The 71,500-nt window shown below is 44.5% G+C and overlaps 4 protein-coding genes across 4 annotated transcripts; all 4 read right to left on the bottom strand.

Annotated features, from left to right (window-relative positions):
- Nucleotides 1-16,634: 16,634 nt before the first annotated feature.
- Nucleotides 16,635-17,224, bottom strand: LOC147985544 (uncharacterized). The gene is made up of 2 exons (XM_087541631.1): nt 17,058-17,224; nt 16,635-16,956 (listed from the first exon to the last, which is right to left on the bottom strand). Exons 1-2 carry the CDS (start codon nt 17,222-17,224, stop codon nt 16,635-16,637), a joined length of 489 nt encoding a protein of 162 aa, XP_087397757.1.
- A 13,946-nt stretch (nt 17,225-31,170) lies between these two features.
- LOC147985543 (uncharacterized) lies at nt 31,171-32,374 on the bottom strand. Its single transcript, XM_087541630.1, has 3 exons — nt 32,091-32,374; nt 31,472-31,601; nt 31,171-31,359 (listed from the first exon to the last, which is right to left on the bottom strand). The coding sequence occupies exons 1-3, from the start codon at nt 32,372-32,374 to the stop codon at nt 31,171-31,173; spliced, it is 603 nt and encodes a 200-aa protein (XP_087397756.1).
- A 2,081-nt stretch (nt 32,375-34,455) lies between these two features.
- Nucleotides 34,456-35,157, bottom strand: LOC147985542 (uncharacterized). Its single transcript, XM_087541629.1, has 2 exons — nt 35,065-35,157; nt 34,456-34,962 (listed from the first exon to the last, which is right to left on the bottom strand). Exons 1-2 carry the CDS (start codon nt 35,155-35,157, stop codon nt 34,456-34,458), a joined length of 600 nt encoding a protein of 199 aa, XP_087397755.1.
- A 4,344-nt stretch (nt 35,158-39,501) lies between these two features.
- LOC147985541 (uncharacterized) lies at nt 39,502-42,812 on the bottom strand. Its single transcript, XM_087541628.1, has 7 exons — nt 42,141-42,812; nt 41,690-41,923; nt 41,431-41,504; nt 41,215-41,338; nt 40,384-40,521; nt 40,161-40,282; nt 39,502-39,691 (listed from the first exon to the last, which is right to left on the bottom strand). The coding sequence occupies exons 1-7, from the start codon at nt 42,810-42,812 to the stop codon at nt 39,502-39,504; spliced, it is 1,554 nt and encodes a 517-aa protein (XP_087397754.1).
- Between the last annotated feature and the right edge of the window lie 28,688 nt (nt 42,813-71,500).

The raw sequence follows: 71,500 nt of genomic DNA, 5'->3' as shown, positions 1-71,500 counted from the left end.
TTCTTGAGCAACCTTGATCAAGTTTTGCAGAGATGTCAAGAAACTAATCTTGTCTTGAACTGGGAGAAGTGCCATTTTATGGTTAATCAAGGTATTGTCTTGGGGCATAAAATTTCTAAAAGAGGTATTGAAGTTGATAAAGCTAAGGTTGACGCTATTGAAAAGATGCCGTGTCCCAAGGACATCAAAGGTATAAGAAGTTTCCTTGGTCATGCCGGTTTTTATAGGAGGTTCATTAAGGACTTCTCAAAAATTTCTCGGCCTCTGACTAACCTATTACAAAAATATATTCCTTTTGTCTTTGATGATGATTGTGTAGAAGCATTTGAAATACTTAAGAAAGCTTTGATTTCTGCACCTATTGTTCAGCCACCTGATTGGAATTTACCCTTTGAAATTATGTGCGATGCTAGTGATTATGCTGTAGGGGCTGTTCTAGGACAAAGAGTTGATAAGAAATTAAATGTTATCCAATATGCTAGTCAAACCCTAGAAAGTGCCCAAAGAAATTATGCTACTACTGAAAAAGTATTTTTAGCAGTTGTATTTGCTTGTGATAAGTTCAGACCTTATATTGTTGATTCTAAAGTAACTATTCACACTGATCATGCTGCTATTAAATATCTTGTGGAAAAGAAAGATGCTAAACCTAGACTTATTAGATGGGTTCTCCTACTACAAGAATTTGATTTGCATATTATTGATAGAAAGGGAGCTGAGAACCCCGTTGCAGACAACTTGTCTAGGTTAGAGAATATTCTTGATGACCCACTACCTATTGATGATAGCTTTCCTGATGAATAGTTAAATGTCATAAATGCTTCTTGTACTGCTCCATGGTATGCGGATTATGCTAATTACATTGTTGCTAAATTTATACCACCTAGTTTCACATACCAGCAAAAGAAAAAGTTCTTCTATGATTTGAGACATTACTTCTGGGATGACCCACATCTTTATAAAGAAGGAGTAGATGGTGTTATTAGACGTTGTGTACCTGAGCATGAATAGGAACATATCCTACGGAAGTGTCATTCCGAAGCTTATGGAGGACACCATGCTGGAGATAGAACTGCACATAAGGTATTACAATCTGGTTTTTATTGTCCTACTCTCTTCAAGGATGCCCGTAAGTTTGTCTTATCTTGTGATGAATGTCAAAGAATTGGTAATATTAGTAGACGTCTAGAAATTCCTATGAATTATTAACTTGTTATTGAACCATTTGATGTTTGGGGCTTTGATTATATGGGATCTTTTCCTTCCTCTAATGGGAATACACATATTTTAGTTGTTGTTGATTACGTTACTAAGTGGGTAGAAGCTATTCCAACTAGTAGTGCTGATCATAACACCTCTATTAAGATGCTTAAAGAAGTTATTTTTCCAAGGTTTGGAGTCCCTAGATATTTAATGACTGATGGTGGTTCACATTTTATTCATGGTTCCTTTCGTAAAATGCTTGCTAAGTATGATGTCAATCATAGAATTGCATCTTCTTATCATCCACAGTCTAGTGGTAAAGTAGAATTGAGTTCAGAGAGCTCAAATTAATTTTGCAAAAGACTGTTAATAGATCTAGAAAGAATTGGTCCAAGAAACTTAATGATGCATTATGGGCCTATATAATTGCATATAAAAATCCTATGGGTATGTCTCCGTATAAAATGGTTTATGGTAAAGCATGTCACTTAACTCTTGAATTAGAACATAAGGCATATTGGGCTATTAAAGAGCTCAACTATGACTTTAAACTTGCCGGTGAGAAGAGGCTTTTTGACATTAGCTCACTTGATGAATGGAGAACCCAAGCCTATGAAAATGCCAATCTATTTAAAGAACAAGTTAAAAGATGGCATGACAAAAGGATACAAAAGCGTGAGTTTAATGTAGGTGATTATGTATTGCTATACAACTCTCATTTAAGATTTTTTGTAGGTAAACTTCTCTCTAAATGGGAAGGTCCTTACGTTATCGAGGAGGTCTATCGTTTCGGTGCCATAAAAATCAACAACTTCGAAGGCACATATACGAGGGTGGTGAACGGTCAAAGAATCAAACATTATATCTCAGGTAATCCCATAAATGTTGAAACTAATATTATTGAAACCGTAACCCCGGAGGAATACATAAGAGACACTTTCCAGAATGTTTCGGACTATGAAAAGGAATAGGTACGTGGTATGGTAAGTAAACCGACTCCAAAACAATTCTAATGGCAATTTTTCTCCATTTTGGAATATTTTAGAAAATAGGAAAATAAGAAGCAGACCGGAAAGGACACGAGGCTTCCACAAGGGTGGAGGGCGCGCCCTACCCCCCTGGGCGCGCCCCCTGTCTCGTGGGCACCTCGTGTGCTCTCCGGACTCCGTTTTCTTGCACGATACTCCTTTTGGTTCGTAAAAATTCATTATAATCTCCCAAAGGTTTTGACCACCGTATCACGCAAATATCTCCTGTCTTTGTTTCGAGCTATTTTTCTGACAGATTTAGATCGCCATGGCGTCTTCAAGTGCCCCCAAGGACAAGTTCTTTGAGAAGGTCATCAACCCCTACCTCGCGGAAGTGCTGCAACACCCTCAAACCATTGTGATGCGTGAGGCGTTGTTGCACATCCGCGATGTGGAGGGACCGAGGAGAACCGGAAGCATGGAGACAAGGCTCGAGGCAATGGAGCAACAAGTTTTCAAGTGTCAGGAGATGGTGGAGCGTGGACTCGACTCCAATCACATAATGATCACGGAGTTCACCAACAACCACAAGCTGGACGTCAAGGACATCGGGGAGGCCATCTTCAAGCTTCATGAGAAAATCAAGCACCTCCAAGCCGAGATCTATGACCTGCAAAATCAAAACTGTGAGTATGAATATAGATTCAAGAGGATGAGTTTGGCTGCAGATTTAAGGATCCCAGAGACTCGATCATCCTTCTATGATGGTGAGCCTATGCCTTGGAAGAGGGATGACAAGCCTACATCATCAACAACTCCTTCATCACCACCTCCGAGGAAGGAAACATAAACACATGGGTATGGGCACTCCCCTTGGCAACTGCCAAGCTTGGGGGAGTGCCCCGGTATCGTATCACCATCACAACTTTTATCTTTACCGTTTTCCCTAGTTTGATCCTTTTGATAATATCTTGACCTAGTAGAATAAAGTTTTAGTATGATCTAGTTGTGAGTTTTGCTTTATGATCTTCTTATGTAATCAAGTCTGTGAGCTATATATAATAAAGATTAGTGTTTATTCAAGGGCTTGATTATTTTGCTATGATCTCGAGGGAATAAAATTTAAGAGAAGAAACAAAAAGAAATAAAGAGATCATATGGATCTTATGGAGAGTAATGAGCTCACATATAAAGAGTATGATGAATAAAAGTTGTTGAGAGTTGACAATCATAGTTTTGGTCATCGTTGCAAATAATAGGAAGTAATAAAGAAAGAAAGGTTCACTTATAAATATACTATCTTGGACTTATTTTAGGATTGTGAGCACTCATTAAAGTATGACATGCTAAAGAGTTGACGTTGGACAAGGAAGACAACGTAATGGGTTATGTTTTCTTACATCTGAGATAAATTATATTGTCATGGATCATCCAACATGTTGAGCTTGCCTTTCCCTCCCATGCTAACCAATTTCTTTGCACCAAGTAGAGATACTACTTGTTCTTCCAATTATCCTTAAACACAGTTTTGCCATGAGAGTCCACTATACCTACCTATGGATTGAGTAAGACCCTTCAAGTAAGTTGTCATCGGTGCAAGCAATAAAAATTGCTCTCTAAATATTTATGACTTATTAATGTGGAGAAAATAAGCTTTATACGATCTTGTGATGTGGAAGAAATAAAAGTGACAGACTGCATAATAAAGGTCCATATCACAAGTGGCAATATAAAGTGACTTTCTTTTGCATTAAGATTTCATGCATCCAACCATAAAAGCGCATGACAACCTCTGCTTCCCTCTGCGAAGGGCCTATATTTTACTTTTATCTTCTACCTTACATAAGAGTCATGGTGATCTTCATCTTTCCTTTTTACATTTTATCCTTTGGCAAGCACAATGTGTTGGAAAGATCCTGATATATATAGCTAATTGGATGTGAGTTTTCATGAACTATTATTGTTGACATTACCTTTGAGGTAAAACATTGGGAGGCAAAACTATAAGCCCCTATGTTTCTCTGTGTCTGATTAAAACTTCATACCCATAAATATTATGTGAGTGTTAGCAATTGTGAAAGACTAAAAGATGGTTGAGTATGTGGACTTGATGAAATGCTCTTATATTGACCCTTTCCTATGTTATGATAAATTGCAATTGCCTCAATGACTGAGATTAGAGTTTGTTGGTTCTCAATAAAGTTTACGATTCATACTCGAAATTGTGATTGAATTGTTACTTTAGGATAAGAGATCATATGACTATATGTATATATATACAACCGGTCTATTCTGATAATATTATCAGAATAGGTATTCTGATAACACTTCGGCACTGCATGCTCAACGGAAGCGAACTGCATCTTTTTTACGTTGCGCACTACAATGCTACACAGTAGAACTGCTTCATTTTCTGGTGGTCCACCCGCGTATTCTGTGTGGAATCGGGTGTTGCGGGATGATTTGATTTGTTTATGGATGTCAGTTGACCTTTATTATTTGTAATTTACAGGAAAAACGACTAAAATCTTGGTAAATCGACGGATTTGGCGGACGGGCTTTCTCTGTTCGTCCATGTTTGCTTCAGATGCGATTTTTTTGTGCTCGCATGTTGTTTTTTAGTAGGAATTGTTTGATTGTGTTCGTTTTAATCGGTCCGTTTACTCTATAATTTGTTAATTTTTAGGAGTTTGTTTTCAATTCCTGTTATTTTGATTCTGCGGGCGGGAGAGCTTCGTCCGCTCCTCTGTTCTTGACGATTTTTTGGATTTTTGCGCGTCCATGCATGTTTGAATATTGTAATTAGTGTTGTTATAGGTTTGAATTCATTGTATTGCGGTTATAATTGTAATTTTGTAAATGCAATTTTTAAACGAGAGCTGATGTTGTTCATCCAGTTGCTGTGTCTTCCATGTAATTTTTGGCGGGAGTATTTTTTCGTTTGTTTAGTGGTTGGACAATTTCTAGGCATACGTTGTTTCTGGAGTATTTTTCGATAGTCTACCGCATGTCTGCAATTCTACTGTTTTTAATTTTATTTGTTGTAGTTGTGGCATACGTTGTTGTGCACTGCATTTTTGTTAGTAGTGTACTTCGTTGTAGCTACTTTACAGTTGTTATTGTAGTTTATGAGATTTCTGTTTTCTTAAACTGAATTCTGTGTTCTATAGGACTTCATAATATGCACTTCCATACTGCATTAGTAGTGTGGTTAATGTTTCTACTGTGGTGTTAGAATGGATGGTCCATTTTATGCTTGTGTTAGCTGAAAAGTTATTATAAGAATTATTTTTGAAGTGCATACTATGAGAATTGTTTTTGAACATCGTATGTTAACTGCAAAGTTTCGACCATTTGCATTTCCTTGTTTCTGTTCAGAGGACTTCTTTTTTTATTATTAGGACCACACTATGTGCTTGAGAGAACTGCATTACTGCCAACAACAACTTGTCTAAAAAGGATGATAAAATGATGTAGTTGAGGTTGCATACTTTAAAACAGGCATCGTTCAAAGTGTCTGATGGACATAATTTTAAAAGCATACAACATAATCAAAGCATTAGAAATATTGTTTGCTTCATACTAGATAGCCTAGAGTGCAAATATTGTAAACTTGAGGGAGTCTTCTGCTTTGTAGAAAAACACCATGGCCACTTCTCCGACGTCAAAGCCATTCTGGGAGACAAAATCTTTCCAACCAGTAGTTATGTTGATGCAGTCTTCAGAGTCGATGTGGTAGTCAGCTTGCATGTCTGCATATCCATTCTTGTGTTGTGTCTCCAAAGTAACCTTCCTTGAACTCGGAGCATGAAATTTTATTGTGGATGGCAGTTTCTGCATATTTGAATGGGTGTTAAAAGAATTTTAAAAGTAAACAGCGAATGTTTTTCTTTTGTACTTAGGATGACGTGTTTATGTTGACTTAAATAGTTACACATATATGAGTTCTATTTTCTAATGTAGTTGCAATGTATGAAGAAACTTATATATGGAATTGACCTCTAGTTTTACTAGGATATATATTATACTGCAACATGCTTGTACTGCAAGGTCAGTTACAGTGTACTTCTCCAGCATGTTAACAGAACTGCATCGCTGATCTACTGACCCCTTTTTTTGTCGATACCTGGTGTGGTACTGAAGGAAAATAGGTGGAAGCATCTATTGTTAATAGCTAACAAATCTGAACAACAATACAAATTATGTTTTGTATTTTTGTTGATACTACTGAACAAATTGATTGAACTATATATTCAGATGTGGATTTGCAGGCTAGATTATGTCCAGAATTGTGAGGGGAAAAACATACCCAACTTTCCCGCAGATCTGCGGTTGTGAGGCGATGAAGAAATGGCGGCCGAAACCCCCTGTTGGGTATCATCAGGCATCCGAGCATGCTGCGCCACTCGGCGTTGGTGAGCTCTAGACCATCTGCGTACACGCATGTGTCCGCTACGCACTACAAGAAATATGTCAACTTGTGACCACCACTATTGGTCACTGAATGGTCACAAATTTCCATTTGTGACCTTTTTGTGACCAAAAACATAAGGTCAAAAGCTGGCCGTCATAAACTGACATTAGCGACCTTTCTTCTGGAATGGTCGTAAACGTTTACGACCAAAATACGTCTACTGTGGCGTTTTGGTCACTAGCAACCTTCCCAGGCCACGTAGGCATCCAGCGTGGCAATCTGATGTGGCACAAGATTCAGCCCGGTCCGATTAGGTGTTTTACATGGGCCGAGCCCAATAATTCAACCTATTTGTGTTTTTTATCAATTTTTGGTCAGATTCATGGGCCAAGCCCTACAATTCAGCCTTTTTATTTTCTGGGCTTAGGCCATTTTGCATTCCGTTTCATTCAGCCTTTTGTTTTTGTTTTTCATAAATGCACAATATTCCAGTCCACTATTGTTTGGGCCATAGCCTTTTTAGAGCACAAATATTATTCGATCCAATAGACAAACATTCAGCCTTTTTCATTCACAGATTTCAATTTTACACATTTCAACAGCAAACAATCAATAATTCTCACAATTAAATGATCAAATCCAAAAATCACTCTATGAAACTCAGAACAGCACATCTGCATGATCCATCAAGTGTACATACAATCAGAAACAAATACAGAGGCACCAAAACTATTGTGCACATCTCCAAGCTTCTTTTGATCTTTGGTCACAGCAGCAGCCACCTCGGTTGCTTGCCTCGCGCTGGCGAAACTTGACATGAAAATATATTATGAACAGACCATTCAAGAAAATGACATTCATTTAGAATGATAACACAAATTGAGCTAGCTAGTACCATGCTTTTTTTTCCAACTAGTTAAAATGAGATACCCACTCATACAAGAAAACAGATACACAGTGCAAGAGATACCAAAATAGATACACAAGTTGAGATGTAGCAGGCAGATTCATCAAGTATATATCATGATGTGTATTCATCATATAGCTGTACCATTGCAAAACAAGGGATACCAAAATAATGGAAGAGCAACAATTAATAACGTACTAGATTAGTCGGTAGGCTAATTTAATTGAGTGCAGCAACTTGGTTGATGTTCAAGTTGCTGTTGTTGTTTTAGCAGCAGTGGCATACTCAAAATCTAGCAAGTATTAGTACTCTGATGTGCTAGTGCTAGTATTAAAAAATGATGAATTTGACTAGAGCAAGGAAATGAAAACAAAGACAAAAATTCTTTCTTGCAAATGACCCAAAGGAAAAAACTGATGAAGCAGCAAGACCATGACCACCACTAGGTACATAGCTGCTCTACCTAATGGGCCATTAGCAGAAAGCAAGCCGTTTAACAAACTAACAAACATCAACCATTATGAAATTACAATAGCAGAAGCCTGTGTAGGGAGATTGGCAGCAAGTGAGTGAGCAGAGGGAGAGGGAGGTGCTACCTGCTGGGAGCGGTGCGTGGTCGTGGCCGGGCTGGACTCATCGAGCTCAAAGAGGGCAACTTGGTTGCCTTGGAAGCAGAGGAGCAGACCCCTTGTTGCGGGACAGGGCCAGTGCCTAGGTTCGTCCCTCCTCCTCAAGCAAGACAAGGCCATCTTCCCGGGCAAACCTCCTGTTCATCCAACAGTGGCAGTTCAACACCACAGCAAAGTACAAAGCAAAATAAATAAAGGAGGATAATGATGTGCAATGCTTCCCCAGAAGCAAGACATCGGTCAAAAGAAAATAAGGAGCCTAAGAATACCCTTCAGAACATACCAGACATCAGACAAATAAATCACAAGGAAAACACGCAATAAAAATGAGCACAGGCTGCAGAACGCTATCATATTGGAAGAATACCCTTCAGAACATATTGCACAAGCTGTCCGCAACCAAAACAATTGTTGCAGGATTATAACTTACTAATAAATCAACAACAAAAACTAATGATGATACATCTACTCTTCTCTACTGTCTGTTCTTACAAGAACAGCTACATGCACCAGTGGCCAAAGGAAATACTCAGTTTGTTGGGCTAGTTTGATTAGTACTGCTTTGCATGTGTACAAAGCACCAAAGCACTGAATGGTTAGCCGGGACCAGATGGTGAATTGATCCCAAAGCACCAAAGATTACAATATGATGCAATTGGTTATTCAAAATTTTGACTTGCATACAACATCACTACTCTGTTACTGCTATCAACTCATAATTTACTCCCTGGACCTAACCTGTACAACACTATTTTGAGAATATAAAAATATTGGTTATCATAATAAAATACTATTTATTTCCTTCACTGTTCAGCACAATTATCTTACAATATAATATCAATCGTTGAACACTTTCTCACAGGGTCATGCCTACATTCTGTATTTGGGTATCACTACTAGCATAGACTGAAAGACATGCTAGGATATCATCAATTCTAACTTCACATATGCATAAGAATCGCTAGAGCAAGCAAACCAGAAAAGCATAGAGCATATATCGTTCCCCATTTCACGGAGAATCTCCTCTTGCACCTAGGTGGTCACCGCCACAGCCTCCTATTACACAGCAACCAGGTACCCGGCATGCACATGTGAGTTGGCAACCAGGTGATATCATAACGAGATGCATCAATCATGTCGAGCTCTCGCTGTGGCACAAATCAAATGACACAAAGTAGCAGTCGAATATGTGAGGTACCCAAACCAGCGATTGCACTTAAAAACAGAGACAAACGATGCAACTACTAAGCAACCGTGAACTCTGCCACAGCAGCATAATGATCAGAGCAAGCTCGCTAAACGACCCAACCAGTAGCAACATGTAGGATACTAAAAATTCACACAGAGGGCAGTCTCGAAGCGCGAGCGATGTCGACGCTGTTGTGCACGGGCCTCATCTCGCTCCCACGCTCCATCGGCTCACGCACGCTACAAGGGAAAGGAAGAGCAGCGAAGATTCGCATCAGAGACCAGAGCAAAATCAGAAGCAAGAGCAAAGTAATAACAATCCAGGGAAGGCACAGGGCTCCTAACCGCCGAAGCAGACGACCCCGGAGCCCGGATCGGGCGGATCTCCGAGGCACAACTCTGCGGCAAAGATCGCGTCACGAGCGGGGGCGACGTGGTTGGCGGCGGGTCGGGGCTTCGCCGTCGACGTCTGGCCAGAACCCTAAGCAGCCGCCCGCGTCGTCGCATGTGTGCGGTGGAGTGCTGGTGCACCGACTCCAGCAGCACCACCTTGAACGCCTCGGACGACATCTGCGGGAATGAAAATCGAACACCAAAGGAGCGCATGACATCGTCAGAACCTCGTCTTGAGAAGGAGAAACGCACGGGCTCAACACAGTGCATGACGGGAGAGGAAATCACCTTGGGGTTGGGGACGGCGCGGCCTCGCAGGTCCCCGAACGGAGGCGCTGCAGCAGCGGATCCCCGCCGTCGCCGGGTGGCCAGACGCCATGATAGGACTCACCATGGCTTCGTTGGGGCCGGATCTGGAGCGCAGGGAGGGCGGGGAACGAGCCACCGGAGACCCGTGGCCGGCGTGAAGCACGCACGCGCGCGCCGGCAAGAAAGCCGATCGCGATGCCATGGCCATGCCTAGACTGGTGGATTTGGGGGGTGAAGGCTAGGGGAGAGGGTCCATGGCGGAGATAAGGTCGGCGGTGGTGGGGGGGTGGCGGCGGTGGGAATCGCGGGAGGGGGCTCGCTCTCTCTCGATCTGGACTGGATTGGGATCGGTTCGGTGGGTGGGATCAGGAGGGGAGGGGAGGGGAGGGGAGATCACGCGCCGCGAAAGGAGGCCGGGGATGGGGAGGAAAGGAGGAGGTGGCGGCACCGACGAGACGAGGATGAGGATACAGGCGGCGGCGACGGCGGGGGAAAAGTGAGCGGGAGCGGCAGTGGCGATGGGGATAAGTGAGCTAGGGTTTTCGTGGGTGGATGAGGGGGGGTGTGGGCTGCCGTTGGATCCGGGCGCATCCAACGGTGCTAATCCATTATCCGTGTGAGATGGTTTTCGACCAATTAAAACGCGGTACCCCTTTGATGATTTTAAGACCATTTAAATTGGTCATAATCGATTGAAAATAAGATGTTAAAACATGTCTACTATTTGACGGCCTAGAAAATTTATAAAAACAAATAGAAATCAAAAAACTTTGCATTGTGTCACCAAGTGTGACCTACTTTTCAGTAAGAATAACATACTTTGAATAATGCAAATATCATAAAAAAGTGTTCTCAGAAATAAGTTTTTTGTAAGAGAATTATTTTTGAGTGCCAAAAATAATTTTTTATGAAGAACCTAGCAAATATTTGTTGCAAATTTGGGACACATCAATTTTATAAAATCTTAGGTCATATTTAATGTTCAGTTGACCAAATGTTGCCTAAGGAAGTTTTCATTTTCTTTGGATGAAAAATTCATTTTCAATTTTTTCGAGTGCCCAAAATGAGTTTTTTTGTGAAGGACCTACCATATATTTGTTTCAAAATTGTACCTAATCAATTTTCTAAAATACGAAGACATATTTAATGCACAATTGACCAAATGGTTGGGTGTAAAAAGTTTTGATCCACCTCTCGTGAAAAAGACAAATTTCCACCGATTTAGCTGGAAGCGGGTCAAATTTGAACTGTAGCTGCCTCGTAGTTTGCTCTTTATTTTTTCCAAAAATCATTTCTAGGTACATAAGTATCTATTTAATCAAAGAAACACCAAAAAAATTCTAAGATTCAACCACGAGCTAGGAATGGTCAAGCCCGCCGTTTTGACCGCATTTTGAAACGGGCATAAAAATTCAGAAAAAATCAAAAAATTGATTAGTACCTAGAAATATTGTGCACAAGGGTGCATCTTGGAATTCCAAACAATGTTGCCTAAGGGAGTTTTCATTTTCTTTGCACGGAAAATACATTTTCCATTTTCCGAGTGCCCGAAATGAGTTTTTTTTGTGAAGGACCTACCATATATTTGTTGCAAAATTGGACCAAATCAATTTTCTAAAATACTAGGACATATTTAATGCACAATTGACCAAATGGTTGGGTGTAAAAAGTTTTGATCCACCTCTCGTGAAAAAGACAAATTTCCACCGATTCAGCTGGAAGCGGGTCAAATTTGAACTGTAGCTGCCTCGTAGTTTGCTCTTTATTTTTAAAAAATCATTTCTAGGTACATAAGTATCTATTTAATCAGAGAAACACCAAAAAAATTCCAAGATTCAACCACTAGCTTGGAACGGTCATTCCCGCCGTTTTGTCCGCATTTTGAAACGGGCATAAAAAATTCAAAAAAAATCAAAAAATTGGGAAACCTTCGCATTGTGTCATTATATGTGGTCAAGTTCCCAGGAAAAATAACAAACTTGTAATACGGCAATTATTTTTAAAAAGTGTTCTCAGAAACGAGCTATCACGTGTGGAGATCAATGGCTTTCAAGCCAAATGATCAAACTTATGGCCACATTCATGGCATAGTTTGTTCAAATGATCACATATTGTTCACAAGGGTGCATACTGGAATGGCAAACAATGTTGCCTAAGGAAGTTTCCATTTTCTTTGGACGAAAAAACCATTTTCCATTCTTCGAGTGCCCAAAAGGAGTTTTTTTTGTGAAGGACCTCCCAAATAATTGTTGCAAAATTGCACCAAATCAATTTTATAAAATATTAGGACATATTTAATGCACAATTGACCAAATGTTTGGGTGTCAAAAGTTTTGATCCACCTCTCGTGAAAAAGACAAATTCCTGCCGATTTAGGAGGAAGCGGGTCAAATTTGAACTGTAGCTACCTCGTAGTTTGCTCTTTATTTTTCCAAAAAATCATTTCTAGGTACATAAGTATCTATTTAATCAGAGAAACACCAAGAAAAAAAATCAAGATTCAACCACTAGCTAGGAACGGTCATTCCCGCCGTTTTGACCGCATTTTGAAACGGGCATAAAAAGTTCAAAAAATAAAAAAATTGGGAAACCTTTGCATTGTGTCATTATATATGGCCAAGTTCCTAGGAAAAAATAATAAACTTGTAATACGGCAATTCTTTTAAAAAAGTGTTCTCAGAAATGAGCTATCATGCGTGAAGATTCATGGCTTTCAAGCCAAATGATCAATCTTATGGCCACATTCATGGCATAGTTTGTTCAAATGATCTCATATTGTGCACAAGGGTGCATCTTGGAATTCCAAACAATGTTGCCTAAGGAAGTTTTCATTTTCTTTGCACGAAAAATTCATTTTCCATTTTTCTGAGTGCCCAAAATGAGTTTTTTTGTGAAGGACCTACCATATATTTGTTGCAAAATTGGACCTAATCAATTTTATAAAATACTAGGCCATATATAATGCACAATTAACAAAATGGTTGGGTGTCAAAAGTTTTGATCCACCTCTCGTGAAAAAGACAAATTCCCGCCGATTCAGTAGGAAGCGGGTCAAATTTGAACTGCAGCTGCCTCATAGTTTGCTATTTATTTTGTCCAAAAATCATTTCTAGTTACATAAGTAACTATTTAATCATAAATACATGGTTTGGTGGCGATACGTCGAGGTTTGGGCGGTGGCCGAGGCCCCCAACTCTAGAGCACGTAAACTCGCATGCCCGCCGTGTGGTCACCGCGTGACCGTGGCGTTGCCATGTGTTCTGGGCAGCCTAGGCATGTCTAGTGGGTTGGGCACTCCCCTGGTAGGTGATAGGAAGAAAATCACAACATAAGATTCTCACGAGGAGACCGATCAATGCTCAAACATGAATAAGCAGCCAAGTGTTTGATTAGCGGTACGGGAAATGCACATGGCCAATGGGCGTGAGTTTTGGCTGAGAATGATCATCTACTAAGGAGAATGTCTTCACAAATTTTTAGCTCAAAAGGAGGATCCTAGGTGGTACTTGCTTTGCAAAGTACCACACTGGACAAAAATATGAATGTTGAAGCTGGGCTCAAAATAATGAATGGATTGAGCTGAAATTTAGTGGAGGATGGTTATTTGGGCATAGGAAAGCATTGTAGAAAATTGATACCATTTGAACATGCCAAAGTAGTACTTCCTTCACAATGCTCTTCTATGGACAAAAACTTGGGAAAACTAGTGAGAGAGATTGGATGAATTAAATGAGCTAAAAATTGGTGTAGGTAAGTTACATAGGTATGGTCATGCGCTGGTAAATTTTCAGATCATTTGGGTAAGGCTAGCTAGTACTTACTTCACAAAGCTTCTCTCGAGGTAGAAACTTTGGAAATTTCCTGAGAAAGATTTACTAGGAAAATTGATCTGAATATTATCATGTGGCAATGATTTGGGTATGGAAGCGTGCCCGAAAAGTTTGAGGGTAATAGGAGGGGTCTATATAACACTTGCTTTGCAACGTGCCAATTTGGCCATAAAATATAAATTGAACCTGGGCTCACATAGGTGATTTGACTGAGCTGCAATTTGCAGGAGGGCGATAATTTGGGCATATGAAGGAACTGTATAAATTTCATGTCATTTTGAGATATAAAAAAGGTACTTCCTTCACAATGCTTCTAGGTGGACAAAAACTTTGGAAATTTGCCGAGGAAGATTTGCTAGGCAAATGGAGCTGAATTTTTTCATGCAGTAATGATTTGGATAGAAAAGAGTGCCCAAAAATTCCTAGGGCAATCAAGAATATATAAATAGCACTTCCTTCGTAAAGTGTTGTTGTGAACAGAATAGGAAAATGAATATTGTTAAATTAGTTTTGAACTAGGCAATGAAGGACTTTTACATATTTGATGAAGTATGACCCAAAGAATTTATGAGCTTTTTTTGGGAATTTTGGGAATGACAGAAATATAGGTTGCTTCACAACCTAGCGCAAAAACTGCCACATGGACATGACACATAGGCAAAACTGATGAGGTGGCGCCTAGTCATAGCAACCCACCACAATTTACAAGGTTATGACCATCTATATTGGTCATGATCACCTAGAAATAAGGCATCGGACTAGTGCTGTCTGCTTTATGACCATTTCGTGTAAGGAAATTACGACCTTTCTAACCAAAATGGTCGCAATGGTTTAGGGTTTGGAGCCCCCCGAACAGCTTTTGACCAATTGGTCTAAAATGGTCATAGATTTATGACCAATTCTTCTAGGGTCATTGACAGAAGGTCAAAAGTTGACATATTTCTTGTAGTGACGGGCGCCATCCTTGCCAAACACCCGCACTTACAGTCCATGGCTGGTTCAGTGGAATTCCAGCGAAGAGCTGGGGATGGGATGAACCCTAGATCTACGATTTGAAGAAAAAAGAGTAACGGGGGGAGGAGTTGTGTTAGTCTGGAGCACGAATGGATACGTTTTTATGCAACCAATTGAGCAATGGAAGTAATAAATGTTTGTGGTTGGTGTTAGGTGGTGGATTGGTTCTGATTCAGTGTCGTCGAATGCATTTGAGTAGCAAAAAGGACTGCTTACGTAAAAATAGCGAACTGCATTTGTCATATATCAAGAGAAACTGCAGAACGTTTGGTTGGGCCTGCGTTTTATGTATGGTATGTGGGTTTTTAAAAAAAATTAGTTGCCTTTCTTTTGTGTGTTGGGCCTGTGTTCGTGGAGTGAAGCGCATTGGGCCCAAGACGGCCTGTGAGCACGGCTGGTTTCTGGTGCGCTGTGTGCAGCCTAATGTTTACTCCCACCTCGCCCGCGGAAGGCGCGCCCGACGTGTTTATAAGCGCTGACGAGGCCGCTGTATCGAACTCCCCTAGTTACTTATTTGAGCGCTTATACACGACACTCGCTGCTCTATGCTCTCTGACCTGTGGGCTCTTGTGTGCCCGACCCTACGCATCGTGGCTCAGAACGATTTGCCTCCCATTGGCGCAGACCTACTACGAGACTGGCTGGGGCCGACTGCACCTGGGTGGTCAATTTTTTTTTTCTATTTTGCTTTTTTTTCAATGTGAGGGCGCGCACTGCTTATGAAACCGTCCTTGCACTGCATTGATCAGTGTTCTGTACTGCATGTGCAAGCATTCCTTACTACATGTACATTTTCTCATTTTTTTTGTTTTCTTGTTTTTGCTCTTTTGTAGTCTTTTTTTTCCAGTGTAGGGGAGTGCATTGCTTAGTAAACATATCTGTGCTTCATTGATTATGTTCCTGTAGTGCACGTTCATATTTTTCTGCACTACATTTTTTTCAATGTAGAGGCGTCCACTGCTTTGTAAACCACGTGTGCACTGCACTGATCAGCGTTCTGCACTGATCAGCGTTCTGCACTGCATGTGCACGCCTCTACATTGGAGTATAGTGTGCACGCCTTTACATGCACAGTTCTCATTTTTTGTTTTCGTGTTTTTGCTCTTATGTTATTTTTTTTCCAATGTGGGGGAGTGCACTACTCAGTAAATCATTCTTGTACTGCATAGATTTCGTTTGTGTGCTGCACGTTCATATTTTTTCGGCACTAAATATGCAGATTGCATTTTTCTTTTTGTGTTTTTTCTCTTATCTATTTGTTTTTCCAAATTTAGGGGCGTGCACTGCTTTTTGTTTATGTGTAAACTTCATTTTGACAAAGTCTGTACCGCATTGGCACACAACTTGCATTGCATGCGTCCTTTTTTGCACACTGCTCGAATCTAATGATACATGAGCAAACAACAGAAAACAAATTGTCACAGGCATTCTGTATGATAAGTTCATCATTAGCGAACTAATTCCAACAGAAAGCAATCTAACATAATCAAAGTTCACATCATTACAAGTGATTCTACATGGGAAGTAAACTAAGTTCAGCAAAAGCAAATGATCACAAGCAAACTAACGATACATTAGCAAACAACATAAAGCAAATTTGGTGATAATTCTAAAACGACGATGGCCTTGGTGGATCTTTGGCCGGCACCATCTTCTTCTTCACCAGTCAGCGCATGCAGCGTCTCCCTATCCCCAGCTGGTCCTGGCGCGCTTCTTGGGTGGTTGCTCCTTCTCCAGCTTTGCACGGCGAAGCCCGTCCTGAGTGAGGGTGATGCGGTTTCATATCTCATACACTGCGTAGGCATCCTTTGCAGCGTACTCGATGTGCCTCCTGGACAGATGCAGGGTGGCCCAGCGCTTGTGCTCGTCGTCGGTGATCTTCTTCTTCATGTTGTTGTAGTAGTCGTTGATGAGCATGCCGGAGACGTCTCCAAGGGAGTCCAACTCCTTGGTTGCCTCGGGCACCCTCCACTCCTTCTGGATGTCGACGAAGTTGGCGACCTCCAGATTGACGCGATCCAGCCTTTTTTTGTCGTCGTCGATGGAGAAGCCTGCAAAGGTATACCTGGGGTCGGCGAGGAAGTTGTCGAAGACGGTGCACCTTTCAGCGGTGCTCAGTTGGAAGAGCACACCGGGTGTTTCTTGCCGATGGAGAGTTGGTAGAGTGCGGGTTTCTGCGTCGCTTCAGGCTCGTTGTTGTACTCGAGATCAATGCCGACGATCTTGTGGCGCTGGAGGCTGAGGTGGCGCTCGTACTGCATGAGGGTGATCGCCACCTGCTTCTCGTCATTGGTGTGGATGACGTGCAACTTTGTGTTGCCGTGTGCCTCCACGGCCTCCACATCCTTGTACTCATCGGCGAACGCCATCGCCGGTAGTGTGGCTTGGTGTTTTTGCATGGAGATGGATGTGATGGAGCGATTTAGTGGCAGCGTGATCGGGTACTCGTGTTGTTTGTGGATGAGATGACCTATGGCAGGGGTCTGAATTTAAGGGGAGGCGCGGTGTGGGATGGCCGCAGCGGATGAACTGCACGATCTCGTCGACGATGCAGTTTGTGCAGATCGTGGGTTGGTGTTGCGTCTGTGATCGTGGGCTTGTGACGATGGAACCGCTCCGATTGGGCGGTTGTATGCGAACGTGGTTTTTTTTATCAATAGATTTTTTTAACCACCACTTTTCTGTGCGAACGGGATTTTTTGTGACGTTTATATGTATCTTGCGTGACAACAAAACTGCATTTGTTGTAGTACCGCACTGCATCATGTGCAACGGAGAACTGCATGGTGTCTACAGGTGCGTACTTCACAGTATTTTTTGCGTATCCTTGCTGGAGCCCCAGAATAAAGTATAATGTATTCTGCATTTTTATGAGTTTTTCACTGTCTTCTATACCGTGTTTTGATTCTTGTAGGTAATCCGCAACTAGATTTTCTTAACCGTACTGCTTCGTGTACCTAAAAGGACTGCATCCTTGTAGTGCTGCGTACTGCATCAAATTTTTTGCCTGTACATACTGCAGTCCCTGTACGGGAGGGGTAGGGGGGGGTTGGCCCCCCCCACATTTTTTTTTTGAAGTTATTCTTTTTTCTTAATGGGCCTTATTGGGCTGTGTTCAGGAAGTGAAGACGCATTTGGGCCCAAGTCGGCCAAGTAGCATGACCGTTTACCTGTGTGCTGCGTGCGGCCTAATGTTTAGTCCCACCTCGCCCGCTTAAGGCGCGCCCGACCTGTTTATAAGCGCTAACGCGATAGCTGTATCGAACTCCTTCGGTTACTTATTTGAGCGCTTATACACGGCGCTATATGCTCTATGCTCTCTGACCTGTGGGCCCTTGTGCGCCTGGCCCCATGCAACGTGGCTTAGAACGACTCGCATGCTGTGGGCGCAGACCTACTACGAGACTGGCTAGGGCAGGTTCCACTTGGGTGGTCAATTTTTTGTAGTACTACCTCACTGCATCGTGTGCAACGGAGAACTGCATTTTTTGTAGTACCGCACTGCATTGTGTGCAACGGAGAACTGCATGTTGTCCACGGGTGCATATTTCATTATGTGCAATAGAGTACAATGTATTCCGCAATTTTTACGACTTTTTCGCTGTGTTCTATACCGTGTATTTATTCACAATGTAGGTAATCCGGAACTGGATTGCTAAACCGTACTGCTTCGTGTAACAAAATGCACTACACTTTTCTAGTGTTGTGTACTACATCTGTTTTTTGCTTGTACTTACTGCATTCCTTAGTACGCGAGGGGTAGGGGGGTTGGGGGCCCCCCATTTTTTTGTGTGGCACTTATTTGAATGTAGACTTTTTCTTTTCGAATGCGTTTTCTTAAGATGCGTGTTGTTTTTTATTTTAACTTTTTTTACGAACTGCGTTGATTTTATTTTTGTTTTACCGATTGAACTTCATTGTTCTTTCATAAAGAACTGCATCATGTGCGTTTTGATGTGGTCTTTCTTATTTTAGCCGGGCCGTTTTTGGGCCGGCCCGTTTTATGTTAATTTTTACCACATGCGGGCCTCCTGCGTGTCCGTTGCAGGCGATCCCACCTCTGACAAGGAGAGAGACCGAGAACAACCCCCTCTCCTTTCTTGCAGTTCCTCCCTCGAGCAAAACCATCGTCGCCCGCAGCAACCACCGTCGCCCGAGGAACCGCCGCCCTCAAGAGGTTCTTATTGCTGCATTCAGCGTCGTCATCCACTGCGCGAGCCCTTGCCGCTGCGCTGCCGCAACCCTTTCGTGTCCGTTTCCGTCGGCGCACTCTCCCTCTTCCCTACCGCCGGCGCCGCAGCTTTTTTGTGGTACGTTCCTCTTGTTCCCGGTCTTGGTCGTCCTCTCGTCTTGTGTTTTTGTTATTCTCGTAGTTGATGTTGCTTTTTTTGCTTGTGTAATTTTTCGATAGACAGCCGATTTTATCTTGATTTTGTAGTCGATACTTGTGTGTAGCAAGGTGGATCTAGGGTTTCTTGAGATTTTTCGCCAATTTTGTTGCTTATATCTGTCGCTTCGTCGTTGTGCTGCAGGCAAACGCCATGTCTTCGCCGAGCAGAGTGGGAGGAGGAGTTCAGGGTATGTGGAGTGCTTATTTTAGGCTTTTGTTTATTTTTGTTTTATGTTTATCTAGCTTCTTAAATCATCTTGCATATTTAGTTTATGCTCTGTTAGTTGTAAGTGTTCGTTTGCATTATTTTTGTCATGTGATGTTTTGTAATTTCTGTTTCTGGTTCTTTTTGAATGAAGTAGGTGATTGTGGTTCTCATAATGATACACCAATTCGCTCTAGTTGTCCTGGTGGTAAGGATCATGGTGTGGAGGGAGGACATTAATTGAATTCGCCGATTGAAACTTCTCCCATAAGTGTGGCCCCTCCTTCTGGTATGTGATTGATTTGTTTATTTTTGTGTATGCTGGTTAATTCGATGTTGTACAAATTGGTGTTGCCTTGCTGTATATAGTGCGACATTCTTGTGTGGGAAGAAACATGAAGTTAATGTATGCAACAATGTATTTATTTTGTATATGTGAACTCCACTGTATTTATGTGTGAACTGCATTGTTGTTTTATTCAAGATTTTTGTGCAATGCATTAATTTTTATTTTTAGCTTATGGTTGGAGCACTGCATTTTATATGTCTAAGTGTACTGCATTTGTTCTTTTTTTGCACTTTTTAACGACCATAGTCAAACTTCATTTTTGACGCATTGTCTGTTTTCCATGCTGGGCGCCTGGGTTTGAGGAGGTTACTCAATTGATTGACCATTATTTTGCAGAGGGTAATGTTGGTGTGAGCTTTGACCAGAGGCGACCCGTTTTGTCTGAGACACAGTCGCAGTCTGTTGATGGTACAGAAGAAGTTACACAGGATTGGATGGTCTCGGAACAGCTTCGTCAATATGAGTTGAAGCAAAGCAAGAAGAAGTTGAGGTTTGAAAGTGACTCAAAAGAGTTTACGGAGAAAGAGAAGCAGAGGAGAGCTGTAGATGGTGCCAAGGGTGCCAAATTTGCCAAGGTGAGGAAGCCTTCTTTGCAGAAGAAGAGGCTGCTGTTGCTAAGGAAGGTGGTACACCTCGGCGGATTCCACGTGTTGCTGGCATGAACAAGAGAACTGCTGAAGCTGGTGGAAAGGATGATCCTCAGTGCAAGCGACTACATGTCACTGGAGGTCCCAATTCTGATGATGATGGCTTTGTGCTTGCTGATTTTGTGAGGTATGTTCATAGTGGTAGACGCAAAGACTGTGGTTCATCTAAGAGTCTACCCAAGCATGCCCGTGACGATGTCGATGAAGATGTTTGTGGTGACTCTGGCGAGGAGGTGGATGTTGTTCCAAAGGTTTGTTGAAGTGGACTGCATTTTTTTTCTTCATTGTTATTCTATCTGTGTTTTCTCTATCTCTTTTTTTATGGCTAGTCTTCTAATGTGGATTGCATTTCTGTTTACACAGAGGAAGAAGTCTAGTAAGAGCAATGCAGATGAAGATGATGCTGAGGTAGATGACTCTCTATTTAACAAGACCGTACGTTTGTCGCTTCCCACTGTTTGCAAGGCTGCTGCCTTTTTGAAAGAGGCACACTGTAGTCGTGTTCGGGATGCTGGATTTGGTGTTGTCTTTGAACTGACAGTAAAGAAAAATGTGTCACGCATTCTTATGTGCTATCTGATGGGAGTGATTGACCCTGCCACCATGATAATGGACTTTGGGAATGGCGGGGTTCTTCGAATCAATCATGATGCAGTTCATCACATTTTTGATTTACCCATGGGGTGTCACACTACACCCATGCCTGCTGCCAGTGGCCATGATGACTCGTTGAGTGCCCTCAAGGATGAGCTTGGCTTTGACCATTCAAAAAGTATAGCTGTCAAGTACTTGCTTGAGAAGCTGAAGGTGTTGGTGGAGGAAGATGATCATGTGACTGTTGACCTTGCTGTGAAGGTGTTCTTCCTGATACTCTACCAGAATTTGCTGTGCCCCGGGCTTGCTGTTCGTTTGGGTAGAGTTGCTGCAATGGTAGAGAACATGGATTATGCGGCTATGGCTCAGATGGACTTTTGCCAGCTTGTTGTTGATGAGTTGCAGGCAGCTGTGGTAAGGTGGCAAACAGAAGGCAGCAAGCAGAATTGTGCAGAGGGTTGTGTCATTGTCCCCCTGATTATGTATTTTGACTGCTTGAAGCTTCACAAATTTTCAGTCATGCACATGTTGACGCCACGTGCGTCATACCTGACGACCAAGGACCTGATGAAGTTATACAATAAGGATGTGCTTGTGAAGGGAAAGATTTATTTGGAAACTTACAAATTTGGGAAGCTGCCGGTTAGTGCGTCTGAGTTTTGAATATCAGTTTTTTTAAAGGTGCGGCCATTATAAATCTGAACTTCTATAGTACTCACATGCGTACTTCTGTTTGCCTCTTTTTCTTTTTTTTGTAGTGGAAGGCGTCAGGTGATATTGTGTACAACCATCCTGTTGCAGTTGAACGCGGCAGCTCTGATGCGGGACCTAGCACTCATGCTAGGTTTTATGAGCCTATATGTAGCCAGCTTCCCGCCTGTGATGATGAGGTGCCGCGTACTCGTGGTTTCATGGCTCAACAGATGTTTGATAATAGAAGCTCTTCTAAACAGACATTTGTTGGCGGCAAAAAACACGAGGAGATTGATGAGCTTCTTCTGAAGGTTTTGAAGTTGACTGAAGATTTGCCAACCTCCGGTAACAGGTTGAGGACAGTTGCTGGTTTTTTCCCTGTTGGCCATGGCCCACGAGATGAAGATATTGTTGCTGCTCACAATTTTGATTGTGGCATGATTGAAAGCCTGAAGATTGCAGTGACGAATGTTCGGTCTTCGTATGCTCAATTGAGACATTCACAAGAGGAAAAATGCGGTCGGTATGAGAAGGATGCTGGGCATATTTTGGATGAAATGAACCGTCAGGACGCTGGTGTTGGTGCTGATAATGTATGTTCTAGGTTTTTTGTGGTTTTGAACCTCTTTTTTCATGTTTTTTGTGATAGGCTGGAGTGGAATCTTCTGGTGTCCATGGAACTAGGGACAATGGAATTGGTCAGGTACAAGTACTTCTGCTATGTCTGTTCTGCCATGCGTCCCTCTTCTTAAACTTGCACTTGTTGCTTTCCATATTTATTGTATTTTTTCTGTACTTGGCGGTTGTGAAGTGTGTATTGCTTGTGCATATTTGAAGTTTTTTCTTTTTTGGTCGTTACCAACTTATATTTCGTTTTTGGTTTGTTCTTTGCCTGTAGACTGGTGATGCTGCTTGTGATGTGGACAAAGAGACCTACGATGGCTCTAGGAAGGATGAGGTCTTGGCTGATGGATCGTCCCCTCCGGTTGTTGTAGCTGATAAGGTATAGTTGTTTTACTTGTTCTATTAGTGTGTTGTAATCTAATTTTTTGTTTGTTGTTGTTGTAAACTTTATGTATGCTGTTATGTTCACTCGTATGCATTTTCGTTTACATATTTTTAGCTGCAATAATTTTACATATGTGAGCTTTAGTGTTTGACTGAAGTGAACTGCATTCCTTTTTTTGCATGCGTGTCCATAATGTTTTACACAAGTGAGCTTCAGTATTTAACGTAATTGAACTGCATCGTTTGACAAAGTGAACTGCAGTTATTTTTTACGTTTATGTGGGTTGAAGTTGTAGTTGTTTTGATACACGTGGTTTGCAGTTGTTGTTGTGTTAATTATCCCCACGCTCATTTTTGTGTAATTGTGTGTTTTTAATCTTTCCACAGCGTGGAGATGAAAATGTGGAAGTTCACGTTGATCTGAATCAGGGCGGTTGTGCTGTTGATGGTGGTGGTAGTGTTGGTGCTTCTGCATCGGTAGCTCAAGAATACCATGATGCTCTTTCCCCCAGTCGGCATGAAGACTCTAATTTTGTCACTGAAAAGCCGCTGGAAAATGTCGTCCCTGCTGTTAGTGTTGTTGCTTCCCATGTTTGTCTGGCGGCCAACGATGTTCCTAAAGTATCGAAATTGAGCCTCATGTAGCTGAAGTATCTAAGGACATTGCGGTTGACCAGACTGTTGTAAATCCAGAGAATGCTGATGTTGCTGCAGAAGGGAAGTCCAGTGAGGTTGTGGTGGATTCGTCGCAATCTGTCCAAGAAAATCTTTTGGTGAGCTCTGAATAACAACAGCATGAAGACTCTGACACTAAAGGCAAGCGTTTTGTTTTCCAACAGTGCAGTTGAAGTTTTTCCCATTTCATTTTTTGTTTAATTACTATGGTATCTGTATTAGATGTTTAATGATAAGTGAAACTTGATCTTTTTGTTTACGATTTTCAAAATAGCTAGCAGAATTTCCTTATCTTAATATTTGAACTTCATTATGTTGGATAAGTGAACTTCATATTTTTTATTATAGATGACGAACTTCCTGTTGTGACACCGTCGAGCATTGATCCAGCTCTTCTGAAAAGATACAATGAGTTGTACGCTGCTGTTACGAGGGTTCGGAAGGACAAGAAGAAGTATGGTTTTTTAGAAATTGTTTTGTTCATATGTATTTTCTAATTTGGTTTTTAGCCCTTTTTCTTTGTTGTTATTTTTTTAGTATCTTATGTTTTCAGTTTTTCATGAAAAATTCAGGGACATGATTGCTTTTAAAACTGAGTTGGGTGACATTACCATTGGCGAAGTTGGTCAATCCTTTTGGGATAAAGGGATGCTCACTACAAGACTTGTAGATCTTGGGGTTTCTTTGCTGGTAGATAAGTTTAAGGGATATCCGACAATGGTTGTCCCGTACAATATTTGTGTAAGAATGCAGAAATTTTTGTTTTATTTTTTTTTGATTTTGTTTTCTGATTTTGTGCGACGGACATTTTTCCTTGAGCACTATTTGATTTTGGGTTTTGTATTGGCAGACAAATATTTGGAATGGTGGTACTGTCGGCAGAAGTGTTAAAATGGTGTTCTCTTCAAAAGCCGAGGAGCGTGTTGCTAAAAGGATATGGTGAGTAACGTTTTTATGTGTCGAAGACTATATTTTTTGCATGTTTGTTATTACAGTCTTCTGTTTCTTCTTCTTATTATAATTTTTTTTTATTTTTTCGTGCTTTGAACATGTCCTTTTTGCAACTTTTGATCCACCAGATACAAGGGATGGCGTTTGTCATTATTGTGTAGTTGCGTTAAATGTGAAAGAAAGGCGGTTTGAATTTCTTAACTCGCTCAATAAACCTGGCAGCCCTGGTGCGATCAGGATATTTAGGAGGATGGTTAAAAATATCAAGCGTGCATGGAAAGAAGGAAGCTCAAGTTCTGATGAGTCACTAAACCCTCCTACACTTGATGGATTTGTGTTGAAACATGTCATTGTCCCAACGCAGCCTAATGGGTGTGTTCCGTACAGCCCGTCTTCACCATATTGCTCAAGTTTTTTTTAATTTTTCATTTTTTGTGAAACTGATGTTTTTTATTCTTTTTATTGCAGGCATGATTGTGGATTCTATATGTTTCAATTCCTGCAGACTTGGGATGGTGTTCGAGTTGCTCAGTTTGGGGTGGAGCACATTGGCTACATCAGAAAGGCCATGCTCTATAGTTGGCTCACATCGAGAAAGTGTTCCCTTGATTTAACATCACTTTTAATTTTTGCAGATAAAGGTTGTTTTAGTGAACTTCTTTATGCTTCCTTTATTTATTTTTTGCCTACTGCTTGCTTCCGATTCTTACGGGCTTTTTTTAATAGTTTGTTTAGTTACGTTCGTGATTTAGATTGTATGTGTATTTTTATTTGTTGTGTTAGTGAGTTGCATTTTTTTTGGGCAAGTGAGCTGCATTGTTCTTTACAAGTGGGCTGCATTGTTGTATACATTTTTTTAGTTCTGCATTGCTGCTGACAAGTGGACTGCATTGCTATAGACAATTGTGCTGCATTCTATTCTTTAGTGAACTGCATTATTTTATTTTAATGAGTTTTTTTGTATTTTTTTATGCTGAGTGTTTCCATGTTTTTTCTTTCACGGTTTTAGGTTTTGATGGTGGGCTTCATGAAGGATGTACGTCACTGTTTGAATCCCAGGGTTCTGATGTGGTTATGGAGGATTGCGCCATTGAAATCTCTCCAGATAATTCTGGTTCTTTGGCTGGAGATGGTTTGAACATAGCTGTGGCGTCTGGACCTGATGGTGGAAGTGTTTCTCGCCCTAGCTCCCCACATGATTTGTTTAATGTTGATGATGATGATTGTTACGCCGTGTCCTCGCGCCACGAGGATTCAGACTGCAGCAATTAATCGTCCTCCTGTGGATGATGTTGATGTTTTTTCGAACAAGAGGGCAGGTGAGAGGGCTTTTAAGTTGAGATGATCTATAGAGAAATTGAAGCCTCCGAGGTTCAAATATATTGATGAGGCGAGGAAAATAAAGGATCTTGTTCTCAGCAAAGAATTTGTAACCAAATACTACGAGTAAGTTTTTATGTGTGTGCCCTTGATTCTTTTTGTGTGTTTTGTTTTTAATTTTAATTTCATTGATCCCATTTTCTGTATGTTTACTGCAGGAATGTGTTCTTTATGGTGAACAGTCCTTTTGGTGATCTTGATACTTACAATGTTGACTATATCTATAATAGATTTGGCAAAGGAGCTTTAATGGATTCGTATCTCATGGATTTTGTCATCAAGTACTGGAAGCAAGACGCTGAAATGGGTTTAGTTTATCATTCTGGTGAATGTGTGCTACTTTCCCCCTTATTTATCACGGTAAACGTGTGCTGTTATTTTTTTCTATTTGTACTGGTTTTGTTTTTATGTCCATGCATGCATGCACTGTTTATTCTTTTTTTTCATGTCCTTTATTTGTTCTTTTTTCTTTGCAGTATGTTCTTCAGATGGAAACATTTGTGAAGAGAGATTACGAAGGAAACCCTGTGTTGCCAGTTTCGCATAACACGTTTGTTTTAGAAGATGCAGTTAAGCAGTTCAAGGTTTTTGTGAGTGATGACGTAAACCTGTTGGATGCGAAACTAGTAAGTTTGTTGTTTCCCGTCGTTTAGTTTTCTGGTTTGTTGTATTTCTTTTTAGTTAATTTTTTGGAGCAGTGGTTCTAGTGCTACGTGTCGAAATAAGTTTTCATTTTTTGTTTTTTATGTGCACAGATTATGATGCCGTGCTCCAAGGATGGTCATTATTCCTTATACACGATGAACCAGCATCGCCATACGTTTGATATCCATGACACTAGGAAGTACACTGGCCATCCTGATGTCACGACAAAGTGGCGCAGGAGTGATTACCATTCAGATTGCACTGAAGTGGTATGTCATTTTTTCTTGCCAAGTGCAAAGCTTTTTTGTGTTTCTCCTACTGCATTTTTTGGATAAACTGCACATGTAATGTTAGCACACATAGTACCACACTTGTTTATGTAGTGCACTGCAACATACTCATGACAGAACTGCATTTTTCTCAGACCCCCCGTAATCCATGTAAAAAAGGAGATAAAAGGAAATGACCTCATGTGCATTTAAAAGAGGGACTGTCTAGACGTCGAAAACAACTTTCGTATCTGAATCGTAATTTGATCTGTGGTGTGTGTTATTTTTACATTGTGCTTTGTTTTTTTGCCAGATGAGGAGGATGACTCAGTTGCTGAAGGCAATTTATGGTGAAAAAATGTGTAAATCTAAGAACCACCCTGACTGGGTTAAATTGGCAGAGAAGCCCTCTTACCTGGTCGTGCCAGCGCAGGGAGAAAATGAGTGCGGAATCTATGTTCTGAGGGTGACGTAGTTGTATGACGCCAACGTTTAGTTGAGAAAATTATCAAAACCGACGTAAAACCTTCTCTATTTTTCTTCTTTTTCTTGTTACTTTTTTTATTATTTTTACCTTTTACCTTTTTGTTCTTTATGACAATCTTTTTATTTAATCACTGTCTGCATTTTTTAATTTTCTTTTTCAGCCTGCTGTTGAAGATTGGAAGGCGGAGTACATGTTCCAGCTGCTGTTCAATCCCTCGAACATGTTGTGTTATGAAGACATGCCGCTTGAGCTACGAGAACTGATTTCGGACCTCGGGCTTACTTCCCTGTCGCAATCGCAGACGCAGTCGCAGACGCAGTAACAATCTACATTTGTATAAACCCTGTGTATGGACAAGAACTAGGGGTTCATGTTGTGTGCTGCGTGGTGTCTAAGGTATGTAATGTATGAAAAGACATTTGTTTTACTGTTTGTTGTGATTCTCGTCTGCTCTTTTTGCAGCAGTGTTTTATGGACGAATTTGTATCTGTATGTGTATTTTATATAAATAATTCATACAGTATATATATGTGTATATTTTTATTTTTTGTTTGACTTACATGTTCTGTGTGAATTTGGCATTTTGACAAACTTATATGTATCTTATGTGTCCCATTTTTCAACCGCATTGCATGTGATTTCGAACTTCTTCGTCCAAGAGAAAGCACTGCATGTTTGTCTACAAGTTTCTGCTGCAATCTTTTTTCCCTGCACTTTCTTACCGCAGACCCTACATTCATGTGTGTATCCTGCAACTTCGTTGCTTTATGATACTGCACTGCTTTGCCTAGCCAGGTGAAGTGTGTTGCTTTATGATACTGCACTGCTTTTTTTCCTGCCTAAACTAAGTGCACTGCTTTTTTTGCCTAACCTTCAGTTGGTTATTTTTTTATTGTTTTTTGTGTTTGTAAGGTATGAGGGGGAGGGGGGGGGGGGTTGGGGGGCCCCCTTTTTTTGGTTGACTATATATTTTGTATTTTGCTATTTGTATTCCCTGTACTTAACGTACTACGTGCGTTAGCGCGAGGCCGAGCAGGGGGGTGGGGAGGGGGGGTCGCCCACCCCCCTGCGAGGCCGAGCCTGGAACGAGCCGGAGCAGGCGGCGACGCGGCATGCCGCGGTGCCGCATGCGCAGGCGAGTCCGTCACACCCGTGCGCCTCCCTGTCTATCTTAGGGGTGTGGCTCTGGGTTTGCGTGCGTCCTATTGTTGGAAAAACAGAATGTCCGCAATGCGCGTGTCAACGAAGCGCACTGCGTGCGTTAGCGCAAGGCTGAGCAGGGGGTGGGGAGGGGGGGTTGTGACCCCCCTCCCCACCCTCCTGCGAGGCCGAGCCTGGAACGAGCCGGAGCAGGCGGCGACGCGGCGTGCCGCGGTGCCGCATGCGCAGGCGAGTCCATCACACCCGTGCGCCTCCCTGTCTATCTTAGGGGTGTGGCTCTAGGGTTGCGTGCGTCCTATTGTTGGAAAAACAGAATGTCCACACTACGCCTGTCATGCAAGCGCACTGCGTGCGTTAGCGCGAGGCTGAGCAGGGGGTGGGGAGGAGGGGTCGTGACCCCCCTCCCCACCCCCTGCGAGGTCGAGCCTGGAACGAGCCGGAGCAGGCGGCGACGCGGCGTCCCGTGGCGCCGCATGCGCAGGCGAGTCCGTCACAGCCGTGCGCCTCCCTGTCTATCTTAGGGGTGTGGCTCTGGGGTTGCGTGTGTCCTATTGTTGGAAAAATAGAATGTTCGCACTGCGCCTGTCATGCAAGCGCACTGCGTGCATTAGCGGAGGCCGAGCGGGGGGGTGGGGATGGGGGGTCGTGACCCCCCTCCCCACCCCCCTGCGAGGCCGAGCCTGGAAGGAGCCGGAGCAGGCGGCGACGCGGCGTGCCGCGCCGCCGCATGCGCAGGCGAGTCCGTCACACCCATGCGCCTCCCTGTCTATCTTAGGGGTGTGGCTCTGGGGTTGCGTGCGTCCTATTGTTGGAAAAACAGAATGTCCGCACTGCGCCTGTCATGCAAGCGCACTGCATGCGTTAGCGCGAGGCCGAGCAAGGGGGTGGGGAGGGGTGGTCATGACCCCCCTCCCCATCCCGTGCGAGGCCGAGCCTGGAACGAGCCGAAGCAGGCGGCGACGCGGCGTGCCGCGGCGCCGCATGGGCAGGCGAGTCTGTCACACCCGTACGCCTCCCTGTCTATCTTAGGGGTGTGGCTCTGGGGTTGTGTGTGTCCTATTGTTGGAAAAACAGAATGTCCGCACTGCGCCTGTGAACCAAGTTCACTGCGTGCGTTAGCGCGAAGCCGAGCAGGGGGTGGGGAGGGAGGGTCGTGACCCCCTTCCCCACCCCCTGCGAGGCCGAGCTTGGAACGAGCCGGAGTAGGCGGCGACGCGGCGTGCCGCGGCGCCGCATGGGCAGGCGAGTCTATCACACCCGTGCGCCTCCCTGTCTATATTAGGGGTGTGGCTCTGGGGTTGCGTGCGTCCTATTGTTGGAAAGCAGAATGTCTGCACTACGCCTATCAACCAAGCGCACTGCGTGCGTCTGCGCAAGACCGAGCAGGGGGTGGGGAGGGGGTCGTGACCCCCCCACCCCATCCCCCTGCGAGGCCGAGCCTGGAACGAGCCGGAGTAGGCGGCGACACGGCGTGCCGCGGCGCCGCATGCGCAGGCGAGTCCGTCACACCCGTGCGCCTCCCTGTCTATCTTAGGGGTGTGGCTCTGGGGTTGCGTGCGTCCTATTGTTTGAAAAACAGAATGTCCGCATTGCGCCTGTCAACCAAGCGCACTTCGTGCGTTAGCGCGAGGCCGAGCAGGGGGGTGGGGAGGGGGGTCGCTCACCCCCCTGCGAGGCCGAGCCTGGAACGAGCCGGAGCAGGCGGCGACGCGGCATGCCGCGGTGCCGCATGCGCAGGCAAGTCCGTCACACCCGTGCGCCTCCCTGTCTATCTTAGGGGTGTGGCTCTGGGGTTGCGTGCGTCCTATTGTTGGAAAAAAAGAATGTCCGCACTGCGCCTGTCAACCAAGCGCACTGCGTGCGTTAGCGCGAGGCTGAGCAGGGGGTGGGGAGGGGGGGTCGTGACTCCCCCTCCCCACCCCCCTGCGAGGCCGATCCTGGAACGAGCTGGAGCAGGCGGCGACGCGGCGTGCTGCGGCGCCGCATGCGCAGACGAGTCCGTCACACCCGTGTGCACTCGTGCACTGCTTAGGAAGAATACTTTGTACTGCATTTGTCAAGGATCTGTACTGCTTAGCAAGTAAACTTTGTACTGCATTTGTCAAGGATCTGTACTGCTTAGCAAGATAACTTTGTATTGCATTTTTCAGGGTTCTGTATGGTGTGCACTGCTTTGTTGCCTGTATGTGCACTACATTCGTCATAGTCTTGTGCTCGTTATGGGACTTTAGCATGTACCACACTTCATGCACACATATAGTGAACTTCCTTGGAAGACTTTGGAGAAGTTCACACATTTGTAGATACCTATTATGGGACTGGCTGGGGCCTGGTTGTAATTGGGTTGTCAATTTTTTTCCTTATCTGAAGCATTTTTTTCTTTTGGAGTATATATTTTTCGTGGTAGTACAAATGATGTCATTTGTACTACTTGCACCAACCTTGAGTACTGCACTGTGCATACCAAGTTTGTATTTTGTGCACTGAGCAAAAGTTGCTGCAGCCCCTTCGTTCTGCATTTGTGCATGTACTGCACTTCATATTTACAGTCTGTGAACTACCTTATATTTGTTATTTGAACTGTATTTATGTTTCTTTTATAAATATTAATATTAATGTTATTTTTCTATAATTACTTTTGTGGATACTTTGTTCAGTGAAAGCAGTTGATCAGAAACAAACTGTGATACATAAGCAAACAATAGAAATAAAATTTAATGACAATTCTAAAACGACATTGATTTTAGAAAAGAAATGTTCGATGTGAAGCAATGGACATAATGAAAAGCTTTCATACATGAAACAAAGAACAACACAACGACTAATGTAAAGTGAAACTAAAACATAGCCCTGAATTATTTCTAGTTGCTGCATTTGATTACAGCATTGTTCTTCTTCTGCTTTTCTTCTTTGTCTCTTTTTGCCCTGTCCAGTCCCATGATGACATCGTAGATGATTCTGCATGACTCATATGTTGCGAATGCATCTATTGCTGCATACTTGATAAGCTTTTCTGGCAGTGGGCAGAATCCCCATAGAGTATGGTCCACCTTGCGGTTAATTTTTTTTCTTCATGTCATGGTAGTGAATGTCTATCATCCTGCCGGCAACATCAGCCAAAGAGTCAAACTTCTTTTTATTGTATGGGTCTCTCCATTCCACCTGAATATCAATGTAGTTGTCGGAGTTTATCTCCAAACCAGATAGCTTCAGCTTGCCTTTGTCTCCTTCAATGGCGAATCCGACGAAGGTGTACTCACCATTCATTAGGAATTTGTCTAGTTCCATTGTCCTGCAAGATGTTTGTATAGAGTGAATATAGTTTATTTTCTTAGGAGTACCAATGTTTTTTGTTTTTTCTGAAACTGAACTGCAATATGAGTATCTGAATCTGTTGCGTTGAGTAGTTGCTAATACTTTGTTCATCATAACTAGTATACCTGATAATATATTGCATAAACAATGCAAGTTTTGTGCATGATTGTATTTCTTGAACTGGATTTCATACATGTTTTGTATAGTAATGTTGCAATTTTGTATTGTTCAGTCAAATATTTTGTATTTGGTAAAACAAAATAAAACTTTGTGTATTGCTAGATCATATAATTCAAGAATCGAGCACATGAGTGACATACATGGAGCCAGATGAAAACTTCCAATGAATTCAGATGCCATGGTTTTCAAAAATGAAAACCAAAGTTTAAATAGTGGTGATTGCAGTGAAGAAAATTTAAAATCAATATTGACAATCAATAGTACAGATTGATAGTTATATTCTGACCTGTCTTTAGCTGCAGAGATGTGGTAGACAAGGCATTCTTTTTCTACACATAGCTGGAGCACTACTGCCCGTTGTGGCTTCACGTAGTGCGTGTACTCGACATCAACACCGATTAGTTTGACAGGCATTCCGCCGAGCTTCCTCCTGAGCATGGACAACATCTTGTCCATGTCTTCACCCTTGCTTGTGCAAACGACGTGGAGCTTGTGGTTGCCATGGAGATCGACGTCGTAGAGCTCCCTGGTGTACCTGCGGCACTGCTTGTAAAGAGGTGCATCCGCCATGACTATCCTCTGCTCTCTCATGTTTGTTCTGGAGAGAAGAGGTTGGTGAAACGAATTGTGGAGAGGAAGATGCAATGGGGTTTTTTGGGGTACAAAGCAGTTGCGTTTTCTCCTCTGCTCTCCTTGACAGGACGTGGGAGAGGTGGAGCGGGGTGGTAGCATGGCGGGGCTCTGTTTTAAGTTACGTGGCAACTACAGAGAGGTCCTGCTATGAGGATGCTCTGTTAGTGCGTTGGAAATCTGGAACATCGTGTCCCCTTTTTTTGTGACTTGTTTAGGTATGCACGCAACTGTCAGAAAATGTGATGATTGTGTTTTCGGTGAATTTTCCTATTAAGTTCACTTCTTTTTATATCGGAACATAACTGCGTACGTCCACATAGTGTATTGCATGGAAATGAAATTTATTTTTCGTGCGCTGAATTATGTCAGATTAGGATTGATACAGATGTACGCACATTTTTTTGATGGAGTTCTTTCATGCAGTTCTTTATTTTATAACGCACTGCTTTTCTTAACTAGCATAGCTGCATTTTTCATTTAAGCCACACTGCAAAGCAGTAGAAGGAGAACTGTATGTCAGAAAAAAATACTTAGTGGAGAACTGCATTGTTTGTCGTGGCGGACTGCATTTTGTACCTCTACTACTGGCTTTCTACGTTCTATTTTATTAATAACGAACTGTAGTTTCTGGCTGTGCGCACGCACGGTTTTCTTTTGTTGTTGTTATTCATTTAAAAATTGTTTTCTAATTTGCTTCGATGTTTTATTTTTTGAAGTTATTGTTTTTTCTTAGTGGGCCTTGTTGGCCTGTGTTCCTGGGGTGAAACGCATTGGGCCCAAGACGGTCTGTGAGCACGCCTGGTTTCCGGTGCGATGTGTGCAGCCTAATGTTTAGTCCCACCTCACCCGCGGAAGGCGCGCCCGACCTGTTTATAAGCACTGATGAGGCCGATGTATCGAACTCCTTTGGTTACTTATTTGAGCGCTTATACACGACGCTCGCTGCTCTATGCTCTCTGACCTGTGGGATCATGTGCGCCCGGCCCTACGCATCATGGCTCAGAACGACTCGCCTTCTATTCACGCATACCTACTACGAGACTGGCTGGGGCCGGCTGCACCTGGGTGGTCAAAAAAAATTTCAATTTTTTTTTCAATGTGAGGGCGCGCACTGCTTAGGAAACCGTCCTTGCACTGCATTGATCAGTGTTCTGTACTGCATGTGCAAGCATTCCTTACTACATGTACATTTTCTCATTTTTTTTGTTTTCTTGTTTTTGCTCTTTTGTAATCTTTTTTTCCAGTCTAGGGGAGTGCACTACTTAGTAAACATACCTGTACTTCATTTGATTCTGTTCCTGTACTGCACGTTCATATATTTCCACACTACATTTTTTTCAATGTAGAGGCGCGCACTGCTTTGTAAACCATGTTTGCACTGCACTGATCAATGTTCTGTACTGCATGTGCACTCAGTCAGTATTACATGCACAGTTCTCATTTTTTGTTTTCGTGTTTTTGCTCTTACGTTATTTTTTCCAATGTGGGGGGTGTGCACTTCTTAGTAAATCATTCTTGTACTGCATTGATTTCGTTTGTGTGCTGCACGTTCATATTTTTCGGCACTACATATGAAGATTGCATTTTTCTTTTTTGTGTTTTTCTCTTATCTATTTGTTTTTCCAAATTTTAGGGGCGTGCACTGTTTTGTTGGGTATGTGTAAACTTCATTTTGACAAAGTCTGTATCGCATTGGTACACAACTTGCACTGCATGTGTCCTATTTGCACACTGCTCGAATCTAATGATACATGAGCAAACAACACAAAAAAAATTGTCCTAGGCATTATGTACGATAAGTTCATCATTAGCGAACTAATTTCAATAGAAAGCAATCTATCATAATCAAATTTCACATCATTACAAGCGATTTTGCATGGGAAGTAAACTAAGTTCAACGGAAGCAAATGATCACAAGCAAACTAACGATACATAAGCAAACAACATAAAGCAAATTTGATGACAATTCTAAAACGACTATGGCCTTGGTGGATCTTTCACCGGCACCATCTTCTTCTTCACCAGTCAGCGTCTCCCCATGCCCAGCTGGTCCTGGCGCGCTTCTTGGGTGGCTTCTCCTTCTCCATCTTTGCACCGCGAAGCCCGTCCTGGGTGAGGGTGATGCGGTTCCATATCTCGTACGCTGCGTAGGCGTCCTTTACAACGTACAAGATGTGCCTCCTGGACAGAGGCAGGGTGGCCCAACGCTTGTGCTTGTCGTCGGTGATCTTCTTCTTCATGTTGTTGTAGTAGTCGTCGATGAGCATGCCGGAGACGTCTCCAAGGGAGTCCAACTCCTTGGTTGCCTCGGGCACCCTCCACTCCTTCTGGATGTCGACGAAGTTGGCGACCTCCAGATTGACGCGATCCAGCCTTTTTTTGTTGCCGTCGATGGAGAAGCCTACAAAGGTGTAACTGGGGTCGGCGAGGAAGTTGTCGAAGACGGTGCACTTTTCAGCGGCGCTCAGTTGGAAGAGCAGCACCGGCTGTTTCTTGCCGATGGAGAGTTGGCAGAGGGTGGGTTTCTGTGTCGCTTCAGGCTCATTGTTGTACTCGAGATCAATGCCGACGATCTTGTGGCGCCGGAGACTGAGGTGGCGCTCGTACTACGCGAGGGTGATCGCCACCTGCTTCTTGTCGTTGGTGTGGATGACGTGCAACTTGGTGTTGCTGTGTGCCTCCACGGCCTCCACGTCCTTGTACTCGTCGGCGAACGCCATCGCTGATAGTGGGGCTTGGTGTTTTTGCGTGGAAATGGATGTGACGGAGCGATTTGGTGGCAGCGTGATCGGGTACTTGTGTTGTTTGTGGATGAGATGGCCTATGGCAGGGGTCTGAATTTAAGAGGAGGCGCGGTGTGGGATGGCCGCAACAGATGAACTGCACGATCTCAGCGACGATGCGGTTTGTGTAGATCGTGGGTTGGTGTTGCGTCTGTGATCGTGGGCTTGTGACGATGGAACTGCTCCGATTGGGCGGTTGTATGCGAACGTGGTTTTTTTATCAGTAGATTTGTTTTTAACCACCACTTTTCTGTTCAAACGGGCTTTTTTGTGACGTTTATATGTATCCTGCGTGACAACGAAACTGCATTTGTTGTAGTACCGCACTGGATCATGTGCAACGGAGAAGTGCATGGTGTCTACAGGTGCGTACTTCACAGTATGTTTTGCGTGTCCTTGCTAGAGCCCCTGAATAAAGTATAATGTATTCCGCTTTTTTACGAGTTTTTCACTATGTTCTATACCGTGTTTTCGTTCATGTAGGTAATCCGCAACTGGATTTTCTCAACCGTACTGCTTCGTGTACCTAAAAGGACCGCATCCTTGTAGTGCTGCGTACTGCATCAATTTTTTGCCTATACTTACTGCAGTCCCTGTACGGGAGGGGTAAGGGGGGTGGGCCCCCCACATTTTTTTGAAGTTATTGTTTTTTCTTAATGGGCCTTATTGGGCTGTGTTCGGGAAGTGAAGACGCATTTGGGCCCAAGTCAAGTCGGCCTGGTAGCACGGCCGTTTCCCTGTGCGCTGTGTGCGGCATAATGTTTAGTCCCACCTGGCCCGCGGAAGGCGCGCCCGACCTGTTTATAACCGCTGACGCGGCAGCTGTATCAAACTCCTTTGGTTACTTATTTGAGCGCTTATACACGACGCTATATGCTATATGCTCTATGACCTGTGGGCCCAAGTGCGCCTGACCCCACGCAACGTGGCTCAGAACGACTCGCCTGCTGTGGGCGCAGACCTACTACGAGGCTGGCTGGGGCCGGTTCATTTGGGTGGTCAATTTTTTTTCGATGTAAGGGTGCGCACTGCTTAGCAAATCATGCGTGCACTGCATTGATCAGTGTTCTTGACTGCATGTGTACGCATTCTGTATTGCATATGTTTTTATGCTACATTTTTTGTGTACTGTATTGGTAAGGGTGTGCACTTCTTTGTTGCCTCTATGCACTGCTTTCTTCATGGTCTTGTGCTTGAGGTGTACACATTTTTTCACTGCGTGCATGCTTCTTTTGTGCTGAAGTTGTGACTCGTTTTGCCAATGCTGCGGACTTCACGGCTTACAGATAAGGACTGCATCAGGTGCACTAATTCTTCTTTTGTGCACTGTGCGAAAGTGCTTTTCTTTTGTGCTTCATTTTGAGCATGTACTGCACTTCATGCACACATATAGTGAACTTCCTGTAAGACTTTGAAGAACTGCACACATAAAATGGTCTGTGGATTATAATTTTTCAAAGAATTATTATTTAATGATATGCGGCTAGTTCGTGGGAATTTGTGCAGTCAAAGTCTTTGTAGAACTTCCTGGTAAGACTTTTTTGTTTTGGTAACATAAACCTTTATTGATTGTCCTTCATTCTTGGTAACGTAATTTTCAGTAACTCCTCTTTAATTTTCAGTTTTGACCTTTTTGCATTCCTCTCCTATAAATGTAGGCCAACTTCTACCTTCTTTTGCAGTTCATTTCTCCTCTAGCCGCAACTTCTCTCCTTTCTCTAGCCTCTCTTTATTTTTTAGCTTTTATAGGTTTTTGTTGCGATGGCTCCAGGCCCCTGCGCGAATCTCTCGTGCTGTGGCCATGGTTGTGGTGTGCCGACGCACTACGATTGCTCAGCTTGCTCGCAGGCGCGTCGTGCTCGTCGTGGGGGGAAGGTATTGTGCCGAGTTGGGCGAGCTGAGCAGCTTGCATATGGCACAGTATTCACAGAAGGATTGGACATGGGCCACATCAACGTTTCTGCATTCCATTCCGCCCTGCTTCGCCGTGGTCTTGGCCGCACAAGTCCTTTTGTCCATCAGCTTACGCCAGCAGATGTTGAGACTCGCTACAAGATGGTAATTTTCGCTTTGATTTGATTTTTTCTTTGTGTTTTCTGTTTTTGTATTATTCGATACTAGTCTAATCTTCTACTCCCTCCGTCCGAAAATACTTGTCATCAAAATGAACAAAAAAAGATGTATGTAGAACTAAAATACATCTAGATACATCTCTTTTTATCCATTTTGATGACAAGTATTTCGGGACGGAGGGAGTAGTTTTTTAGGAATGTAGTTTTTTTGTTTAATTGAAGTGTACTGCTTAGATACTAGATGAAAAGTAATAGTTTCCACAATTTTCCCCGCTAGTATGTTTTGTACTACATGCAGGTAGTCTCAAGATCTTCATAATAGTTGTAACCATACTTCTTGTTTGCAAGTTCCGCACTGCACATTAGATTGCGTTTAATCTGTACTGATTTTTTGCAAAAAATTCCGCAACGAGCTGTTAGGTATCTCCGGCTCAGGAAGAAGGGAATTCTCCAAGTTGTTCTTGGTAATGGACACCTTCAACTAGCCAAGTATCGTGTAGGCGTTGACGGGCGGCTGTGTCTGCAGAAAGGGTGGAAGGAATTTGTGATTGATAGTGGCCTAAAGTCTGAGCAAGTTGTTGTCCTGAACTTCTTTGAACTCGAGGATCGTACGGTTAGAATCACGTTTGACGTGATTGGTTAAGGTTATGAGGTTGATTTGTAATAATTACCTTTGCGTGTCGAACACTTCATCTTTTTGATGTGTTTTGTAATAAGCACTTTTGTGATCCGAACTGCTTCAATTATTATTTCTAAACTTCGTGCTTCCAGTGAGCTAACTGCATTCTTTACATCATTTTTGGATTAATATGTGTCAAAGTTTTACTCTATACTGCTATATATATGGTATACTCTATACACCATTTCTCTTTAAATGGTTTATTTGAATAACTCATAGTCAGTTGGAAATTTGTGTTTACACAAAATTTAAACTGATATATAAGTCATGTAGATAAGCAAACTGCTATGCATATGATTAATTTATTGAAGTTCATCTATTTGGTCGTTAACCTGCTACTTCTCCGCGGTGACTGGAGTGTGTCTAATGTTGCACTTTAATTTGTTTTCTATGGTGGTGTTGCTGGTTCTTGTCTCCACACCGCTGTGTTTGTAGTCCCTCGTGTGCTTGTTGATGGCTGCTTTCGTTTTCTGGTGATGTGGACTGCATCCTTCCTTGCACCCCGCGTGCTGGTTGATGGCTGCTTTCCTTTTCAAGTGATGTGAACTGCATCCTTCCTTGCTCCCCGTGTGCTGGTTGATGGCTGCTTTGCTTTTCCAGTGATGTGAACTGCATCCTTCCTTGCTCCCCGTGTGCTGGTTGATGGCTGCTTTCCTTTTCCGGTGATGTGAACTGCATCCTTCCTTGCTCCCCGTGTGCTTGTTGATGGCTGCTTTCCTTTTCCGGTGATGTGAACTGCATCCTTCCTTGCTCCTCGTGTGCTGGTTGATGGCTGCTTTCCTTTTCCGGTGATGTGAACTGCATCCTTTCATGCTCCTACCTTCTTTTTTGAAAGTGATGTCGTTCTCGGTTGTTTCTGTACATCAGCATTCCCTTGTGGTGGTCTTGTTTGCATTGTTTCTTCATGTTCTTCGTCCTCTTCAATCTCTTCTTCCTCCTCTTCTTGCTCTTCCTCATCTTCATCATCTGTTTCTTCATAAGCCACTGCTTCTTCAGTTTCTTCATGTTCTTCGTCCTCTTCACTATCTTCTTCCTCCTCTTCTTCATCTGCTTCTTCATAAGTCATTTCTTCTTCATTTGTGTCACCATCTTCTTCTTTGATTTCTTCTTCATCGTCTTCCTCATTTTCTGATCTTGTTCTTTTGGGGCAGGTTCTTGAATTGTGTCTCTTCCTCTTTTTGCAGATGCTACAGCGTCTCGGTTTCGTCCATTTCTTAGTGTTATGAGTGGAATTTCTGTTTGGTTGTGCATCGCCGTGTCCTCGGTTTTCTTGTTCATGTCTTTTTGTACATGTACTGGAATTGTGGCCGCTGATTTCATTACATGTCTTGCACCTGTTTATTCCCAGCGGGTGACCATCACTGTCCAGCTCAAGCTGAGGCTTACTGTTTTTGTCATCAGTTTTCTCCTTGCATGCAACCTTTTTCTGGGTTGCGTCACCCCCTTTCTTCCTTCCTCTTGTGTTTGAAACAGGAGGTGGAAGAATTGTTTCTTTTTTGATAGCACCAGTTCCGCTGTGTTCTGTATTTTCTACTTGCTCGGCATTATTTTCATGCTGGATTTCTCTGCTTGCTTTAGTTTTGCTGCTTCTTCTTCTTCTTCGTTGAGCACATCAACTTCCTCAATCAGTGCCCTCATACCAGACAACACTCTGTGGCACCCATCGTCGGACCTTGTTGCTCTGTTTGCAAGGTCCATTGCTGTTTCTGTCAGCAATTTCCTACGGCAAAAAAGCGAGGTTCCATCTGGTGCTATTTGTTCATAGTCTCATCTGTCAAACGTTGCATCTGATCTTGCGTTATGGGTGTATCTTTTCATGATGTACACCTCAGGAATCTTGAGTACTCTCAAATGAGAAAGCATGCATAACACATGGACGCAAAAGAGCCCTGCAGACAACACACGATCACTTTGTTTTGTAAGTGAACTGCATGAAATTAATAAACACCTATTTTTTTTCCTTATTTGTTCATTTTAAAGAAGTGAACTTCATTTGGTTTTGTGAATTAGTCATGCATGTAGATTTTTCTGTGATAGGAGTGTCACCTGTGTGTGTCCAGAGTTTGCATTCACATTCGTAGACACCTTTCTGTTCATCGGCGACCACTTGGAAATTATGCCTTTCCCAGTCAAATGCATCCGATCTGTTGTAGTGGTTTACGAGATACTTTGTCCGATTCTCAGGGCACCGTTCTGCTCTGAATGCAGTGCTACGGTAGAGTGTTTCTTTGAAATCTGCAAACACTGCCCTTGTATACACTTTTGATAACTGAACTTCGAACCCAAACTGGGTTGATGTCTTTACCTCTGACTGCATGATCAGAAATGCACTGTTACGAACCAGATAAATGAAAAAATTGTTTGATTTTGTAGTTATATTTTTTAGCAGTTTTTGAGTGACATTTGTTTTACCTCATTTGCTACTATCTCTGCGTGCTCGACGGCCTTCCTGGTCTGAATGCACTTGTTCACCAGCTGAGCAAACAGATGGAGATCATGCTTCTCTTTGACAATGTTTTTCTTCAGTATGCGGTTCATGCTCTCGCTTCTCTATGTGGAAGTCATCCGAGCACAGAAAATTTCCTTGTAGTAAGCCGAGATCCACTCGTGCCTGTCTTCCCACAGAGAATTTATAACTTCATCGTCTTGCAAGTTGTATTTCTGAATGAGGTCCTTCCATGCTCGTTCAAATTCTGACGGCATTAGTGGGTGGTTCAGCACCGCATTGAGGTTATCCTTAAGTTTCTCGTGTGCCTTATACAGTAAGGCGAGGTGGTCTTTGTACTTCTTCATGATATGCCACCGACACAACTTATGGAGAGTATGTGGGAGGATAGTTTTTAATGCTGCCTTCATCGAAGAACACTGGTCTGAAAAGGCATAAATAGTGTTTTTATTAAGTTGTTTGTGTGTGTAAGATAGATGGAAGAAATATAAACGCACCAAACAAATGTAAGTATGCAGGTGTTTGTTTCTTTTTGTACCTGTGAGCATGTAGATGGGATGCTTGTTGTTCATACACCTCAGAAATGTTTTGAAAACCCACTCGAACGACGGTATTGTTTCATCTCGCCCGAGTGCAACAACAAATATGGTGCTCTATAGATGATGGTTCACTCCCACGAAGACTCCCAGCGGCATGTGGAATTTGTTAGTTTTATACGTCGTGTCAAATGTAACATAGTCTCCAAAATCTTCATACGATCCTTTGCAACTTGCATTGGCCTAAAAGACATTTCTTACACGGTTATCTGCATCAACGTCATAATCATAGAAAAAATCTGGGTTTATCTTCTGCATATTCTCGAAAAAATCCAGAAGTTTCTTGACGTCATCTTGGGACTCTTCTCTGGCAAACTTTTGTTTCCTGCATTTTCAAACGCAATGCAAACGCATCTCATCAAACATGAAATAATTACTGACAGGATGCTCAATGGATATGTTCTGTGATGTGCTTACTTGTTTACCCAGTCGCGGCTAGTAGGTCCCATGTACTGCAGACCACCGGACATACGATGCAGCGTTGACATCATCTGAGCATGGGTGTGGCTGTCTAGTTGCATGTATTTCACTAACTGGTCTATCAAAGGATCGTCTTTTTTGTGCGATCACTTGTGCAAAAGCATGCCGGGGCTTTCCAGCATCTTGTGATTGTGGTTGAGTTCAACCATTTCTATCACAAATTTGCCGTCCTTCCTCTTTTTGACTTAATCTTTGCCTTGCAGTCAATCCTTTTTGATGTCTTCTGATGTTTCCTTTGATAATCTGACACAGTCTGCTTGTGCGTCCCTTCTCTTGAGCAGAGAATGTAGGTATTTGTCTTGTGTTGTGCCCTCTGGCGTATGCCAAACCCTGCACATCTTGCATAATTGTTGTAAAATTCCCATGCCTTGTCGTATGTGGTGAACTTCATTCCAGCGGCAGGTATGATGTTCAGCGGCATGTTTTTATCCTGCATTAAGCGCAATGCTCTATGAGATAATTTGTTATGTTTTGTTTTTTAAATACGAGGAGTGCATATGAGTTTGAAAAAGCATTTGTAGTGTTCCTAAGTTTTTAGAAGAATCCAATGTATTAGATGCTAGGTCAAACCTCACAATAAATATCAGTGTGCACTGCAATGTTATCTGAATGGACTGCAACTATTTTTTTTCAGAACATAAACTTACATGTGTGTAGAGACGTTCACCCGATGGTGTTTGCAGCTCGCCGGGTTGTATTGGACATGGCGGGGTTATAGCAGATCTGTGTAGTTGAGGATCTCGCGGCGGCAACAGTGAGGAGGATTTGTACCTGCTGTTGACTTTTGACCAAGGCACCGTTGGTGGTCGCTTTGTCGAAGTTGATGCAGCAGCTCTGCTTGGAGCTCTATTTTGGGGTGCAGCAGGTGGACGTGGTGGTAATCCAGTGTTGTGACGATGTCTCACTGGATTGGTTTGAAAATTTTGGAGCAATGACACATCATCATGGTCATAATCATATTCATCATCTGCTGCAACATCGTGTTCAACTGCATCATCATTGTCTGTTCGGACATGTTGTCCAAACGTAGTGAACTCATGCTTATACTCTGGGTTGACAACTGTTATTGGCTCATCTTCATCGTCGTCATCTTCATCCTCCTGTCGGTGAGTGCCCTCCCAGATGAAGGTGACATCGTCGTCATCCTCAACTACCTCTTCTCCCTGGAAAAAATCCTCTTCCGGAGAGTAGTGCACCCTGTTTGTTGTCGTGAAGAATCCTCGAGGAATCTCAGGGGTAACCCAACCAATATCTCTTTCAGAAGAAGCTTTACTCATCTGAAAGTTGTTGCTCCCTGGGTTGTCAATTATGCGCGGCATTTTGTATCTGCTGAACCTCATTTCCTGCACACAAAATGACCGAGCTAGATTGTCAGGCAAAATGAACTGAATCATGCGAACTGTAATGTGTTACAAATGTGAACTAAAGTAACCGCACTACATCGTTGTCCGTAATGAACCTACACAAGCGTACTGCATAACCAAGCAAGTTCACTGCATTTCCCCCCAAAACGAACCGAAGCAACCGCACTGCATCGTTTTTGTAGGCGCACTGGACTGCGTGTACTGCTTTGTCTGGAATAACTAAACTGATATGGTTGAGGAAGTGTACTGCTTACCTCGTGTTGCAGTGATTTCTTGCGTTTGCAGGAAGACGTTCTCTTCTCGTCCGTTTGCACAACTTTCTCGTTCGCCTGTGCAGTCCACTTGCCCTTCAGAAGTTCATGAGCGGTCTGGACGTTGCACAAGGTGAACGGACACGGAGGATTTGCTCTAAAGGTCGTTGTAGACTTAATCCAAGAAGCTGCCGTGGATGAAGGAACCTTGCGCATAGTCCTCCTTTCTCGAATTGGTTTGATATCGATGCAGCACCAATCCACATCTGATGAAGTACAACTAATTACAGGCCTGGAGGAGTTTGGGGGCGGCGCTACCGACGTGCTTCCATGGAAGAAGGCCGATATGCTGGTGGGGGAGGCGTTGCTCGGTTGCTGCCGTGGAAGAAGGCCGAGCGGCGATGGGCGGCAGCACTGCTTGGCCGCTGCCGCGGAAGAAGCCTTGGAGGGGAGGGGCGGCGTCGCTGCCGGCCGCTGCCGCGTAAGAAGGCCGAGAGGGGAGGGGCGGTGGCGCTCCCAGGCCGCCGCCGTGGGAGAAATCGGGGAGGGCGACGGCGCTTCCAGGCCGCTGCCGCGGAAGAAGGCCGAGAGGGGAGGGCGACGGTGCTCCCAGGCCGCTGCCGCGGAAGAAGGCCGGGAGGGGAGGGCGACGGCGCTCCCAGGCCGCTGCCGCGGTAGAAGGTCGGGAGGGGAGGGGCGGCAGCGATCTGGTGGGAGGTATTATCAGAATAAGGCTCTAGTGTTATTAGAATAAGGTCTTAAGGGGTGTTATTAGAATAGACCCACCCTATATATATACATATATAAATAAATATATATGTTGTTGTTCTAAGAATGATCATGATGCCCTCATGTCCGTATTTTATTTTTATCGACACCTCTATCTCTAAACATGTGGACATATTTTTCGATTTTCGGCTTTCGCTTGAGGACAAGCAAGGTCTATGCTTGGGGGATTTGATACATCCATTTTGCATCATGCTTTTATATCGATATTTATTGCATTATGGGATGTCATTACACATTATGTCACAATACTTATGCCTATTCTCTCTTATCTTACAAGGTTTACATGAAGAGGGAGAATGCCGACAGCTGGGACTCTCTGCTGGAAAAGGAGTAAATATTAGAGACCTATTCTGCACAGCTCCAAAAGTCCTGAAACTCCACGGAAGTCCTTTTTGGAATTAATAAAAATATCGAGCGGAGAAAGTTCCAGAGGGGGGCCACACCCTGGCCATGAGGGTGGGGGCACGCCCTACCCCCTGGGCGCGCCCCCTGCCTCGTGGGCCCCCTGGTGGCCCTCCGATGCCCATCTTCTGCTATAGGAGGTCTTTCGTCGAGGAAAATATCATAAGCAAGCTCACGGGATGAAACTCCTCCGCCACGAGGCGGAACCTTGGTGGAACCAATCTAGGACTCCGGAAGAGCTGTACTGCCGGGGAAACTTCCCTCCGGGAGGGGGAAATCATCACCATTGTCATCACCAACGATCCTCTCATCGGGAGGGGGTCAATCTCCATCAACATCTTCACCAGCACCATCTCATCTCAAACCGTAGTTCATCTCTTGTATCCAATCTTTGTATCCAAACCTCAGATTGGTACCTGTGGGTTGCTAGTAGTGTTGATTACTCATTGTAGTTGATGCTAGTTGGTTTACTTGGTGGAAGATCATATGTTCAGATCCATTATGCATATTAATACCCCTTTGATTATGAACATGAATATGCTTTGTGAGTATTTACATTTGTTCCTGAGGACATGGGAGAAGTCTTGCTATTAGTAGTCATGTGAATTTGGTATTCGTTTGATATTTTGATGAGATGTATGTTGTCATCCCTCTAGTGGTGTCATGTGAACATAGACTAAATGACACTTCACCATTGTTTGGGCCTAGAGGGAGGCATTGGGAAGTAATAAGTAGATGATGGGTTGATAGAGTGACAGAAGCTTAAACCATAGTTTATGCGTTGCTTCGTAAGGGGCTGATTTGGATCCATATGTTTCATGCTATGGTTAGGTTTACCTTAATACTTATGTTGTAGTTGCGGATGCTTTCAATAGGGGTTAATCATAAGTGGGATGCTTGTCCCAGTAAGGACAGTACCCAAGCACCGGTCCACCCATATATCAAAATATCAAAGTACCGAACGCGAATCATATGAGCGTGATGAAAACTAGCTTGACGATAATTCCCATGTGTCCTCGGGAGCGCTTTACTTCATATAAGAGTTTGTCCAGGCTTGTACTTTGCTACAAAAAGGATTGGGCCATCTTGATGCACCTTATTTACTTCTGTTACTTGCTACTCGTTAGAAATTACCTTATCACTAAACTATCTGTTACCGATAATTTTAGTGCTTGCAGAGAATACCTTACTGAAAACTGCTTATCATTTCCTTCTGCTCCTCGTTGGGTTTGACACTCTTACTTATCGAAAAGGCTATGATAGATCCCCCACACTTGTGGGTCATCATTAACTGAACCCGAGTGATTCCTTCACTACTGCTGCTAACTAAACCGATCGATGCTGCCTCGGGATGAACAGTGAGCGTTGTTGGGGGGTTTGGATGAACAGTTCCCGGTGGGGGTTGGATGAACAGGACCCCGTGGTAGTAGAGGCCGTTGCCGCTGGATGAACAGTACCCCGATCGATCGAGCTGGTGGATGAACAGGACCCCGTGGAGGGCTGGATGAACAGGGCCCTGTGGAGGGCTGGATGAACAGGGCCCCATGGAGTGCTGGTTGAACAGTAGCCGATGGAGGGCTGGTTGAACAGTAGCCGGTGGAGGGCTGGATGAATAGTAGCCCGTGGAGGGGTGGTTGAACAGGACCCCGTGGAGAGGGCTGGTTGAACAGTAGCCGGTGGAGGAGCGTGCGGTGGAGTCTGAATGAACAGTAGCCCGTGGATGAACAGTCGCAGGTGGAGGCTGGAGGAGTTCGACGGTTGATGAACACGAGCCCGTGGAGGCAGTCGATGGTGGATGAACAGTTGCCCATGGAGGTAGTCGATGGTGGAGATGAACAGTATCCCGTGGAGTCCCGTTTTGCAGTACGCCACACCCCTCCTGATGAACAGGACCCCCGTTTCGACCGTAGAGCTCCAACACAAGTCCGTTTCCCCCGTTTTGCGGTATGCCACACCCCTCCCGATCAATGGGACACCGTTTCGACCGTAGGAGGTCCATTTCCTCCGTTTTGCGGCACGCCAGACCCCTCCCGATGAACAGGATCCCGTTTCGACTGCGGCCGGTCGAACACAAGGTCATTTCCTCCGTTCTGCGGTACGCCAGGCCTCGTTTCCATCGGCTGTTCCATCCAAGCCGGTTGGCTCCCGATGAACACGATGACGCATTCCATTCCAACCCAGCCGGTTGCCTCCCCATGATCACAACGATGGAGCAGCTTCTCCATTTCGACCCAGCCATGTACACGAGCCTTGGCCATACGTATGCGCGAGTAGGCGTTCGAGACCCTGCCCGTATGTACGTATGTGGCCGTATTTACTTTCTTGCACCCTGGCCGCTGTACATACGTGTACATGCTACGTGCGCGCCTCTACTACGACACGTGCCCTTACTTACACGGCCACGGTTCATCGCTGCGGCCTGCAAACAGTCCGATCATATGTACATACACGTTCACGACCAGAATGAGAACACTACATACGTTCTGACCAGGTGGGTCCCGACTGTCAGGCACTTCTTTGCGTGCGAAGATGTAGATGGTGGGTCCAGCAGTCAGGGGGGCGAATCATTTTTTTCACATAATATGGACGCGCTTCCTTGCGTGCGAAGATGTAGCTGGTGGGTCCCAATAGTTAAGGGGGAAACATTTTTTCGTGAAATATGGTGGCCCGTCCGGTGGGTCCCTGCTGTCAGGTGGATGAATTATTATTTTGCGTGTAATAAGGAGGTACTTCTTTGCTGCGGCCGTGGACCCAGCTGTCAGCCTCTCAATGTACAGTACTCTTCCGATGGAAGTCGTTCGTTGACCACATTGACCATGCCGCGCCGAGAGCACCAAGGCGGTGGACGACGGCGAGGCGGAATGACATGGAGCCAGGGAAGACGCAACATGGATGCCCACGTGGAGAGGAGTACGAGGGTTCACTGGTTCGGCTGCCGTGTGAGGCTGCCATCACTGCAGGGCCTGGTCAGTGTGGGAGTAGTAGGGGGCGGTGAGGCCTCCGCGGCAGCACAGCTGGCCACGGGAGGGCACGCGGTGGTTTGGACGACTAGAGCAAGAAAATCAGAGGTTGAAGAAGCAGTACGGCCGTTGGATGTTAACAATCCAACGGTCACTGGTGATAGAATCATTTGTTGACTAAGTTGACAAAGCCCTCCGTCTGCGTCAACTTAGTAGACCCACAAGTCAGCCTCCCACTATGGTGGGTCCTAGCTAGCAGGGGAGTATTCATTTTTTGTGCGTAATAAGGAGGCACTTCCTTGCGTGCGAAGATATACCTGGTGAGTCCGAGCTGTCAGTGGGAGTATTCATTCTTTTTGGCATAATAAGGAGTAGGTACTTGCTTGCATGCGACCATGGACCATGTGGGACCCAACTGTCAGCCTGTCCATGTACGTCCCTCTTCCGATGTTGTCGTTTGTTGACAACGTTGACCACGCCGTTCCGAGAACACCAGCGTGATGGATGACGGCGAGACGCAGGAAGGGAATGACCCGGAGGTGGCGAAGCCATAGTAGTGGAGGGATATGGGTGAGTAGAGGGATGGCCTGGCCAACGGTGGGTGTAGTAGGGGGCGGTGAGGCCTGCGCGACAGCATAGCCGGCCACGAGAGGCGGGAGCAGGCGGTCCCGTCGGCGCTCGATTTGGGGGCTGGAGCAAGAAGATCAGAGATTGAAGAAACACGACGGCCGTTGGATTGACACCCAACAGTTACGTCTGCTAGAATCGTTTGTTGTCGTACATAATAAGTAAAAAAATCTTGCATACGCGTCAACTTAATAGGCCCACAAGTCATACCATTCCCTATTTTTTTAATAATTTATATATAGCTCATTACAACTTCTTATGCAATTTATTGCAGTCCATTTTTTATTTGTTGGCCAGAGCCAGGGTTAAAAATTTAAACGAAATTTCGCATATTTCTGTGGGTTCCAAACTATTTTTAATACCGAAATGTCGAGCTAGATTTAAAGTACTTTGTATATATATTTGAATTAGGTTAAAGCCCAGTGAAATTGGAATCTAAAAATGTGAAAAAATTGAGAAATTATAAAGTAATTACCAATTTGTCATCTGTTTTTTATATTTACAGCCCATTTCATATTACTTTCAAGATTTGCAGGCGTCTTGAAAGAGTTACAACCCATCAGGGCGTAGAAAAATAAGTAGGCCTGGATTGGGTATTCTTCAGAAAAAATAATCTGGGCTCATTTTCACAAACAAAAAAATAGCCGGGCTGGTCATGTGGTGAACATGAAATATAAGCCTGGGCTAGATGGGCCACAGCCCAGTTGAAACCCTGCTTCGTCTCAACAATAACAAAAAAATGCTCGAGTAGCTACGTCCCAGGTGTCAGCCGATCTTGCGTTGTTCTCCTGTCTATTGACTATATATGCTGACAATGTCGTGGGTCCCAGATGTCAGGAAACCACTAGTAGGAAGCATTTTCTTTTTCCATGGGCTGACAATGGAGTACATATATATATATATATATATATATAACAAAAAATGAGGAACTTCCTTGCGTCCGGCCATGGACATGGTGGGCCCCTACTGTCATCCTCTCCAAGTATAGTCCTCTACCGATTCCTCTTGTTTGCTGACCATGTTGACAACGCGAGAGGGCAGCGTTGCGGCGAGCGCAGCAAAGCGCGTGGAGGACGACAGCGAGGCCTCGGAGGTCGGCGTTAATGATTTAGGAGACGGTGGGGCGGCGATGTGTGCGCTGAGGTGCAGCTAGCCGTGGAAGGCAGAAGCAGGCGGCTCCATCGGCGCTGGTTTGGTTTTGGCGACTGGAGGAAGACAGGACCAAAGAAACACGACAGACTGTAAAAGCAGCAGGAGTACTTAACAACCTTAACTAAAACCAGTAGGGGCACTTAACAACCATAGCTGAAAGCCGTATGAGTACTTATATAGGTTCAACCATATAAAGCATGCCTCGAACAGTGCTACTTTGCCTAAAGTTAACCAAAGGGTGAAGCCGCCAAGACCCAGCACAAGGCCCAGGCTCCACCCCGTGCATCCACAACCTTTTGAAAGCGGCTTCATCTCGCAATGTGGTCAATAAACATGATATTTGCTTTAGAGCCATGGAAAAGCAGGAACATAATCTTCTGTCCTATTCTCCAAGATGGATGGGCCTTCATTATTTGAGACCACCCATGAATAAGTATCTTTTCACCTCCAAGGGGAATGGAGTAGGTCGACATAAACATCATGTTGTGACCAAGCGCAAGTCTGACCCGACCATGGTCAGGCATCTATATAGGGAAAATAGACCTGGGCAGTTCCTGTTTCAAGAAGATCACATCTATAAAACTGTGCATAAGCAAGAGTTTATGAACAACATATATAACAGAAAATAGCTCATACCATAAGTTTCTCAACACAGTTGGACCTGTTCAACGAGTGCAGCAGTGGCACACATATCCCACGTGGCCTTCCACTATTGAAACGCCCCACAAGGACCTCAAGACGATTAATAAAGTGTAGGAACTTGTGGATGTCATCCAAGTCAACTTTAGTGCCATGAGTAACAGCCGAGTTCTTATAGAATAACAAATGAGTAACCTGCTTAACTCTGAAAAAACCTACATGTGCCACCAATTATAAGAAAACATTAGTTAGAAGTAGCATCTTCGTGAGAGATTCGTTGCTACTTCCAAAGTTAAATTGTGATTAGTTAGACAAAATAGGTGTACTAAGAAGTAATCGAGGCAAGAAGCAAGAACCAAATACAAAAATAACATGGATGAACAATTGGAATGACGCCGGGGTGGAAGATCGCAATGAAGATGAGACCAGGTTCTGCTATTTCCATCAACATTCATGCGCCAACTTTCAGTCTGTAACACTTGAGAAAGTTTATCCAAGTTCGGCCATAAAAAGCAGCGATCTTCTTGGTTCATGAACCAAACTCAAAAATTTATCGGGGATGGATGAAGAATTCATACCAGGTTCTCCATGAGAAAACCCTATTCAATTCTCGAGCGGGGGTTTTCTTTTTTTATGGGCGGGGGTTTTCTCTGAACAAGTAGACGGGGGAGAAGGGGATTCAGGCCTAGTGAAATATTGCCGCTTCGTCCGTCCAGCTTACTGCTAAAGCTGGAAAGGTGGGGGGTTTTGTGATTTGATGGCTCATTGGGCATTACTGCGATGCTACGACTGGGTGTGTCTACCGTGCAGTTGTGCACTCTAATTTGGTGCATATGGCACGTGGATCCCGTTGCTGGATGCCCCACATATCAGCAAAAGGAAGTAGAAAGATAGGAGTATTTAGTTACACATAAATATATTTTTGACAAAGAGATACTCCCTCTGTAAAGAAATATAAAGATCTTTTATATCACAACTTTATACATAAGAAAAATCAAGGGGAATATATATAACATATATAATTAAAAAAACCGAGTTTTTTAACACTGTATAGACGAGTTGGTGATGATGGTGTGCCTGCCATCTTGCAATATAGGCCGTCCGATTTATATCTTACAGATAGGAAGGAAACTATGGCAATTTTGCAAAAAAGTACCCACACACCTCTCCACATTTGAATTAGGCCTTCCCTCGTTCATCCTTTTCTCTCACAAGATAAAATACTCATACAAATGCATCTTGATGTTACATGCAACGCACGGGAACTCTGGGGGTTCAGCTGAGAAATACTCAGATAGGCTCACAGTTCTGGACTTTGGGCCACTGGCTGGTGGGCCTGCATGTTTGAGGGCCCATGTGTTCTACCTTAGCGCTTTTCATATTGCAAGCGGTCGGTACGGCGCTGGTTTTAGATGTTGTCGCAAGGTGAATACACAAACTTGAATAAAGCACAGAAGTTGTTGGAATGAAATCAAACGACAGTTCCTAACAAGCAATCAGAGTTGCAAGTCTATCAACGATACTGTTGTACTACTTATACACAGATGAGACTTATTTCACCATGCCAGAGTATTACATACAAATCTCTCGGAGGATATATCAGTTCGGCAGTTACGTGTTGCTACTGAAGAACTTCAAAGTTGATTTGGACCAGCTCTCCTTGCTGCGAAAGTTTGATTTTGACATCATCCCCTACCGCAAGATATGATTTAGATTTGAACCTTGACCATCCTTTAGCATCAATCATCATGCGACCATCCTTTGTACTTACGGTATATTGAGCAGGTTCATTCACACAAGGTTGCGCATGGTAAGAGAAACTTGGCCACGGTCGCCCGGATTGTTGAACGACTCCCTCGTTGCTCTAGGAATTCTCCATTTGCAAACAAGAAGACATACACAAATAGTTAGATCAACACAGTGAATCATGTGAGACAACATGGAAAGAAAAAAGAACGAAGCACTTGGGAGGCCAATGCTTACCAAGAAGGTGGACATGTCGGTTTTTGTAAGGACTTTGGCATATGAAGTGTGAACTGCAACCCAGTCTGTTGCCGATGCAACTGCTGGTTCCGTTGCCGCTGCACGGGCCGGAGCAGATGCAAGTGCAAGTGTTGGTGCAGGTGTCGAAGCCGTTGCTGGTGCCCGTGCTGGTGCGACTGGTAGTGCCGCTACTGCTGCCGGAGATGGTGCTCCTTGTAGAGCTGGTGCCGGTGTCGGAGCAGGTGCCGGTGTCGATGCCCGATCTTCTAGTAGATCAGCCTGTTCCGCTGACGCGGTCGGTGCCCAATTCTCAGCTTGACCAGAATGAGCTGCTGCCGCTGTCAGTGCAAGAGCAATTGCCGGTGCTCGATCCGTTGCTGAAGGTGGTACCGATGTGCGAGACAGTGGCGATCGTGTCTGATCTGCTATGATCAGCTTTCTAACTTGACTAGGCTTCGTGACCGTGATCCTATCTTTTTCTTCATTTCTTTTAAACGCGAGAAGGACTAATTGTGGTGTGTTTGTTAAACCAAACTACAGTTCATCATAGGGATTTAGCTTGTACTCAGACAACAGATTGATCCAATTTTTCCAGTAATATAAGTGATGGGCAGTGCCTTCATTACTGACATGACATAAGAAGTGAAACCTGCAAAAATATCCATCATAGAGCAAACCAAACGGTTTATTCTGTGATGAATGTCACATGGCAAAACCTGCATCATAAAATTTCAGCAAAAGAAAGAAAACATGACATTAAATCAATAAGATTTATAAAGTAAATCAATAAGATTTACTTGATGTGACACGAGTGAATCCTTACCAGGAAATCACTATGATGAAGTACTAAAGAAAAGATTGGTCATCCAACTACGCGTGGCATGCAGGGCCCCCGCCTACTCCCACAAGCAGGACAATCCAAAGGTCGTGACAACTCGTATGGACCGAACATCCATGGGATTGGAAATCCTGGTGGGTGCGATAAACCCTGCAATGCATACACATATTGGAGTGTGACCATAATTGATAAACCATTCTCACAAAAAAAGATGATCTGGATACTTCAAAATATACAGACTAAATTGAGTGGACATACATTAACATAGACTGTTCTCAGGACTCACCACACACCAAAAGCGGCAGTACTAAACAATACAGGGTTCACAAACACAAATCAAGTACTGAACAATAGTACTTACTACAGACAAGCAAAGTTGCACTAATTAAACTCTGCAGACTTTTTCTTGCCACCGACCTACGGGATGAACCCCGCATAACTGACTAGGCCATGGACTTCGTGAGAGATGTCTACCGGCACCATCACCATCTCCTCAACCTTGGAGAACCTAACAGAGTGGTCTTTCCACTCATAAACATGATGATGAAGACAGGCTACATCAGATTTGTCGGGAAGCTTTACAAGAACCACACCCTTCGTAATCAAAGGCACAACCAGGAAATTGTTGTGGTCAAGTACAACCTCGAGAACACGCCTGACAACAATGCTATATGAAAACACTAGTTCAGGACACGTGGCGACAAGGACACAACAACTGGATAGTTTAGCAGTAGAACTCATCCTCAGGTCTTCTAGTTCACACGGCATGACTTTGAGAACTTCATCTCCACCACGGACCTGGTTCTAATTCAAACAGAAACCAAATATTTTATTACTACCTATGTTCAGAAATATAAGATGATTTTCGATATTTTACTCCACATATGACTACATATACGCATAGAAATGAGTGAACAAAGACACTAGAACATGTCTTTAAAGGCATGAGAGCAGAGGGATTACTTGCAATATCCATAACACAAGTTACTGATGCAAATATACCCTCTTCAAAGGTAGCATTGATGTTCATAAAGTAGTTGAAAGTAATCTATAAGAAATCAGTGTCAACCTCTCGCATGTTTTGGTCAAAAGAGGAATTTAGAACCGCCATTTGGCACACAAAAATCACATGCAAGATCACCCAAAAAGTTGTACTACTAGTACTAGTACTGCGTGTTAGATGAAAAAACATGATCAAGATCGAGAAAAAGATCGTCAAGAAGAGATATTACCTGGACTTGCTTAATGAGGGATCTCGAGAGGGGGGCTTGGACAGGGCGATGGCTTTGAGATTGTCTGTGGTAGTCTCGGCAGGGTGCTAGCGCTTCTTCGTACCATGAGCCTCAACGGTTTTTGCTAGAGCCATAGACATCACTTCAGACGGTGCTCCATCGTCCATCAAGAAACTGTCAAATAGAAATAAAAGAAAAGAAACCATAATCACAAGCCCAAAAGAAGAACAGAGAGGGAGTTATAGGATCAGTCTCGGGGTTGCAAGATCGGGCCTTGGCCAGAATCAATACCATTGATGCGCTCACCTTTCCTTCTTTGGGAGAGAAGAACAATGGCAGAAGCAGGTTGAGGTTTTCTTGAAGAAATGAGGAACAAGATGAGGGGGAAGTGAGGGTTGGGTAGAGAGGAAGCTGAGAGAGAAGAGTGAAATGATGGTTGCTTCATCCGTCCAACTTACTGCTGGAAAGGAGGGGGTTTTGTGATTTGACGGCTCATTGGGCATTACTGCGGCACTTCGATTGGGGTAGTCTACCGTGCAGTTGGGCACTCTACTACGAAGTAATTTACTACATGGTTGGGGGACCCTGATGATGGATGTCCCACACGTCGGCGAAAGTGAGTAGCAAAGTTCCCAACAACCGTCGAGGAGGATTCGCACGGTAGAGCGAGTCCACCGTTTTTTCTATAAAAAATGATTACAGCAAGCGTTTCCACTCTTACGACGGAGGAGTGCGAAACATGGTAGCCACTTGAACATACACAGTGCTCCTACTACTAGGCATGTGCAGTGGTTCATACGTCAATACTACATAATCTTGTTGCTAGTGTAATAAGATATGATGATAACAAATGATGTTGTGCGCATGTCGAATATATGAACAGTAATGTAACATAGTACCACTTTTTCGACTGTCCGGTCGAGAATGAACGGTGAGATCAATGTTAACAAAACTAGATCTATAGCGCACGGGGAGTATGGTGCTATAGTACTCCACGAAACATGAACCATATGAAGCACGACGACTCAGTGTTAGGCAGGGTGTATGAAGGGTGCACGAGATGGGAGCAAAATTTCCCTTATCAACCCACTTTTGCGTGTTTGGCAGAGTGCATGAAGGGTGCATGAGTCCACACTAGTAGCTTAACACAAATACACGAAGAGGGAACAACTACATTGAGATGAGAATGCAACCAAACACACCCACATGATTTGTGCTACAGTGACTGATCTGCATCGTCTGAGTTTCATCCAACGGTCATGTTGTGTTGAGACATGGACATGCCCATCTAGAGGACACCTAAACATCACCAAAGTCCCTCTGCTTCTCGAGGCGCACGACGTTGGTGATGCAGGGAGCAACGGCCTGCAGAGCCCACTCCCGGTCGACGGGAGCCAGCTCATCAAAGACGACACCGAATGGCATGAATGGATTCCAGTGAAGGAGCCCTAAGAGGATTCGCCCGACAACGGCGACGGCAGCGCGCAACCCCTCCTTGTCCAGCTCCGCCCCCACCATCGCGCGGAGACGGCTCAGCTCTTCGGAGATATAGGTGAAGAAGGAGACCAGGTCAGGAAGCCGCAACTCGTTGAAGTTGATGGGGTGGTCGAACGGGTTTAGCCTGACGGTCGGCATGGTCGGGCTGGCAGGACGGTAGGCATCGCGCAGCCGCAACACGTGTGTGGCAACTTGGTCCACCAAGTGGCCGAGGCGATCCTGGACCTCGTCACGATCGGCCCGCTCGCGCTCTAGCCGGCTCCCTTGACAGCCTATCGTATCTCCCGCTTTCGGCAGCAACGTCGCCGACGCCTCGAGCATCTTTGTGGTGGACGCCTACCGCTTTTGAAGCTCCGTGAACTCCCGCACATAACGGAGGAGCATGGCACTCCTCTCCTCCTTGAGCTCATGGAGCTCCATGTCCTTGGCCCTGAGCTCTCCATCCTTGGCCTCGAGCTCCTGTGTTAGGCGCCTCACCTCAGACTCCGTGATCTGTTGCGCCGCCATGGCACCAGGTAGAAGCAATGGGGAGAGGAAGCAAACGGGGCAAAACGGCTGAAAGGCAATGCAATCTACGGGAAGGCAGAGGGAGCCAGTCGAGGAGCGGGGAATCTTTAGGTTTTCACCATGGGAAAACACCAGTCGATGACTTCTCACATGAGGGAGCAGTGGGTTTACAGGCGGAGTCATCGTAACTAATTACTGCCACGCCTGCTCCCCTCAATCAAAAAATTAAAAATCCTGCCGCGTCTGCTCCCATCAATCAAAAAATTAAAAATCCTGCCGCGCCTGCTGCACCCAAAGACTAGAGCAATGCCGCAGTGGATATTTAAATTTACCTGCCGGCAAGGAGAAAAAAGGGTGAAAAAAGAAATGTGGCGGCGGCCTAGCTAATCAGTCGCACTAGCCCAACTAGCTAGCCACCGTGCTTCACTAATGTACTCGGCGGGAAAGGTGGTCTTTCATGATTTGACGACTCATTTACTTGCTCCAGCGCTACGACCGAGGAGGACCCAGAAAACGCGTGGTAGGGCGTCCCACGTCTCGGCAAGGAAGAATATATGCGTGCACCGCTTGGGAGGACCCCAAAACCGTGTGGTAGGGTGTGCCACGTCTCGGCACGGAGGAAAAATGCGAGTGTAAAAATATACTGTATCAGACGTAGTAGTATCTATGGCTCCACCTCGGGACCCAGCCAGTCGGTCGAAAACACCACACTAGCCACACAACTTCATCATGATAACGTGGCACGGAGGATAGCTGTGGTTAGCTCTGTCTCGACCAGCCACAACATCTCTTGTTCTAGGCGATTCTTATATTTTCGAAGCTTTTTTTAGTTATAATACACCATGGCAAGCTAGCGCCGCTCTTCGTGTGTGCCCGTGCGTCTAAAGGTTAGATGATGGAGAGCAGAGAGAGATTGCAGACCTGGGACCCACCAGTAAGTGAGTAAATGGTCATGCACGTGTTGACAAGGCACTCCCTCTACTCTACTAAACGTAAGACTATATAAAATCAAGTTATGGGACAAAGTCAACAACCGTTGTTCTTTTAGGCCATCGACTTACTCTTTGTAGTCCAGGTTGCCAGTTTGAATCTTGTCTTTCAGATTTGTTAGTTTTAGGTCCAAATTTGATCAATGACAAGTGGGACCCCCGTGTGTTGTTCCGATATTTCAGTGTAGGATGGTTTTTTTGAACAAACATTTTGCATGGTTAGACAAGTAACGACACGAGTTACACGTATTTTGCAAGTTTACGAACAAAAATGACAGCGACATAAAATATCTCATCCACCTCGCAGCTTAGATGCTATGGTGATACGAGTTTTTACATCGTTGGAACTGAGATTCAATGGCTTGGGAGTAGTCTTTGTAATTATGCGCAATTTCCAAACTCTCCAAGTTTTTTTGCAAATAAAACATTTAGGCCTCGTGTGTGCTGCTGCATCTTGGATCCAACGGCTCCCCATTGCTCATATTAGGTGCTCCCCATAGCTTAATTAGCCGATACGGTGATACGAGCATCTAGGTCGTATGATCTGTGATTAGATGCCACATGCGTAGTACTTGTACTTTCTGCGCAATTCCCAAAATCTCTCAGGCGTATATTGCAAAAACATTCAAACCTCCCACTGTGAGCCATTAGATCTCCATGAAATCGTATCACCATAGAATCTACGGTGCAAGGGTACCTCATATTCTCCCGTGCGAGAAAACATCAGGTGCTCTCGCAGCTTGGACACCACGGTGATACAAGCTTCGAGGTCATTTGATCTGAGATGCAATGGCATCTGAGCAGTCTTTGTGCTTGTAAGAAGTGGCTGAACTCTTTGGGGGCTTTTCTGTAAAAAACATTTGAACCACCGAGGAGTTGTTGGGTCACAAATCCAACGGATCCGAAGAGCTTGTATCACCAAAGCATCTAAGGTGTGGTAGCACATGATATTCTTACATACAGGAGAATATGATGTCCTCCCTCATCTTAGATGCTACGGTGATACGAGCTTCGAGGTCGTTGGATATGGGATCCAAGGGCATCTGAGTAGTTTTTGTACAAATTGTGTGCAATTCTCAAACTCATCAAGGTTTCCTGTAAAAATATTAAGACATCCTGTGAGCTCCTATATCTCAGATCTACAAGCTCCAAGGAACTCGTATCAGTATATAGCATCTAAGCTGTGGGGGCACATGATATTCTCCCGGGGAGGAGGGGGGTGCAGAACCAATCAGCGTTTGGGAGGGTGGGGACAAGTATAATCTAAACAATCCTAAACACAGCTTCACAATTTTATCTAAGGTCGAGGGGTTAACCCCCGACAGTCTACATAGCTTCGCCTAAACACAACATTTGGATGTATTGTAGAACTAGACTTAATATTCATGTTTCAGTTTCCTGTTCATTTTGAATATTGAATTGAGGACCATGCATGTCTTACATTTTACTCCCTTCATTCCGAAATACTAGTCTTTTTAGAGATTTCAAATGGACCGCCACATACGGATGTATATAGACATATTTTAGAGTGTAGATTCACTCATTTTGCTCCGTATGTAGTCACTTGTTGAAATCTCTAAAAGACTAATATTTAGGAACAGAAGGAGTATTTTTGAATTTGTGTCATACATGCATGGTTTGGAAAAATAGATGCACTATACTTATTGGATTGTTTTCGTGTTCGCATGTGTCTGTGTGTCTGTGTGTGATCATATGCTTGATACATACAAATTTTTCTCACCATCATACCCTTGATCTTTTAAATTTGAATTTGCAATGAAAAACATACTAGGGATACCATGAAATGTGAAATCCACATTGAGATCAATATGTCACAAACTCACTCTAATTCAAGAACTCATCATAACTCAATTACCACGTTGAGATTACTATTTGCATGTAAAATACGGGCATTGTAATACACATAGATTAGTTCGGCAATTTGAAAGATTCATTTCGTATACTCAAATGGTAGGACCCAACGGCGTACCAGCCAGACCTTGGCTCGTGTTGATCCTCAAAAAAAAGAAAAAAACTGGGCTCGTGTTGATCCTAAAAAAAATAAAAAAAACCGGGCTCGTGTTGATCCTAAAAAAAACTAGGCTCGTGTCCTTTTGGTGGCGTGCGTGGTACGCACATTAGCCAACCCCAACCAGTCGAGCTTTCGCGTTTCGAGTCGAAATATCTGGTGGCCAGAATTCCAGCCCTAGGAAATTCCCCTCATGTCCCCGGTCCATAGTGACTACCGATGAACAATGGAGGGATGCTTTAGTAACTAGACAACGTTACCTACCGTGCGGAGCACGGTTCAATTCCCCCGGTTGCCGCTACCCAAGGTCACCCATCAACTGCATTGCCTAGTAATAATAGGAGTACTACACCAGGATGAGCACAGAATTGAGCCCGTTTGTTCGTGCCTAGTACTTGACTTAATATATCAGGCAATGCACTGGTACAGAGGGATTATCCTTTTACCCTGATATATAACTTGTCTGAAGTCTAACTAAGCAAAATGTTTGACCAAATCCTTTCTTAAGAAATACAACAGGAAAGATGTATCGCTTGAAAATTTATTGCATGATGCAGGTTATTATATTGTTTCGAATCCTGGATATTAAATTTCAGAAAATCCAAAAGTGACTAGAAATTCATGAAACTAAGCATGGTCACGTTATATGGCACAAATATTCCTACGTAATTTTTTCTTCAATTTGAGACAGGCTGCTTATGTGAAGTTGCACAAATGAGGAGCTAAGGTATTTATTGAAACCATGGGCATTTACGTCCCGCCACGAGTCCCGCTTCTCATCGGCAGGTGCCGTCCGAGCAAGCGTGTGAGTCGACGGAAGGCGTGCGAGCAGACTGCTGCGCCGGCTGACGGGAGGCGTGCGAGCAGACCACTGCTCAGGCTCACCGGGAGGCGAGCCCTTCGACCAGGCTCTACCGCCCACCTTCGTCCCAACCGCTCCCACTTTTAATGTCACCGGCGCCGCAGTTTAAAATCAACCCAACACTACCCAGTATCGCTACAATCATCTCTCTTCCTCTCCAATTCTCCTGGCGTCTACCTCCAACCAACCTGACCTAACCGTACGCCATGCCGCATCACGGTGGTCTACCCTTAGTCTTCCAGTTTCCCGAGGAAGACACCCAGCAGGAGTCTCAAGAACATAAGGCGCTTTGGGGCGATCTTGAACCGACCTTGTGGGAAGACATCGCGCCAGTCCCCGCTCCCGTTCTAGCTCCCGTCACCCTGACTGCGCCAGCGCCCATCCCCGTGGCATTGATGGGCTGGGAGTCGCACATTGTCGCCGAGCTTGATGCCACGGGGTTCCACAAGGTCCCTGCCGACTTTCACGCGCTCGTGCACCTGCCAGCGCATGCGCCTGCACGTGCACTGACATGCGCGCCCATGCCGGTGCCCGTGCACACGAATGTCTCCGCCGCACCGTTGCCAGTGCCTGTCCCTGTGCGGGTGCTAGTGCCCCCTCAGCGGCATGGATGGTCGCCGTCGACCGCTTCCTTGCACCAACGCCAGTCGCCTCCTCCCGCCAGTTGACTCGCTCCTGGATACCGAAGTCTAGAACATTGTGGCCTTACTTGAAGATAGGGCCAACGTCCAGGAGTACGCCAACAACGGCGCAAGACGCCGCCGTCGCCGTCGGTCAGTGGCCCGACGACACACAGAGCACGGCAGAGGAGCCGCTTCCCACCACAAGATGCCCCCGTCGCGTAATATAAATTTGCCATGAAAAACGTTCGGATTGCCATGCTTAAAATCCGAATGTTTATCATTTCTGTTTATTTAGATCGATCGTCGTATGAATGTAAAGTCGGAGTCAGACCGAATGAAATCTATGGTTTGATCGATTGAATGTTCTTCTAGAGCCGTATCAAATTAAATATAAAACGTCATGAAGCCACATGTATTCCTTCTCATCCAACAACCTAGACTGCTTCAATGTCGAGCGCTCAACACGTTTAGCATGCAGTTAATTTCATGCCAAAAATAGTGCTAATAGCATAATAACATGCAAATAATATCCTACTTAATATCCGCATGCACTTACTATACTTACAAATTAATGTGCATTGCACGTACACATTGACCAGTACTACTAGTACGTGAAACTGGTGCCGTAACTTGTGAACGCGTCCAGATATGGTCAACGACAACATCGTCCGCGAGTTCTTTGTGTTTGCCCATGCGTCTAAACGCAGAAGGGGAGGAGAGAGAGAGCACACATGGAACCCACCAGTAAGTGAAGGCGAATAGTACTACGTGCTAACGAGCCGGTCCCACTAATGTACTAAAAATAATATTACATGTTATCCATTAAATAGGATGTGGTAATATAAAAACATTATATGAACAAAGGGGGGTACAACAAACATTGTTGTTCTACATATGTTGCCTATTGACGTGCGGCTTGAAGGCCCTGGTCGCATGTTCGATCCTCGTCCTTTATTTTTTAATTTGTATATGGGTCCAAATTTGTTTCATGGCAGGTGGGCCCCTCGGCGTATAGTTTGTAGCACTTTAATTTGTGGGTCGAAATTTGTTCCATTCCAGGTGGACTACGGTGTGTAGTTTTGTAGCTTATTTGTAATAATTAAAGAGAACAATAGAGTTTTTTTACAATAATACCATGTGCGACGTGGAAGATGAGAAAGGACATGCGAGAGAGCGATGACTGAGCCAGAGGGAAATCAATTGGGGGAGGTGCGGGGGTTGCAACGGTGTTCGGAGTAGTTGTGGGCTGAATGCTACTAAAATATAATCTAAACCCACCGGAATAAATGCCTACACAAATTAATCCAAGGTTGGAGTCCCCCTCACAATGTAAATAGCTCCGGCTTTGCGAGGGATGGAGAGGTAGCTTCAATGTGTGGAAGATACGGCGTGAGAAAGCGAGGTCAATCGAGAGACATATAGATAGAGAGACAAAGTGAGTGTGGTCCGACATTCATTGAAAAGATATATATATCCTCTGGAGAGATATTGTCGGATTGAGCTTTTGGGAAGGGTGAGGGCTGTAAGATAGAGCTTGAGAGATGATCCAGACACATACATGTAGATATATTTTTGTGCGTCGGAGGAAGCAAGGTCAATCGATTACATGTATAAAGGGAGAAATATTGAGCGAGTGTGGGTCGTCGTGCGGTCGAAAGAGTGAGACGGGTTGGAGAGAGTGACCTAGATAGAAAATGTGCATGAGAGAGTATACACTATGAATATGTTGATTTGGGCTCAAACATGGAGATATATCGTTTGTGTCCGAGAAAGAGCGAGATTAATCGAGACATACAGAGAGAGAGGGAGGGAGAGAGCGAGCGAGAGGGAGAGAGAGAGAGAGATTGAGCGAGTGTAGTCTGCCATGAGGTCGAAAGAGTGGGGGCGACTTGGATGGATTGAACTAGATAGACAATCTGCGTGAGAGAGCATACAGTGTGTCGATCGAGGCCCGGACAAGGAGATATATCATTTGTGTGTGAAAGAAAACTAGGTTAATCGAGACTAAGATAAAGAGAGCGAGATTGAGAGAGAGTGGCCCGCCGTGCAAAAGAAAGAGTGAGACAGTCTCGAGGTAGTGACCTAGATAGACAAATGCATGCATGCGCACGAGAGGTTGGGGGGCTAGATAGGTGTCACATCCCTAGTCTTGGTCTGCACTAGGCTAGCCCTTCATGTGTGCATCATGTTTAAATTTTCAAATGAACTTGAAATGGGGGATGTTCAAACCCTAGCATAAAAAGGAATCCACCAGGTTCAACTAAAATATTTTTCAGTGAACCCAAATGGCCTTCAAAAATGTTCATCATTTTTAGAAAATGCTGGAAATAGCAACCAGAGGTGATGCACATTTTTGCATGACATTTTGGATTGTTGAATTAACACATATTGTATTTTGAATTGGAGCAAATAAATACTATAAATACTTTATTGCTCCAATAATTCTGATTTTTGTTGAGGGGCTTTGGAATAATCCTTTTAGTCGCTGCAAAATTTATCAGAAGCAACAAAATTATTTGGTTCAAAAACGAAATTAAAACAAATGTCGGTAATAGAAAACAAAAACAAAATAGAGAAAAGGAGAAACTTACCTGGCGTCTCCAGCCGGCCCAGCACTGTGCGGCCCACTGGCCCAACCGCCAGTCATCGTCCTCCTGGCGACGACAGAAGGGCGAGGGGCAAGCGCTCGCCGCCCGTGCGCATGGGTGCCACGCCACCTGCCTGCTTGCCCGTCCCCCTCGATGCTCTGGCCTCTCTGGATGTCGCCATGACGCACCCCGGACCCCTCTCACTCTCCCTCATGTCGATCCCCTCCTCTGCTGCCTCCCTCTCGCTCTGCACCTCATGGCCGAGCGCTACCGTCGCCGCCGTTGCCGCGCCCACTGCCACGGCCTCGCCCCTCCGTCGTGCCCACGAGCTCCGTGCCGTCGTCCTAATCTTCTCCGTCAAGCCATGCGTCTCCGGACGCCCTGTGGAGCCGCCACCACCGTCGTGTTCACCTCCGGCCGCACGAGATTGCCGTCACCGTTCTGCCCATGTTGAACCTCCCCCGAGCTCTCTGACGCCTCCGCCGGATCCGATGTGAGCCTCACCACCGTTTCCCCCTCTCCGTTTTGTCACTCGCGCCATAGACGTGCTAACCACCGGACCCGAGAGGTTGCGCCGCCGTGGATCCTCACCGTCGTGCCTAGAGCCATCGCAGCTTGCGCCCGCGCATGCCATCGCGCTCAGGAGCCTCCCAGAAGACCAAAGCCGCCGCCTGCAGCTCCTGCCATCCCCTGCAGTACCCCGCGCGCACCGGGCCGTGCTCTGGCCACTGCCCCGAGCTCGTTCCCGGCAAGCTCAGGCCACCCCGCCTCTCTCACTTGCTCCAAACGACGCGGACATGCCCTGGCTCCTTGCCTGTGGCCTCTGCCACCCAAATGGTCGCCAGAGCGACGAACCCGATGCGCTCCACCGTGTTTGGCCTCGCCGGCGACTAACCGCCGGTCAAACAGGTCAACCAGCGCTAATTAGATTAGAAATAACCCCTCCTGTTTAACACTGTGTCACTGACATGTGGACCCTACATGTCAGGTTTGACTCTAGTCAGTGCCTTTAACTTGCTGACGCAGGCATGATGCAGTGCTGACGCAATAAAGCTTTTCTGGGTTTAATTAAATCAGGAAATTCCAAAAATTTAGCAAAACTTCTAAAATTCATATAAATTCAATCGTAGCTCAGATTGAAATAATTTATATATGAAAAATGATCAGAAAAATCTAATCTATCCATCTGTACTAATTTCATGCATGTTAGAGCAACTTAACCCTGTTGTTTATATCAAAACATGATAAAGCATTACATAAATTCATAAGATGAGTTTGGAGTTGAACCTTTGGTTCAAAATGACTCAAACCTATCTGGTCTTAGTTGCATTAGCTCAGCCACAGCATATTGCCATGTCATGATCATGCATCATATTGTGCATTGCATTGATTGTCTTCTTCCTTGTTTGCCGGTAATTGCCCCTCTTAGTAGACGACGTTCCGACGATGAGTTTGATGACATCGATGAAGAACTATACTATCTTCAGAAGTACCAGGCAAGCAAAACCCCCTTGTTCATTCTGATACAATCCCACTCTCTCGCTCCTGCTCTCTTTTACTGCATTAGGACAACAACGTTTCAACTATTACATGCTGCGGTAGCTGAACCCCTTTCCTCTGCATGACCTGTCATTGCCACAATAAATAGATGAAACCCACTAGCATGAGTAGGAGTTGTTTGAGCCTTGATGTGCCTACTCTTTCATGCTTGTCTGTCATGCCTGCTATTGCTTAGACTCGAGTCAGGTCCGATTCACGGGGATGAATTGGAGGTGTGTGAACATGTCCTACTGTTGAGAGCTAAGTGTATGAACATGATTTGGTAAAGGTATCGGTGAGAGGCCATGTAGGAGTACATGGTGGGTTGTCTCATTGAAGTTATCCTTAGGAACTGAGTTCCGTGTTTGTGATCCATGAACAACTACTACCATGCATTGGAATTCTTAAGTACCCCTCTCGACTTATTAATCAACATGGTCTCTTTCCAGGAGTTGCAACTAGTTTCTGGTGTTTGTAGGTAGTGTTAGTAGTCTACCAAGTGGCACCCGGTACAGGTGGGCTTGGGACATACTAGGCACCGTAGCTGGGTATGCCAAGCGTCGCCCGTTTGGTGGGCTTGGTGTTGGGGAACGTAGCAGAATTTTAAAATTTTCTATGCATCACCAAGATTAATCTATGGAGTCATCTAGCAACAAGGGAGAGGGGAGTGCATCTACATACCCTTGTAGATCGCGAGCGGAAGCGTTCAAGAGAACGGGGTTGATGGAGTCCTACTCGTCGTGATCCAAATCACCGATGACCGAGCGCCGAACGGACGGCACCTCCGCGTTCAACACATGTACGGTTGGGAAGACGTCTCATCCTTCTTGATCCACCAAGGGGAAGGAGAGGTTGATGGAGATCCAACAGCACGGCAGCGTGGTGGTGGAAGCAGCGGTGATCTCGGCAGGGCTTCACCAAGCTCCAACGAGAGAGAGAGAGAGAAGTGTTATGAGGGAGAGGGAGGAGCCAAGGCTTGGGTGTGGCTACCCTCCCTCCCCCCACTATATATAGGACCCCTAGGGGGCGCCGGCCCTAGGAGATCCAATCTCCAAGGGGGGCGGCGGCCAAGGGGGGGACTTGCCCCCCAAGTCAGGTGGGGCGCCCCCCACCCTTAGGGTTTCCAACCCTAGGCGCAGGGGGGGCTCATGGGGGGCGCACCAGCCCATCAGAGGCTGGTTCCCCTCCCACTTCAGCCCAAGGGGCCCTCCGGGATAGGTGGCCCCACCCGGTGGACCCCCGGGACCCTTCCGGTGGTCCCGGTGCAATACCAATTACCCCCGAAACTTTCCCGATGGCCGAAACTGGACTTCCTATATATAAATCTTCACCTCCGGACCATTTCGGAACTCCTCTTGACGTCCGGGATCTCATCCGGGACTCCGAACAACTTTCGGGTTATTGCATACTAACATCTCTACAACCCTAGGGTCACCGAACCTTAAGTGTGTAGACCCTACGGGTTCGGGAGACATGCAGGCATGACCGAGACGACTCTCCGGTCAATAACCAACAGCGGGATCTGGATACCCATGTTGGCTCCCACATGTTCCACGATGATCTCATCGGATGAACCACGATGTCGAGGATTCAATCAATCCCGTATTCAATTCCCTTTGTCAATCGGTACGTTACTTGCCCGAGATTCGATCGTCGGTATCCCAATACCTCATTCAATCTCGTTACCGGCAAGTCACTTTACTCGTACCATAATGCATGATCCCGTGACCAAAAAATTGGTCACATTGAGATCATTGTGATGATGCATTACCGAGTGGGCCCAGAGATACCTCTCCATCATACGGAGTGACAAATCCCAGTCTCTATCCGTGTCAACCCAACAGATACTTTCGGGGATACCTATAGTATACCTTTATAGTCACCCAGTTACGTTGTGACGTTTGGTACACCCAAAGAACTCCTACGGCATCCGGGAGTTACACGATCTCATGGTCTAAGGAAATGATACTTGACATTGGAAAAGCTCTAGCAAACGAACTACACGATCTTGTGCTATGCTTAGGATTGGGTCTTGTCCATCACATCATTCTCCTAATGATGTGATCCCGTTATTAATGACATCCAATGTCCATAGTCAGGAAACCATGACTATCTATTGATCAACGAGCTAGTTAACTAGAGGCTCACTAGGGACATGTTATGGTCTATGTGTTCACACATGTATTATGATTTTCGGATAACACAATTATAGCATGAATAATAGACAATTATCGTGAACAAGGAAATATAATAATAATCATTTTATTATTGCCTCTAGGGCATATTTCCAACAGTCTCCCACTTGCACTAGAGTCAATAATCTAGTTACATTGTGATGAATCGAACACCCATAGAGTTCTGGTGTTGATCATGTTTTGCTTGCGGAAGAGGTTTAGTCAACGGATCTGCGACATTCAGATCCGTATGTACTTTGCAAATATCTATGTCTCCATCTTGAACATTTTCACGAATGGAGTTGAAGCGACGCTTGATGTGCCTGGTCTTCTTGTGAGACCTGGGCTCCTTGGCAAGGGCAATAGCTCCAGTGTTGTCACAGAAGAGAGTGATCGGCCCCGATGCATTGGGTATGACTCCTAGGTCGGTGATGAACTCCTTCATCCAGATTGCTTCATGCGCTGCCTCCGAGGCTGCCATGTACTCCGCTTCACATGTAGATCCCGCAACGACGCTTTGCTTGCAACTGCACCAGCTTACTGCCCCACCATTCAAAATATACACGTATCCGGTTTGTGACATAGAGTCATCCAGATCTGTGTCGAAGCTAGCATCGACGTAACCCTTTATGACGAGCTCCTCGTCAGCTCCATATACGAGAAACATATCCTTAGTCCTTTTCAGGTACTTCAGGATGTTCTTGACCACTGTCCAGTGTTCCATGCCGGGATTACTTTGGTACCTTCCTACCAAACTCACGGCAAGGTTTACATCAGGTCTGGTACACAGCATGGCATACATGATAGACCCTATGGCTGAGGCATAGGGGAGGACACTCATCTTTTCTCTATCTTCTGCCGTGGTCGGACATTGAGCTGAGCTCAATTTCACACCTTGCAACACAGGCAAGAACCCCTTCTTGGACTGATCCATATTGAACTTCTTCAATATCTTATCAAGGTATGTGCTTTGTGAAAGACCTATGAGGCGTCTCGATCTATCTCTATAGATCTTGATGCCTAATATGTAAGCAGCTTCTCCAAGGTCCTCCATTGAAAAACACTTATTCAAGTAGGTCCAAAGTTCTATATCATTTCCCATCAAAAGTATGTCATCCACATATAATATGAGAAATGCTACAGAGCTCCCACTCACTTTCTTGTAAACGCAGGTTTCTCCATAAGTCTGCATAAACCCAAACGCTTTGATCATTTCATTAAAGCGAATGTTCCAACTCTGAGATGCTTGCACCAGCCCATAGATGGAGTGCTGGAGCTTGCATACCTTGTTAGCATTCTTAGGATCGACAAAACCTTCCGGCTGCATCATATACAATTCTTCCTTAAGAAAGCCGTTAAGGAATGCCGTTTTGATGTCCATTTACCATATCTCATAATCATAGTATGCGGCAATTGCTAACATGATTCGGACGGACTTCAGCTTCGCTACGGGTGAGAAGGTCTCATCGTAGTCAACCCCTTGAACTTGTCGATAACCCTTAGCGACAAGTCAAGCCTTATAGATGGTAACATTACCATCCGCGTCCGTCTTCTTCTTAAAGATCCATTTATTCTCTATCGCTCACCGATCATCGGGCAAGTTTGTCAAAGTCCATACTTTGTTTTCATACATGGATCCTATCTCGGATTGCATGGCTTCAAGCCATTTGTTGGAATCTGGGCCCGCCATTGCTTCTTCATAGTTCGAAGGTTCACCGTTGTCTAACAACATGATTTCCAGGACAGGGTTTCCATACCATTCTGGTGTGGAACGTATCCTTGTGGACCTTCGAAGTTCAGTAGCAACTTGATCCGAAGTACCTTGATCATCATCATTAACTTCCTCTCTAGTCACTGCAGGCACCACAGGAACATCTTCCTGAGCTGCGCTACTTTCCGGTTCAAGAGGCAGTACTTCATCGAGTTCTACTTTCCTCCCACTTACTTCTCTCGAGAGAAACTCTTTCTCCAAAAAGGACCCGTTCTTGGCAACAAAGATCTTGCCTTCGGATTTGAGGTAGAAGGTATACCCTATGCTTTCCTTAGGGTATCCTATGAAGACGCATTTTTCCGACTTGGGTTCGAGCTTTTCAGGTTGAAGTTTCTTGACATAAGCATCACATCCCCAAACTTTTAGAAATGATAGGTTAGGTTTCTTCCAAACCATAATTCATACGGTATCGTCTCAACGGATTTAGACGTTGCCCTATTTAAAGTGAATGTAGCTGTCTCTAGAGCATATCCCCAAAAATAGCGGTAAATCAGTGAGTGACATCATAGATCGCACCATATCCAATAGAGTGCGATTACGACGTTCGAACACACCGTTACGCTGAGGTGTTCCAGGCGGCGTGAGTTGTGAAACGATTCCACATTTCCTTAAGTGCGTACCAAATTCGTGACATAAATATTCTCCCCCACGATCTGATCGTAAGAATTTTATCTTTCGGTCACGTTGATTCTCTACCTCATTCTGAAATTCCTTAAACTTTTCAAAGGTCTCAGACTTGTGTTTCATCAAATAGACATACCCATATCTACTTAAGTCATCAGTGAGAGTGAGAACATAACGATAGACACCGCGAGCCTCAACGCTCATTGGACCACACACACCAGTATGTATAATTTCCAATAAGTTGGTTGCTCGCTCCATTGTTCCGGAGAATGGAGGCTTGGTCATTTTACCCATGAGGCATGGTTCGCACGTGTCAAATGATTCGAAATCAAGAGACTCCAAAAGTCCATATGTATGGAGCCTCTTCATGCGTTTGACACCGATGTGACCAAGGCGGCAGTGCCACAGATATGTGGGACTATCATTATCAATCTTAAATCTTTTGGTATTCACACTATGAATATGTGTAACATCACGTTCGAGATTCATTAAGAATAAACCATTGAACAGCGGGGCATGACCATAAAACATATCTCTCATATAAATAGAACAACCATTATTCTCGGATTTAAATGAGTAGCCATCTCATATTAAACGAGATGCAGATACAATGTTCATGCTCAAAGCTGGCACTAAATAACAATTATTGAGATTTAAAACTAACCCCGTAGGTAAATGTAGAGGTAGTGTGCCGACGGCGATCACATCGACCTTGGAACCATTCCCGACGCACATCGTCACCTTGTCGTTCGCCAGTCTCCGTTTATTCCGCAACTCCTGTTTTGAGTTACAAATATGAGCAACCACACCGGTATCAAATACCCAGGAGCTACTACGAGTACTGGTAAGGTACACATCAATTACATGTATATCACATATACCTTTAGTGTTGCCGGCCTTCTTGTCCGCTAAGTATTTGGGGCAGTTCCGCTTCCAGTGTCCCTTTCCCTTGCAATAAAAGCACTCATTCTCAGGTTTGGGTTCATTCTTTGGCTTCTTCCCGGCAACTGACTTACCGGGCGCGGCAACTCCCTTGCCGTCCTTCTTGAAGTTCTTCTTACCCTTGCCTTACTTGAAACTAGTGGTTTAATTGACCATCAACACTTGATGTTCCTTTTTGATTTCCACCTCCGCTGATTTCAGCATTGAAAATACTTTAGGAATAGTTTTCACCATCCCCTGCATATTGTAGTTCATCACAAAGCTCTTGTAGCTAGGTGGGAGCGACTGAAGGATTCTGTCAATGACTGCCTCGTCCGGGAGGTTAATGTCCAGCTGGGACAGGCGATTGTGCAACCCAGACATTTTGAGTATGTGCTCACTGACAGAACTATTTTCCTCCATCTTACAACTGTAGAACTTGTTGGAGACTTCATATCTCTCGACCCGGGCATGAGCTTGGAAAACCATTTTCAGCTCTTCGAACATCTCATATGCTCCATGTTGCTCAAAACGCATTTGGAGCCCCGGTTCTAAGCTGTAAAGCATGCCTCACTGAACGAGGGAGTAATCATCAGCACGTCACTGCCAAGCGTTCATAACATCTTGGTTCTCTGGGATGGGTGCCTAACCTAGCGGTGCTTCTAGGACATATGCTTTCTTGGCAGCTATGAGGATGATCCTCAGGTTCCAGACCCAGTCCATATAGTTGCTGCCATCATCTTTCCGCTTGGTTTTCTCTAGGAACACGTTGAAGTTGAGGTTGACATGAGCGTTGGACATTGGATCTACAAGACATTTTGCAAAGGTTTTTAGACTAAGTTCATGATAATTAAGTTCATCTAATCAAATTATTTAATGAACTCCCACTCAGATTAGACATCCCTCTAGTCATCTAAGTGATACATGATCCGACTCAACTAGACCGTGTCCGGTCATCACGTTAGACGGACTAGTCATCATCGGTGAACATCTCCATGTTGATCGTATCTTCCATACGACTCATGTTCGACCTTTCGGTCTCTTGTGTTCCAAGGCCATGTCTGTACATGCTAGGCTTGTCAAGTCAACCTAAGTGTTTTGCATGTGTAAATCTGGCTTACACCCGTTGTATGTGAACGTTAGAATCTATCACACCCGATCATCACGTGGTGCTTCGAGACAACGAACTTTCGCAACAGTGCATAGCTAGGGGGAACACTTTCTTGAAATTATTGTGAGGGATCATCTTATTTACTACCGTCATTCTAGGAAAATAAGAAGCAAAAACATGATAAACATCACATGCAATCAAATAGTGACATGATATGGCCAATATCATTTGCTCCTTTTGATCTCCATCTTCGGGGCGCCATGATCATCATCGTCACCGGCATGACACCATGATCTCCATCATCGTGTCTTCATGAAGTTGTCTCGCCATCTATTACTTCTACTACTATGACTAACGGTTTAGCAATAAAGTACAGTAATTACATGACGTTTATGTTGCCACGCAGGTCATAAATAAATTAAGACAACTCCTATGGCTCCTACCGGTTGTCGTACTCATTGACATGCAAGTCGTGATTCCTATTACAAGAACATGATCAATCTCATACATCACATATATCATTCATCACATCCTT

The sequence above is a fragment of the Triticum urartu genome, chromosome 2A (genome assembly GCF_056163025.1).
Source record: "Triticum urartu cultivar PI428250 chromosome 2A, HENAU_Tu73, whole genome shotgun sequence".
NCBI classification, from domain to species: Eukaryota; Viridiplantae; Streptophyta; class Magnoliopsida; order Poales; family Poaceae; genus Triticum; species Triticum urartu.
The sequence above is the reverse complement of the archived record's forward strand: the minus strand, read 5'-3'. Positions and strand labels throughout refer to the sequence as shown.

Excerpts from the sequence above, each read along its gene's own strand:
- LOC147985544 (XM_087541631.1), bottom strand. The coding sequence starts at position 17,224 with ATGGCGTTCGCCGATGAGTACAAGGATGTGGAGGCCGTGGAGGCACAC. Across the intron at positions 16,957-17,057 it reads ATCGTCGGCATTGATCTCGA|GTGCACCGTCTTCGACAACT; the intron begins GTACAACAACGA and ends CACCGCTGAAAG.
- LOC147985543 (XM_087541630.1), bottom strand. The coding sequence starts at position 32,374 with ATGGCGGATGCACCTCTTTACAAGCAGTGCCGCAGGTACACCAGGGAG. Across the intron at positions 31,602-32,090 it reads ATCTCTGCAGCTAAAGACAG|GACAATGGAACTAGACAAAT; the intron begins GTCAGAATATAA and ends AACATCTTGCAG. Across the intron at positions 31,360-31,471 it reads ACAACTACATTGATATTCAG|GTGGACCATACTCTATGGGG; the intron begins GTGGAATGGAGA and ends ATTAACCGCAAG.
- LOC147985542 (XM_087541629.1), bottom strand. The coding sequence starts at position 35,157 with ATGGCGTTCGCCGACGAGTACAAGGACGTGGAGGCCGTGGAGGCACAC. Across the intron at positions 34,963-35,064 it reads ACACCAACGACAAGAAGCAG|AAACCCACCCTCTGCCAACT; the intron begins GTGGCGATCACC and ends GAAGCGACACAG.
- LOC147985541 (XM_087541628.1), bottom strand. The coding sequence starts at position 42,812 with ATGCCGCGCATAATTGACAACCCAGGGAGCAACAACTTTCAGATGAGT. Across the intron at positions 41,339-41,430 it reads AGCCGCGACTGGGTAAACAA|GAAACAAAAGTTTGCCAGAG; the intron begins GTAAGCACATCA and ends TTGAAAATGCAG. Across the intron at positions 39,692-40,160 it reads ACTGCATTCAGAGCAGAACG|GAAATTGCTGACAGAAACAG; the intron begins GTGCCCTGAGAA and ends TTTTTGCCGTAG.